This window comes from Polypterus senegalus, chromosome 8, assembly GCF_016835505.1.
Source record: "Polypterus senegalus isolate Bchr_013 chromosome 8, ASM1683550v1, whole genome shotgun sequence".
NCBI classification, from domain to species: Eukaryota; Metazoa; Chordata; class Cladistia; order Polypteriformes; family Polypteridae; genus Polypterus; species Polypterus senegalus.
This window is the reverse complement of record NC_053161.1, coordinates 162,680,327-162,741,274: the sequence shown is the minus strand read 5'-3', so window position 1 is coordinate 162,741,274 and position 60,948 is coordinate 162,680,327. Positions and strand designations below refer to the sequence as shown.

Here is a 60,948-nt window from a genome sequence, read left to right as displayed (position 1 = left end):
CCCAGCACTTAAATGAACCATATTTGCAAATGCAGCCATCTCCTTTGTAGCCTTAGAAGTTACCATTCACATTGAATGATTCAACTGCAAGTGCAAGAAATGTTTTCTTGAAGTACAGTACATACAACACCAACATGACTTTAGTTATGTGTCTTGTTTTTAATAATAATCTCCTTGTCATGATGATGCCCATATTGCTTGATGACTTTTGTTTGTAACTAAATATGTTTTCGCCCTTTTATTTTGTGGGATAGTAAGGTAGTTGTTTATTAATGTGGTCTCTTTTTACATGTTCACACATTTTGCTCATACACTGAAATTGTTGGATAAATTGCCAATATATTGTATATACATACCATTTCAGGTGACTACCTGTTGAAGCTCATCAAGAGAATGCCAAGAGTGTGCAAAGCAGTAATCGGAGCAAAGGGTGGCTATTTTGAAGAAACTAGAAGATAAAACATGTTTTCAGTTATTTCACCTTTTTTTGTTAAGTACATAACTCCACGTGTTCATTCCTAGTTTTGATGCCTTCAGTGAGAATCTACCAATGTAAATGGTCATGAAAATAAAGAAAACACATTGAATGAGGAGTTGTGTCCAAACGTTTGGCCTGTACTGTATATCCATATGCACTTACATTGATTCTTTTTTTCTTTTTCTTCTTCTTTCTCTTGCAGACAAAATTTTAAGCCGGTGTAAGCTACCATGCAGGACTGAGGGACATTATCACTGCCCTTTCTGTAATAAAACAATTAATACGATGGTTAGATATGGAAAGGCATTTAGTGTTGTGTCAAGTTTCTGCACTGCGAAGGCCAACACGTGCTACACCCTCTTCAGAGCTAAGCCCACCTACTGCTGCACCATGACTTGTGTCAAGACCACTGCCCTGTACTTCTGTGGTAGAACCCTTGTATGCACTGCCATATGTGCCAGCTGGAACTGATGCTAATAGGAAGTCAATAACATGCCCTCCCTGTAGAAGATTAATTTTATTGTAATTTTATATGTGATGTTTTTGTGTGTTTAATTTATTCAATTTAAGTTTTTGACAACTGCAATCAATCATGAACACACTGTTGAACAACTTTGCCCACTTTGTCATTGTTTATGGTCACTGTTGTTTTACCAAATGGATTTTTCTTTCTTGTGCAAAGACAGAAGACAAATATAATGAAAACAACATGGGCCTCATATTTTATGAAATCACCTAAAACGGTGAAAGGAGGTGATCTAAAGCATAGGCTGAAAACAAAGTGTAACATAGAATATAAAATGGAGACAATTATTAAAGGAAAAATAAACATATGTCAACGCACGTTTAGATGGGGAGATGGTGTGTCACTAATATGCTGGAATTCCAGGAGGAAACAAGGAAACATAAAATCTAACTAAATAAATAAAAGTAAAAATGAAACTTTAGTAAGGTACTGCATGAGGGCCCATGAACAAACTAAAAGAAGTTCAAGGTTGACTGTGTAGATGAGAGCAAAACTGGCAGAAACATCAGGAATGACAGTCAGTGGGGGGATTTGGAACTTTCTGATGTCAGTTCTCTTAGTGGTCAGTGCTGGGGTCTCTGCTCATTTTAATTCATAGAAATGATCTGGATAAAAATGAAATGAACAAACAGGTTAAGTTGCAGGTGACAAATAGATTGACAGATATGGAGACAAGGCAATTGAATTACTACAGATGGACATAATTATGACATTTGGAACACAGATAGGAATAAAGGTCACATTTTGAAAATAGGGAGGAAAAATATTGGATATAATTTATATATGTAAGATTCTGACACTTGTCAGTACACCTTATGAGAAGAACTAAGGCATCATAGTTGACTCATATCAGTCCACATCCAGACCTCTTACCGAAGCAATTAAAAAGGGCAAGAAGATATATCAAGTTATTGAGCTATAATATATGGGGTTGGGGACAGTGGCACTGACCAAAAAACAGAATACAGAGCTGGAGATAGCAGAGTTAAAGATGTTAAGATTTGCATTATGGTGTGACGAGGATGGACAGGATTAGGAATGAGTATATCAGAGTGTCAGGTCAGATTGGACAGTTGGGAGACAAACTCATAGAGGCGAGATTGCATTGGTTTGGACGTGCAGAAGAGAGATGCTGGGTATATTGGGAGAAGGATGCTAAGGATAGAGCTGCCAGGGAAGAGGAAAAGTGGAAGGCCTAAGAGAAGGTTTATGTATGTGGTGAGAGAGGACATGCAGGTGATGGGTGTAACAGAACAAGATGCAGAGGACAGGGAGATATGGAAGAAGAAGATCTGCTGTGGCAACCCCAAATGGGAGCAGCCGAAAGAAGAAGAAGAAGATTGAGATCTAATAAGTTTTCACATACAAGTTAAATTTGCACAAAACACTTGTAAGGTCTCATCTGAAATATTGTGTGTGGTTTGGGTCTATGTGTTACATAAAAAGGAAGAGAAGAGATACTTCACTTACTAGAAAATACTGAAGGAATGGGGTCTCAATTTAACAGAGGTTAAGGCTATACAGAACATAAATGTGTAAATAAAGACAATTTTTAGTGTTGATGAAGTGGTTCATTTTAAAACAAGTTCTTTACTTAGAACAAAGGGCAACAGATGCCCACTGCCTAAGCGTACATTTCTCACGGATATTAAAGTTTACTTCACTCTGAAAACTATGGATGCTGGTCATAATTTACAAACAATTTGGTATATATTAGTGTATTGGGGATCTTCAACAATCGACTTTATGATAATTTGAAAATTTACGTGAACTGGAATTGACGAGTAATCCATACATCCATCCATTATCCAACCCGCTATATCCTGACTACAGGGTAACGGGGGTCTGCTGGAGCCAATCCCAGCCAACACAGGGCGCAAGGCAGGTAACAAACCTTAGGCAGGGCGCCAGCCCACCGCAGTTGACGACTAATGTAGGACTGAATTTCCATTTCCCATCAAAACTGTGTTTACTTAAGATGTTGACTTTGTATTTGAAATGTGTTGTTGGTCTTTCAGGAATAAATTAAATATTTAAAATATGCAGTCACTGTCCCTGTGTTAGGATATAGCGGATTGGATAATGGATGGATGGATGTCAACAAAACTAGGAAATCTGAATTAACATGACATGACTTGGGGAACATTAAAAAAGTGGGGCATACAATCATATTAGATGTTGCATGAGATAGAACACAAATATTAAATACATTTTTTGTATAACATTCTGGTAGATTTACATTTCTTTGAAATTCCTGTGGTCTAAACTCATGTTAAATGACTGACATGGTAGGTCCTGTGAACGCTGGCCCCAGCACAGACAGACGGACGACATATTTTGCTCCACACACTGTTTATTATGTACAATATATACAAAGTTATAAATTCGTGCACTCACGAAACCCCAGTGCCTTCTGCACCGAATCCCCCAAAAGTCCAGGGCCCACAGTCACTGTGCCTTTCCACTGGCCGCCTCCTGTCCTCTCTCCAGCTCCGTCTGCTTCCTCCCGACTTCCACCAAATGACTGGAGGGAGGCGGCCCCTTAAATAATGCCCCGGATGAGCCCCAGGTGTTTCCGGCCTCTTCTCTTTAGCCACGCCCCAGCGTGGCGGAAGTGTCGGCTGCTTTCCTGGCGGCTCTCCGGGCGCCACACAAAGTCTTCCCCCCGGCACTTCCTGGTGTGGCGGAAGTGCCGGGCTCCCGGGATAATTAGGCACCGGGCGCCGCCTGGCGGTGGCCACGGGTCCCCTACAGGGCTGGGCTTCCAAGCCCTGTACCCGAGGCCCCTGCCTAACCAGGACGGACGCCCCCACTCAGTCTGGAGGAGGCACACTCCCTCCTCCGGTCTTCCAAGGCGTCCCGGCCGGGCTCCATCCCCGGCCAAAGACCACACAGGGTAAACCGGCATCGGGGCGCCGCCCGGCGGTGTCCACGGGTCCCTACAGGGCTGGGCTTCCAAGCCCTGTACCCGTGGTCCCCTACACAACCAAGACGGACGCCCCCTCGCGGTCTGGAGGAGGCACAAGCCCTCCTCTCCTCCTCCTGGGCGTCCCGGCCGGGCTCCAGCCCCGGCCGGGGACCACAGTCCCAACTGTGAACATAGTGTTGAATTTTGCATGGAAGATTAAAATCAAGTTTAATGTCATTTATACAAAGTGCAAAGACATTCTCACTTGTGTGTCTCCCTAGAACAGTTGACAATAACATGATACCAAAAAAAGACACACACACCCATACAAAAAGAGTAAGTCCCTGGTCTACTTGGGATAGCACATTTCCCACTGTATCTGTGGTCTTGTCAGTTGTCTGTTCTTTTCTGTTTGTCCAATTTTTAAAATCCTTGCTTATGCTGTCCAGGAAGTTGAACTGACTATATGTACATACCAGGAGGGAGAGAATCTGGTTTGCATTTACTTTTGCAAAATGTTTACGCTTTATAATTGGAGGCTGTTTTGTATTAAATTTATTAGTTTGTTGCACTGCTAAATACTTTCTATAAATGTTAGTTCATTAAGGTGGATTGGGTAAGCTTGAAGTCTTATTTTTGATTGCTGATCCTTATGTGTAATCTGTTTCAGTCAAGACCACAGCTCTTTCAGATCTCAGGACACAAAGTCTTGGACAGCACTGATTCTTGTATATTATTGGACGTGTATGCAGAATTATTATTTCTTGTTTGTTTTGTTGTGATATTCTCTTTTGTTACTTCATTTCTTTTTGAGATTTTGCAAGTTTCTGGAAATGGCATTTCCTAATATTTATATTTCTTGCACTCTACTCTTAATCTGGTGATGTTGTCTCTTGAGGCCTTTGGACAGGTTGAGGTAAATACTGATTTTGCCATTGCTTTCAATTTAATGTTCTTCTATCTCTGCCATTTTATGCCCCTCCAAAATGTCTTTGTTTATTGTGTGTATATCATTATTATAAAATTGGTTGCTTCAGAGGACATTCCACTTCTGCGTGATTATCATTTACAGAGTATTTCTGTCGTAATTGGGTGTTTATTTGTACATTTCTTTTCAAATATACCCTACCTTCTCTTATTTCATTTAATTTGGCTGCTGATGCTTTCATGTCAGAATATATAAACCCCATCACCCTTCTCGTTATTTCTGGGTGTTGAATTTCTTCAGTATTATTTTATATTTTACTTTTTTTTTACAGGTGTTTTATTTGTCGTGCCTTACCCGTTTTCTTTCTTTAATCATTCCAATTAGAGATCTGAGGTTTGCATCAATTATCTTACTTAATTTGGATGTAGGGATTACTTTTCAAGAATTTCTGTTTTCTGCAAGTCTTCTTGGCATACCCTTTAGTTGGAAATTCTGGATTTGCTGCGCAAAAGTAGCAGTACATGATCTTCTCTTTATGACCGCTGCACAGTTCAGTCCTTTTCATTTCTTGCTCAAGTTGGACTTTTACGGTCTTGTTCCAAAGTATTGGGTCCAGTAACACTGATGATCTGGAGTGACACCACATCGGAGGTCTTATTCTCTGAGGACTTTGCTCAATCACTGTCACCATCACCTTCCCAAATGCCGAGGTAGAATGTGGGCATGTTTTCATCCTGGGAGATGTTTGGTCAGAATGAATACTTTTTAAAAAATCTTTCTATAAGAGTAGTTTCATGAGATTTCCAACAACTCAAACTAACTATCAAGACTTGAGCAGGTAGGAGGGTTACATTTCCCTCCCTTCTCCATTTCTTTCTCCTTCATAAGTCAACTTACTTCTTCAAGGCTTCCTCGTTCTCTACTGTATGAACTGCAGTGTGTCGCCTAAGGCTGCTCATATGCACAAATTGTTTGCCACATTTAGAACAGCAAAATGGCTTCTCTCCTGTGTGAATTCTTTTATGACTCTGAAGATTACTCATCGTCAAAAATTTTTTGTCACATTCAGAACAACTATATGGCTTCTCTCCCATGTGAATGTTTTTGTGGTTCTTAAAACTGCTCACTTGCGAAAACGTTTTGCCACATTGAGAACAGAAATATGGCTTCTCTCCCGTATGAATTCTAATGTGTCTCTGAAGACTACTCCTGTCATAGAATTGTTTGCCACATTCAGAGCAGCTATGTGACTTCTCTCCCGTATGAATTTTTCTGTGGCTTCGAAGTCCGCTTTTATGGGAGAACTGTTTGCCACATTCAGAACAGCAAAATGGCTTCTCTCCTTTATGAATTGTAGTATGTTTCTGAAGAGTACTCCTGTCTAAGAATTGTTTGCCACATTCCACACAGCAAAATGGCTTCTCTCCTGTGTGAATTCTTTTGTGGTTCTGAAGAGTACTCAAGTAACAGAATTGTTTGCCACAATCTGAACAGAAATATGGCTTCTCTCCTGTGTGAATTCTTGTGTGCCTCAGAAGACTACTCCTGTGCAAAAACTCTTGGCCACACTCAGAACAGCAATGTGGCTTCTCTCCAGTGTGAATTTTCATGTGCCTCCAAAGGTTACTCCTGTGACAGAATTGTTTGCCACATTCAGAACAGCAGTGTGGTTTGTTTCCTGTATTAAGTTTAAAAGTAAAAATCAAAGGTTACTTTTAATCCATTTCCCTATTACCAGATTTAATTCACACATTAAATAAAAACAAGCTGAAATTATGAGCAAACTCTTTTACAATCAAAAGCATTCAGAAAATTGTTTGTGGAAGACACACCTTGTTAACTTGGCCTTCTGTATTACAACTGCTCACCACATAAGCAAAATAACTGTAGCCAAGAAGTTGAAACAGTAAACCAAACAGATCATATTCAAAAGACCCAGTGGACAAGGTTTGTTAGATTTTGTTAACTGTATTACAGAACCTCCTCGTCAATGTCATCATACCCTTAATATATTATTTAAAATTAAGTTCTTTTTTATTTAATTAATAGATGAAGACAATAATAATCTCCAGTTATTACCATACTGAACAAAGGTTCACATGTAAAGCAGAGTGCCATGCCAAGCATGTGAAATTAACTGATAATAATCAGATTACACCCCGATATTTTTCCTCACTTAGAATAATGCCACTTAATTCCAAAGGATTTATATAAATCACCAAAGCAAAACAAATAAATGGGAAAGGTGATACATTAAGACACTGGTCTCGAAAAGCTGCAATGGTTTTAGAGAAAGATTAGGAGATTAGAGAGATATTGGATCAGTGCACGTTCTTGTGTCTATGTTGGATTGAAACTAGCACTGGTCAGCAGTTTGACACACCAATTAAATTTAAACGCTCCATTATGATGTTAATACAGACATGATTTGTTTATGCTAATTATATTAAAATCTGCTGTGATTAATGTATATTTGATCTACAGGGTGGTCCAGATCTAATTATGTAATTATCTGGATGACTTTGATTTATGCGGGGACAATTCCAGTTCGGCACAAAGACGATTCTGCATGTCGTCAGTTCGCACACTTCTCGATGGTCCAGGATTTTCGGGTGATTTTCTATGTAATAAACTTAATAAGTTATAGCGTCATGAAAATTTCATAATTAGATCTGGACCACTCTATATTTTGTGTTTTAGTGCAAGTTAATTATCTCCACCATACTTTTTTAAGCCGAAAAAAGTTAAGCACTCAAAGCCTAGACCACCACTGAGACCTGTCTGCATTAAAGGGGTTGATGTGGAGTGGGTCAAGACCTATAAATACCTTGAAGTGCAGTTGGATGACAGGCTGGACTGGTCAGAGAACACAAAGGATCTGTTCAAGAAGAGACAAAGCTGGCTCTATTTTCTGAGGAGGCTCGGCTCCTATAATAAATGTAAGAAACTCCTGCAGATGTTCTATCAGTTCTGACTACTCTCCTGTGGGGTAATTCCAGAGTAGGAGAGAGATGATCCTTGATTAAAAATTTTAAAAAAGAAAAAAAAAGAAGCTAGAGTTGATGCTCTTACTACACACATTAGAGAAGTAATGTTCCATATTCCAATAACCATTTTTATTTCCAACGTCTAATATACCTGGATTTGTCCCACTCCTGCCACTGCACCAAATTCTTTCCCTTCACCCTACACCGTGGCTACTGTGTCTTTTCTAGACTATGCCTGACTGGTTTATGTTGGCTATCAGGGAATGCAAGACTACAAATAGAGTGCTTATTGATTTGGAGAGTGTAGTGGGAGAAGTGCTGCTTGGATTAAATAGACTGAAATCTATTAAATCACCAGGGGCCTCATGCATAATGCCGTTCAAAGAATTCACACTATAACATGGTGTAAGCACAAAAGTGGAAATATACTTACGCACAAAAAAATCCAGATGCATAAATCTGTGCATTCGCCCACTTCCACGTTCTTCCGCTACATAAATCCCGGTCAGCGTGAAAAGTAACACTCGTGCACGCGCCTGCTGTCCCGCCCATTCTCCTCCCAGAATTACGCCTCTTTGAATATGCAAATCAATATAAACAGCCCTTAAGCTCAGCGTTCTGTGAAAAGGCAATGGTAAAAGCACAGGGAGAAATAGAAGTAGTTCAGCAAATACCAAGTGAAGGCAAATAAAAACATACTATTTGTTGGTTTAAACAGTGATATAAACAGCAAAAGGAAGTTGATCGAGTGACATAGCGTGTTGGAGAAACTTGAAAGCTCAAGTTCACAAAGTCGCACAGAGGCCCGAAATAAAAAAGAAGTTGTCAGATATCAAAGTCACCGTAAAAAGGCAAGTCGTTGCCTACTGTCTGAGTGTCATATGAAAGCTTATTAGGGTACAGAGAAAAAAAAAATAGGCACAAAGTGGGAAAAAAGCATGAAATGTCAACTTTAATCCTGAAATTTCCACTTTAATCATGTAGTTTATTTTGTCATTAAAGTAGAGCATCATAAACGTCATCTTAAAATCGTTTAATTAACCAGTTTCTCAAATCACATCGTCATTAAAGTAGCACGTTAAATGCTTTGTTTTGTATTTGATCTTCTATGAGCTCCTTACTTCCTTCCGTCCTTACTTTTCTTTCTCCAAATACCCAATCACCACACAATCAGCTCTGTAATAGACGTGAAGCCATCTGTAAGCTTAAAATGCTGATTCTGTAAAACTTTTAAGGAACATTGAAATATCTTCGTAGTACATGTTTAATTATTCTATCCATCTATCCTTCCAGTGTCACGCCAGTCTCAGCAAGCATACAGCGTGAGGCAGGAACAATCCGTGAACGGAGAGCCAGATCCTTGCTAGCGCAGCGACATTGTGTCCTCACATGTTTAATTATTAACAATATAGATTATTTAAATGAAATTAAAGTTTGATCTGTATAATATAATAAACATATTTTCCTGCATTTCATCTTAAAAATGATATCATCATCAAATGTAAATACGCGCTTTATAAAGTGGCTCAGGTTGTGCAATATTATAACTGTATCGCAAGTTTACAGTAAGGTGATTGTACTTATAAGTACAAACAGTTCTACAAGGAGCACTTGATGGACTGATTGAGTGCGTTTATAGTTCTTTGGATGAAACTGTTTCTAAATCGCGAGGTTCCTTCAAGGAAAAGTTTTGAAGCGTTTGCTGTGTGAGAGCAGTTCAATAGACAGCATGGCTGAAGCAGCGTGTGCTTGATGCAGTATACCGATAATTCTCTTTCCAATCAGCTGCTCCGAGTGGTGTAGTGAAAGTAATACGTAAAAAGATGATCCGCTGTGGCAACCCCTAACGGGAGCAGCTAAAAGAAGAAAAAGAAGGTGCAGTGAGATGTAACAACGCTAAAGCAGTTATGGTATTTGGAACAGTTTGGCCATTCCGTGGACCATTATATTGTTACAAGTTAATTAGAATCAGATGCATGCAACTAATAAACAATATGTGGTTAATTTCAGTGTATTTATAAAGCTGCGTCAGGGATGTGGATCTAAAAAAGAAAGGGTAACCACACATGAACAGCAGCACTGCTTTGACACTGGGTGCCACCAGTCTGCAAAACTGAGTGCAGAACTTACATACGCCAGGGTATGAGCTACCATGGAAATGTGTATGGCTTTACGCCAAGTTTAGGTTTTATACATTGCGATTTGAACGTGGAAACAGGCTTACGCAACATTTTTGCGCGTACGCACCATTTATACATGAGGCCCCAGGACCAGATAATATTTATTTAAGTTAGTGGGTACATATATAAATCCTTGGCAAATATTTTTTGAACATTTCTGCACACAGGGTAATTTATATAGCTTGGAGGTTAGCAAATATTATCCCATGATATAAAAAGAGTAATCAGGCTGATTCAAGTTACTATTGACCAGTAAGCTTAATGTGCATTTCAAATAATGTAAAGTAATGGAAGCAATTATTAAGGAAAAAATAATCATGTCCAGAATGGGATATCAGCAAATACTCAACATGGGTTCAGACGAGGAAGGTCACTTTCTATAATATGCTGGAATTCTAAGAGGTAGCACACCACAATGACTATGAAACAAGAAAATTAAAAAGAAAGAAAAGTTATGACTTGGCTGTCACAGTTGTGGAAGACGAATGTTCTCTTCGTTCCCTTGTACTAATTCATGTCTGAGAAGTAAGCTTTACGAAACCAAGTAACAGCATGCTTTGTTTTAGCAAACAGAAAAATATTTGTGCAAAGGACTCAAGGTCTGAGCATTCCACACATGAGTCTGCCTTATCACGTTTTCCCTTAGCTTACATCTGAATGCCTTAACAAAAGGGGCCAAGAAATCAAGTTGTACAAGGGGCATTGAAGGGGCTCAAGGATTGTGTATAATAAAGTGTTGACTGTTACATTTTATAATGATATTAAATTACGCATTCTAGGGGTATAAAGCTGGACCCCACCCAACAGACGGGGTTCAGAAGAGCCCTGACGCTGTCATGTATATTTGATTGTCTGCTTTTCTGAAACTCTTCTCACCGTGACTCTAAAAATAAAGCTGCTTTATAACCACACCTGCTGTCGGGTCTGAGATTTCGTCCACACAGTCCCAGGGAGGCATTATGCAAATGTACAGCTGTTGATATAAATACGTGTTTTTGACACACGTCTGCTGAAGAATTCATTGTCTCACAGTATGCAACATTTATATACAAATCTACAGTATATAAACATACAAAACTTGATTTTACAAAAGTAAGTCAATTACCAAACAAAAACTGGTCATGGCAATGCCCCTTATGATGATAATAAAGATATGGCCAGGAGGCAATTGAGAGGAGAGAAAAACAAAAACTCCGGTCAACAACATTCATGAAAAAAATAAAACTCTGGATGACCCCCTACGCTGTACAGTCTATAATATCACAAAAACATGCTGGAAAGTCTAATAAGAGATTCATTCATTCAAAATTAAACCCTGTATTACTAGGGTGTTGTACCGTGTTTGCCATTATGAATGTAGTGAGAAGTCAAGCAAAATGACACCTTTTATTGGCTAACTAAAAAGATTACAATATGCAAGCTTTCAAGGTAATTCAGGCCATTTATTCAGGTTAGATGTAATCATATCTTGTAATTACATCTTAATTACATGTAATTGCATCTTGCCTGAAGAAGGGGCCTGAGCTGCCTCGAAAGCTTGCATATTGTAATCTTTTTAGTTAGTCAATAAAAGGTGTCATTTCGTTTGACTTCTCACAAAAATTAAACCCTGAACACCCAAAATCTCTGGTGTTACTTTAATAAACAGAAATGAACTCTTGTGCTGTCAAAAACCAGTTGAAATCACACATATTTTTTATTTTTTTGTAAAATTGCCCTCCACCTTTCATCATTAAATATTAAACCTCACTATATTTCCAGATTTTACATAAAAAGCTGATGTCTCTGACCCTAAAACAAAAACATATTTTTAGGTTAAACTTACTTTCTTCAGACTGATTTAGCAGCGACGGCTGATCTTCGCGAGTTCTGACAGGTGATATTTCCTCCATACTCTTTGGGTCAGATTGCAGTGACTCAGACCTCAGTTTGCAGTCAATGTGCTCCATAATTTTATATTTATGCTTATCAATGCTGACAGGTGTCTCGTCTGCCTCATCTTTAATGCCCACAGTCACCAGTTCATAATCCTCATTTTTAATGTTGGACTCGACAGACTCCCATTTACAGTCCTCCTCCTTAACACTCACATCCTTCATCTCCATGATATTTATTTTACTCTCACATGGCTCCTCTTTCACATCCATCTTGGCAATACAGTAAATGGCAATTGCTTCCTCCCTGCTGTTGAAAGAACAGGATTTAATTTAATCAAAACTGCAGTATTCAGATCTAAAAACATTTAAGTTTCTCTTTATAGTAGCCTCTCAACTAAGTTTGATGTCAGGTAGGGTAGATATAAGAAATAATGCTATAGAATGTTGACAGTAATCCATAACTCTTCATTGTAATTATCAGGTGTAAAACAAACATGACCCCTCCTTGAACCACCACCTTATAGTGGTGGAGGGGTTTACGTGTCCCAATGATCCTAGGAGCTCTGTTGTCTGGGGCTTTATGCCCCTGGTAGGGTCACCCAAGGCAAACTGGTCCTAGGTTAGGGATGAGACAAATAGCAGTTCAGTAAACCTCCTATGAAAAACAAAAACTTTGGATGGTGTTTTCCCTCGCCTGGACGCAGGTCACCGGAGCCCCCCTCTGGAGCCAGGCCTAGAGGTGGGGCTCAATGGCGAGCTCAATGGTTTACCCCAGTGGACGAGAGGGTAGCCTCCCTCCGCCTTCGGGTGGGGGGGACGGGTCCTAACTGTTTTTTGTGTTTATATGCGCCAAATGGCAGTATGGAGTACCCACACTTTTTGGAGTCCCTGGAGGGTGTGCTAGAGGGCATAGATTCTGGGGACTCCCTCGTTCTGCTGGAAGACTTCAATGCTCACATGGGCAATGACAGTGAGACCTGAAAGGGCGTGATTGGGAGGAATGCCCCTCCCCCCCATCTGAACCCGAGCGGTGTTTTGTTATTGGACTTCTGTGCTCGTCACAATTGTCCATAACGAACATCATGTTCAAGAATAGGGGTGTTCATATGTGCACTTGGCACCAGGACACCCTAGGCCTCAGTTCAATGATCGACTTTGTGGCCGTGTCGTCGGACTTGCAGCCACATGTCTTGGACACTCGGGTGAAGAGAGGGGCAAAGCTATCAACTGATCACCACATGGTGGTGAGTTGGCTTCAATGGTGGGGGTGGATGCCGGTCAGGCCTAGTAGGCCCAAACGTGTTGTGAGGGTCTGCTGGGAACATCTGGCAGAGTCCTCTGTCAGAAGCAGCTTCAACTCCCACCTCCAGAAGAACTCCGACCACATCCCGAAAGAGGTGGGGGACATTGAGTCTGAATGGGCCATGTTCCATGCCTCTATTGTTGAGGCGGCTGACCGGAGCTGTGGCCATAAGGTGGTCGGTGCATGTCGTAGCGGCAATCCCGGAACCTGTTGGTGGACACTGGCGATGAGGGATGCCGTCAAGCTGAAGAAGGAGTCCTACAGGCCCCTTTTGTCCTGTGGGACTCGAGGGTGGGCGGCACGGTGGCGCAGTGGTAGCGCTGCTGCCTCGCAGTTAGGAGACCCGGGTTCGCTTCCCAGGTCCTCGCTGCGTGGAGTTTGCATGTTCTCCCCGTGTCTGCGAGGGTTTACTCCGGGCACTCCGCTTTCCTCCCACAGTCCAAAGACACGCAGGTTAGGTGGATTGGCGATTCTGAATTGGCCCTAGTGTGTGCTTGGTGTTTGGATGTGTTTGTGTGTGTCCTGTGATGGGTTGGCACCCTGCCCGGGATTGGTTCCTGCCTTGTGCCCTGTGTTGGCTGGGATTGGCTCCAGCAGACCCCCATGACCCTGTGTACGGATTCAGCACATTGGACAATGGATGGATGGATGGACTCTGGAGGTGGCTAATAGGTACCGGCAGGCCAAGCGGAATGCGGCTTCGGTGGTTGCTGAGGCAAAAACTCGAGCGTGGGAGGAGGTGGGGAGGCCATGGAGAACGACTTCTGGACGGCTTTGAGGGGATTCTGGTCCACCATCCGGCATCTCAGGAGGGGGTAGCAGTGCAGTGTCAACACTGTATATGGTGGGGATGGTGTGCTGCTGACCTTGACTCGGGACATTGTGGGTTGCTGAGGGAGTACTTCAAAGACCGTCTCAATCTCACTAACATACCTTCCAATGAGGAAAAAAGAGCCTGGGGACTCGGAGGTGGACTCCCCCATATCTGAGACTGAGGTCACCGAGGTGGTCAAAAAAACTCCCTGGTGGCAGGGCCCCGGGGGTGGATGAGAAACACCCGGAGTTCCTCAAGGCTCTAGATGTTGTAGGACTGTCTTGGTTGACACACCAACTACAGAGGGATCACACTCCTCAGCCTCACTGGAAAAGTGTATTTGGGGGTCCTTGAGAGGAGGGTCCATCAGATAGTCGAACCTTGGATTCAGGAGGAACAGTGTGGTTTTCGTCCCAGTCGCAGAACAGTGGACCAGCTCTGCACCCTTGACAGGATCCTGGAGGGCATGGGAGTTTGCCCAACCAGTCTACATGTGTTTTGTGAACTTGGAAAAGGCATTCGACTGTGTCCCTCGGGGAATCCTGTGGGGGGTGCTCCGAGAGTATGGGGTACGGACCCCCTGATAAGAGCTGGTCGGTCCCTGTACAACTGCCGTCAGAGCTTGGTCCATATTGCTGGCAGTAGAGGGAAGAGGGAGGTGTGGGCTTCCCTGCTTAGGCTGCTGCCCCCACGACCTGACCTCAGATAAGCGGTGGATAATGGATGGATGGACTGCCAGGATCATTTGTCGAGCTGCCAAGAGAAACCTACAAGCCCACAAGCCGTACAAGTCACAAATTCTGCCAAGGTATGTAAATTATGAGCACAAGTGTATATTGTTGAGAATTGTCTAAAATGTTTTCAGAGCACACAGTAAAATCTGAAATGTTAACTTAAAACTAAAACAGCTCATTTAACATTACTAATATTGCTGTGCCAGTATTCAAAGTGTAAATGTTTGTCATCAGAAAGGAATAGCTCAGAGTCCCTTTCATCTCCATTTCACTTCTTCACATGGAGAGGCTGGTTAACTTAAGGAAGATGCAAAATTGAGAAAGAAACGAACTTCCTGTTTGACGTGTCCAAATGCAACAGAGGCTGTTAGAGAGATAGAAATGTTTCACAGATAGACAGATGGATGAAGGGCACTATATACAATAAATATGACAGATAGATGGATAGATCTGTATTCATCCCCAGGGAGAGTAGATAAGTAATTAAATAAATATATACACACACTTTAGTCTGAACACACACCGCCATTACTATAAATCAAGAACAATTCAAAAGAAAGAAAAGTTCTGACTTGGCAGTCCCAGTGAGGCATCATGCAGACATATTGCTGTTGGTATAAAGGAGCCCCCATTGCGTTTCTTGACGAACTTCTGCTGAATGATTCATTTGCTGAAAGTCCTGTGAGTCCTGCGAGTACACTAATACACTTTTCAGTTAGAAACACAATTACTCATAACGAGGATTAAAAGACCTGCACCACATCTTAAATAATGTGATCAAACTGTTGTATCATAGATTACATTTTCGATTGATTTCCAAGTAAAATAACTTGGACGTCTCATTTAAACAAAATTTATCAATACATGTAAATGGTAATAAACATACTTAGATGTTTATGTGAATACTAGCTGTGTAAGACAGCACGGGGTCCTAGAAACTATTGAAATAGAAAAAAAAAATTGAAATGTAGAGATGTCAGGTAATTGGAAGGAACTACTCCAGGTGGATTTGCGTTACCAACGTGCTCGCATTGCTTGTGCATTAGCGGCTAAGCAACTTTGTCTTTCTTCAGAGGTTTCGTTTTGCTGACGTGCTCACCTCACTTGTGTATTGGTGGTGGGAGTAAAGGGGATACCATTTTGCCGATGTGCTCGCCTCACTTCTGTATTAGCAGCTAAGCGAGTGACTCTGTCTTCAGAGGTTTCACTTTTGCCAATGTGCTGGCCTCAATTGTGTATCCACTCACTTCTGGGCTGGACAGACAGACAGACGCACACACTTCCACGCATAGACATTTATATACAAGGTGTTTGGCCAAAAAACATTTAACTGTTATTGAGATTAAATAATATCATGTTTTAGGTTACGGTTGTACATTTACTGGATCAGATTCAATCTTTAAATAACATCCAGTTTTTTTAAATCTAAATACAAGCTTTCAGATTACACTGTGGTACTATTAAATCTTCACCTATTTCTGATGCACTTGTTGAAATGGGACAATTGTTTTTCAATGTTCATTGATTAAAGTTACTTTTAATGCACAGTATTAAATGTGAAACAACATAAAACAGATCATTCACTTATCAGTTTACAAATAAATTGTTCATAAGAAAGGTGTTAGTTTTAGTTGGGTCGCTGTACTCTGCACATAGTGAGAGCAGGAGTTTATTGTACAGTCACACTATGGAGTCCTTTGTAACAACACCTTGGTCTTCTCCTGTGCAGGTGGCAGGTTTTAGGATAAATTAATTAATAAAAGTAGATAATTCTGACATGACTGAAAATCTGATTATAGATCAATATATTAACCAACATTATTATGGAATATTAGATATATAGGTCTACAACGATTACAAAAAGATGGAAAAAACTAGAAATTAAATAACAGATTATTTGATAAATGTGATTTGTTCAAGAGCTTACATATATACTTCTTCATTAACTGTAGAATTTTGCATTGGAAAGTAAAGTACATGGAAAAAACTGGGAGCTTTTATAATCTAAAATTAAAAGTGTGGAAATTAAAAAAGAGAATCGAAAAAATAAATAAACAGGATTTCATCCATTCAATCCAACCCGCTATATCCTAACTACAGGGTCACGGGGGTCTGCTGGAGCCAATCCCAGCAATATTTTGAAATTGTAACTTTTAATAAATACAAAATGGAAAACTTTGTTAATGCTATTGAGTACGAAAGATTACAACAATAGATAAAATAAGGATAAGTGGAGGGTCATTCCATATCAAATCTACCAACGGCACAAACACTTCGGACTCAAAAAATTCTGGAAAATTTACCAGGTGTATCCATGTTAGTCAGGAGTCATCCTGTAAGTTTTTTTTTTTCTCAATACTTTCCAGGATGCAGCCAGTTCACCGAGGGGAGGTGGGAGTCGATGTTACCCCGTCTCAGTTTTTCATCAAATTTCTCAAGTCCATAGCTCAAGAACCATACCACCGAGCACACTCAGACTTTGTGTGCTGGTACATTAATTGTTGTAGCATGTGATGAAATTAAAACATTTGCTCCAGATGACCCTACATAGTCAAAGTAGCCCTTTAAAATTGACCAAAATTTAATTTTAGTTTTTGGCTTAGTTATGTTTAGGCCTCATAAGCACTAATTTGTAACCAACACAGACCTTTGTTTTCTTTATTCAGATAACTATATAGGCTTTTTGAAAATGCAATAAACGCGACAGTAACTGTATCAAGGTTTGAACAGCAAACCTCTCAAATCCAAAAAAATCATTTTGGATTTAATTTTCAGGGCACCCGAACAGTATGTGGGAATGTGCAAATAATTTTTAAAAATATTTTTCATTTATTCTGCATGGTCCCTTCTTTATTAACACACCTTACTTTTCTTATGCAAACCTTTCATGTTTATTTTCCATCCTAAACATTGGCTGAATGTGCCAGGTGTCAATAATAGTATTCAGTGAGTTTTCAATCAATAAGTTATCAAAAATCTCAAACTTGCTTTAATATTAAATGATGATGTCTTATCTCATGTTGCTGAGCACAGAATGTGATTCTCCAAGGCCAAAACAGTACCATCCCTACAGAAGATGGCAAACTCAAAGTCAGCCGGGAATCTGGTGAAGACGGTCAATTGACTACCCTGAATATCTACCACTGAAGCAGCAGAGGAGGTCCTGCCCTCTCGCTATAACACTCCTGATGGATCAAATGCGTCCCTTACATTAGACAAGTGTCCTGTTGGAGGCTAAGCTGGGATGTTGCACAATGAAAAATATTTGATTGTTGTGATTTGTGACAAGAGTGAAGCAGAATCAGACATCCAGATATACTTTATGCATCCAAACTATCCTGCACAATCTTTCCATTGGCCACCTAGAGATGATATTTGTTGGGTGCCATCTCAGTGTGTCATTGCACTGCTTACTGCACCTACAACAGTTAGTGAGAGGCTACAGTGCCATCTTGATCTCCAAGACAAAGATGCTGTACACTCTGCACGTCGATTGAAACAGAAATGAAATGGGGCACATTCCTGCTGCTCCAATACCAAGATGTTAACATTTCATTATAACTAGAGAGGTTAGGAGTGAGCGCTGATCATGCATTGCTGCACCCACCACATGACAATCCACTTGGATTGGGACCCGAGTGCACCACACTGGAACAGTGTGAGGATTTTTTTACAGTTGCTGGAGTGGCAATTCTGCCACCAACCCCCAAATTTTCCCTGCAAGTCGGACGACCTGCTTGTAGTGCTGGATGCAAATTAACGTCATACCCAGGATGGAGCAATTGCAGGTTAAGGGCCTTGCTCAAGGTCCCAACGAAGTGGAGTCATGTCTGTCATTTACAGGATTCAAACTGGCAACCTTCCGATTGCTGGCACAGATCCCTAGCCTCAGAAACTAGTGTTGTATTTAATCATAAATCCATCAGCATTGTTCATGTGGTTTTTTTTTTTCCATTAATCCTATACCCAAATTAGTGATGAATAACTTGATGATTATCATTACTGACAAATCGTGAAATTAACCCATGTGTAGAAAGGAAAATAAAAATGACAGTAAAGTTGTTTTTTGAGAAAGAAGGGGCCATGTAGGATACAGGAAAATAATTTTAAAACAGTGCATTAAGCTGGTCTGGAAATAAGACCCAAAATGATTTTTTCACATTTGAGAGGTCTGATGGTGAAACTCAGATGCAGTTTCTTGTTTGCTTATAACCCTTTGAGGTATCTAAACATGGAAAACATTTCAGCAGGCTGCATCAGTTAGAAGTGTGCTTTCTGCCTTTTGAAAGCCTTAACATGGCAAAGCCAAAGACGCAAAATATTTTTGTTCCAGTTTTGAAGGTCTGCTCGTGCCAAGTGGTGTCATCTGGACCATACATTATGGTTATGGTTACACACTACACCTATAAATGTACCAGTATACAAAATCTGAGCCTACTAGGTGGTTTAGTTCTTGAGATGTGGTCTTGAGAAATTGCTGAAAAAATAAAGCTGTGTTAAATTTGACACCCCTCTCCCCTCACAAAACTGGCTGTGTCTTGGAAAGTATTGATTTTACATGGACAAAAAAAAATTGGCAGTATGTCTTCTGGATAACATGGGTACACCTGGTATTTTTTCAGAATTTGTTGAGGCTGAAGTGTATGAGTTGATTAGACATGGAATGACTCCTGGAAGAAACAGAAATAAAAAAAAAAAAAAAAACAGTAGACATTTATTTGGGCTTGAGAAGAGGAATGAGTAAAACAATATGATAAGGACAGTGAATGTTGGTGAAGCAATATGCAGTGATACAGTGAACTGTGCAGGACTGTTGCTGATTTTTAGAACGGCTAGCATAAAGCCAATACCCACCCTGACAGAGCTCAGCTTCCTCAATTCAGTTAAGAATGCAGTGATTGATAACAAGGAATTAGGGGAAACTGTGCAAGAAGTAAAGCATTCCTAATTTGAAAAGCAAAAGCTGGGTTAACTGCTAAATGTTTTGAGGCACGCTTCACAAACTTGCTATACTTTAACTTGTGATTTATGGGGATTCATTCATTACTTAATACACTTAGTATGAAACAAGTAGTAATTACTTTCATAAAAGCACTTAATTAATTGATAAGTGGCACCCTATCACCCTGCTTAATAATGATTACAAAATAATTTTTTTTAATGTTGGCTAGATCTTATAAATCAGACCTAGACAACATTATAACTGAATCTAAATGTAACTTTATTAAAGGGAAGACAAATATCAAATAATATTCATGTGATACCATACCATGCCATTTTTAAAGACTCCTTTATCCTGAGTAGGGTTGTGGGGCATTCAACTGATAATGGACCTTAAGTATTATTGTGAATAGTTAAATAGTGAACTACTATTACTACTCATTGAGTTTCACAAACCATTTGACATAGTAAATGATATATACTTTAATTTTTAATAAATTACGTTTTTTTTGTTTTTTAATATAGGGGTTTTCTTTGACCAGATCATTAAAACTTTATATGAACTTACCAATAGCTTAGTTAAGTTTTACAATAGAAGGCCAAACTGTTTTAATGTTGAAATAGACATCCAGCAATGAAGTCTGAGCTCTCCTTTGCTTTTTATCTTAACTACTCAAGCCCAGCGCTTCTTCTCTCAATTGTTCTCCAGTAAAGGCAGCTTCCCCGACTCTGTCGTTTCAAGGTGTGCTGCTCACCTTCCGTCTGCTTTATGTTTCCTGTCTTTGAAGGTGACTCAGTTTGTGCATCATCAGTATTTTGTGATTCAACATTGCTCGGTACATTACTTTCTTTGCTGTCATTGAAATGCTCCATTTTTAACTACTTTTAACAAAAAGATTTGTCCCAATTGGGTACTAAATGTTGCATCCCTCGTGTGGGTCAACATCTCTTACCTGGAATTTCATGTCACAATCTCGTTTGACTGAGTAACTAAACTGACCAATCAGATTGCTTATGGGGCACCAAACACACACACAGTAGTGTTTTATTATATAGTAGAGTTTCTGCTAATACTGTACAGTATACCCTTTCAGAATTACTTTTACATTTGCATGCCTTTCATAAACAAATGTTGAGGACTTGTCTTTTACTTTACAGACATAATTACTGTCCACAATGAGTATAAAAACAAAAACAGTGGATCGATATTCTAAGATAAATTGTTTAATAACAGCATTTTATTGGTTCATCATTTAACTGATAATAATCATCAAGTGATTGCTGTAAGAAAAGCAGAGCCAATCTAAATTACTGACAGCAGACGCAGCTCTGCAGGGTGGGCGGCAGAGTACAGCAGCGTTAAGTGCATTATGAATAATAAAAGTTTGTATTGCATGTTAACGATTTATAGTGACATTTAGAGATTGAGGGTAAAAAGTGGCATGGGACTAGTTTACCATTAAAACTTAATTGGTAAGATGGCAAAACGCAGAGTTCTGAACAGTTAGTTTTATGTTTGAATGCTGCACAAGCTGAAGAATACAAAAGATTAAGCACCTGGTTTTTACTATTTTGTGGCTCTGCAAAGGAAAACCTTTCTGAAATACTTTTGTGTTCTCTTGTGCCACGAGTGGAGCAGCTTGACTTGCCGTCCTAAGCCGACCCAGTTTTTTTCTGCCACAATTGCCTATTCTGACTTTTCTACAAAATTTAAAAATATCTCTTCAATAAGAAAGCATTAAATTGTTGTGACTCTCTCTCTCCTTTCCTTTCTCCTCTTTAATTAAAGGCAATTGCTCCAAAACAGTCACTTTTCATTACTTTATTGTCCAAAACTTGAGTTAACATATCTGACAAGAGGTTAAATAATTGTATACGGCGTTAATAATTCATAAAAGTGATTTGAAAATTGTTTAAAATATAGGTCAGATACTACCCATTTAATAAAACAGGACACAAGTTCCTTGACATAAGAGATGCTTGTGTGTTATGTAAAGGGGCTACAGAATCAATTGAATACTTATTTTTTGCTTATGCATTTTTGTGTGTGTATTTTTCAAATTTGATACATACTGTTACACTTTGACAACTTACTATCAGTTTAATTTTGTATAGCACTCTTTAAAGAGTACAGATGAAAAAATCAAAATCTTTATTGTCATTGTAGCATTGAGACATTGTACAACGACATTTTTAGGTTTAATTTTCCAGTGCAAAAAAATAAAATAAAAACTAAACAAAAACACAATTATTCAAGTTAAAACTAAAATAAAGAGGGAATAAAATAAATACCAAAATAGTCTGTAACAGCAGAATAATGTTTTCCACTCATACATACGTCATATTGCACTTGTCCCTTATCTAATGTTAACCTAGAGCTGTATTGCAACCATGACAGTGTATTATATTATAAACATGAAGGTGCACTCAGTCAGATTGACCACTTAGCAGCATTCAGCATGGTGATGGCTAAAAGATAGAAACTGTTTCTCTGTCTATTTGTCTTAGTCTTTATGAATCTGAAACGTCTGCCTGAAGGCAGGTGTTCAAACAATGCATGTCCTGGGTATGATGGGTTATGGAGCGTACCCTCACTTTTACTCACTTAGGTTTAAAATCCAAAAAAAACAAAAAAACAAAAAAAACAATGAAGCCTATTACTTTGTTAAGGCTTTTAAACTTCAATAATTTCTAATATAATTTAAACCATTTTGATATTGAATATTGGTTCTATTAATGTTTGTATTGGAAATTACTGAAATGTGCAAATTATTTAATGGAAAAAGTATGGTATGCAAAAATACTCATTTTGTTACATTGGAAGAGCCCAAATAAACCTCAATGGGAAAATGATGTTTTACCTTGAACTGGAAGAAAAAGTAATCTGTTTAAGGAGCTGTATGAGAATATCTGTTTAGATGTTGGAAGGAATTCTTTAATGTTACCGTAAAACAGCTTTCCGTGTATTCATTGTACTTTTACAATAATAATAATAATTTATGAGTGCGACGGTGGGTTGCGCTGCTGTCTCGCAGTTAGGAGCCCTGTGTTCGCTTCTCGGGTCCTCCCGGCGTGGAGTTTGCATGTTCTACCCATGTCTACGTGGGTTTCCCCCAGGTGCTCCGGTTTCCTCCCACAGTCCAAAGACATGCAGGTTAGGTGCATTGGCGATCCTAAATTGTGCCTGGTGTGTGTGTGCGCGCGCGCCCTGCGGTGGGCTGGGACCCTGCCCGGGTTTGTTTCCTGCCTTGCGCCCTGTGTTAGCTGGGATTGGCTCCAGCAGACCCCCGCGACCCTTTAGTTTGGATATAGCTGGATGGATAATAATTTACTTATTTATATAGAGCCTTTTCCATGATCTAGGCATTTATTGCTGTTTCACCAAATAAGGAAAAATCACATTGCATGTTTTCGGTGCTCTAATATTGGCATTGGAGAAGGTGGCAGTGTGTGTTTTCTTTGATGAATGTATTGGAAGGCAATGACCGTACCGCCGTTTGGTGTCGCAAGTGTATCTTTGACCGAACAGTGCGTTATTGTATTCAGATGTGCAAAAATAGAAATGCTATTTCTGTGTGGAACGGACTCCTCCTTGAACTGTAAAAGAAGCCAGCGATGCCCACAAGGACACCAAAGGAATAAAAGGTAAGGGACGAATATTAATCGGCCGTAGTGACTATAAATGACAATTCACTCTAAGAGAGAACTAAAACTCCTGTTGTTACTTGCGAGTCGGGTTGTGCACTGTATGTAACACTGAATAAATCGAATGCAACAGCTCATGTACATGAACCGACGACCCCAAACTCGGATCACTTACCTTCTACCTTTGGATCGTGCTGTGCTTTTTAAAGTCGGCAGCTCAAACGCAAGGACCTATCACCTTACCACTTCAAATTTACTATTTACAAATGTAGTACACTTTTGCCTACCTCCGCTTTCGTCGCCTTTGATGACGTCACAGGCGGAGGCATTGCCGGCTATTTACGTGCACGCGCGTTCACTCGTTCTGGTTTTTATTAAGTGCGCGCTCCTACTGTCATCCCTGTTTCTGCTCAATTTTAAGTCAACCAAAATGACACCTTTCATTGGCAAACTAAAAAGATTACAATATGCAGGCTTTCGAGGCAACTCAGACCGCTTCTTCAGGTAAGATGGGGCTTGAATTGCCTCGAAAGATGCATATTGTAATCTTTTTAGTTAACCCATGAAAGGTGTCATTTTGCTTGACTTCTCATTGCATCCATAATGACTAACACGGTAAAACAACCTAGTGCCCAGTTTTAAATGAGAGGAAAGCAGTCTTCAAACAGACATTCGCATAAAGGTGTAATCTGTGTGAACTGAAAGGTCGCACTTGCGCTTAAAATGTGTAGTGCTGCATGTCCCAATAGAAGATACACTGTTTGAAAGAGAGACACTGACATGCGTTAAGTATAACACCTATCTCCTTTATCTTTATTTCCCATAAACCCCACTGCCATCTCTGAACTGCAGACCAATAGCACATAGCTAAATAATCAAACCCTATAATTATGACACAGTTCACATACATAACATGTAAATTGTGAAAGAAAAGCAACTTATGCAACAGAGCGTTCAAAAATATTTATTACACAGCAATGTAACAACGAGACTTAACCATGCAGTAAGTGCTTAAACTAGGAAGTGCATCGGTTTATATTACATTTCTTATCATCTATGCAAAATACTCTTCCTCCTTCTAGTTTTTCCCACCATTACTTAATGCCCATCACCTGGCCTTATGTCCATCTTTTGACTAAAACTTGCTAAGACTACTCCTTACCCCATGCAGGCGACTGAGACTTGCTTGCCGATCAGTTCCCCCTGCTAAGTTGGAATCAGGAGGACTCAGATATAAGAAATTGGTCTGCTTCAAATTAATTATTGCACAAGAATCCCTCAAGGCTGCAGGTTCAGGCAGCTGCATCTCTTAAAAGTCAAGAGCACTACGTTTTCTTATAAAATTTGCTTTCCTTGGCTTGTCATCACCTCATACTAGTGTTTAAGCAGGCAGACAGAGCAAATGGCCTTGAGCTGATCGAAAAAACAGACAAAAGCTTTTAACTTCTATGAGTTAAAGGTAGCTAATATAACACATTTTATTTTAAATTAATTAAAAGCATTGATATAAGAAAATGGGTGACACAGTGGCACAGCGGTAGCACTGCTGCCTCGCAGTAAGGAGACCTGGGTTCGCTTCCTGTGTCCTCCCTTTGTGGAGTTTGCATGTTCTCCCCGTGTCTGCGTGGGTTTCCTCTGGGTGCTCTGGTTTCCTCCCACAGTCCAAAGACATGCAGGTTAAGTGCATTGGCGCCTCTAAATTGTCCTGTGTGTGTGTGTGCGCCCTGTATTAGGCTGGCGCCCTGCCCGGGGTTTGTTTCCTGACTTGCGCCCTGGGATTGGCTCCAGCAGACCCCCCGTGACCCTATACTTAGGATATAGCAGGTTAGATAATGGATGGATGGATATAAGAAAATATTAATGCAGAGATTTAAATTCTATGTGTATATTTTCTAAAATAGTGGCCTGTTTAGTTCTCAGCAGCTGTATTTTAAGACAATGGGCTGTTCAACTCTCTCAGAGTACACCATGTCTTGACTTATCATTATCTGAAGTTTTAAACTTAGCAGCAAAAAAGGAGTTGACTTTGTGTCCTATTAATGAACAATGACTGAGGATATTGAGGGGGCTGATTACAGGGTTCAAGAATACGCACAAGTGTGATGATAACAAGACTCCTTGAAACATTTCCCTTCTAATATTAATGATGGACTTGTAACTTGGCATTTGTTATATTAAAGCTGAAGGGTTGTCTACAAGTGGTAAAGGATTATTTGAAATTCAACTCATGATAGCAGGGTGGATTTTATACACTTCCAAACATTTATGAATCCAAGTGCACGGTATACCATTAAAGTCTTTTCGACAGTTAATCCAAGCCACACTCAGTTTTTTTCTTCCCTTCTTGCAGCTCTCCATAATTACTTTATTTAACAATAGCTGGTCTTCAGTGCTATGTGACGTTGTTTTATTTCAATTTCTGTTCTGTTGCCATTATGTTTTTTTCGATCCTGGTGATTGTAAATTCTATTGGTGCCTGCTGCTGCAAAGGTCTTCTGTGTGTTTAGATACATTATGGGAAGGGAGTTATTTGGTTTGCTCTGGTGTTGGAAGTATGAATGTCATTCCTGGGGTAAGCCTCTGTGGCGTCATCTACGAATGTTTCATTAACATGTTTTTACACTCTGACATATTCTGGTGTGCTGCCGTTAGCTGTTTGAGCCAGAAGTTGGATGTGCTGCCTTGGCTATGCATTTTCCAGTTAGCAGTGGTTCTGAGTGTGGTGGCTGCTTCTTCCATTGCCAACTGAAGCCATTTTTGAAATGACTTTCTTTTCAAGGTCTGTCTGTAGTTTGATTAACCAGTCTGCTTCTTTATTGTGCTCTTGAACAATCTCATACAGTCGACCCTTGATATACAATTGGCCAGCGAACAACTTGATTAACAACCAAAATTTTTGTTTTGATTTACAACCAGCATCTTGCGTTATGACCCGAATGCGGTCACGTGCATCCGCTTATTTGATTGTAAACAAACAGCCGAGAGCATTCGTAAGCGTCAGTCGGAGCCCAGATACATGTGTTTGTAGACGTAATTTCAGTCAGTGCAGTGATTTATCTATACTAATAAAAGGCAAAGCCCTCACTGACTGACTCACTCACTCACTCACTGACTCATCACTAATTCTCCAACTTCCCGTGTAGGTAGAAGGCTGAAATTTGGCAGGCTCATTCCTTACAGCTTACTTACAAAAGTTGGGTTTCATTTCGAAATGCTACACGTAATGGTCATAACTGGAAGCTATTTTTCTCTATATACTGTAATGGAGTTGAGCTGGACGGCCGTGGGGGGCGGAGTTTCATGTGACATCATCACGCCTCCCACGTAATCACGTGAACTGACTATCAACACAGTACATAGAAAACCAGGAAGAGCTAAAAAATAGCGCTGAACAAAACATGCATTATATAATTGAGAAGGCAGCAAAACAATAAGAAGTGAGCGACTGACATTTACAACCATATTCATGAGTGCTGCTACTTCGGAAACAAAGCATGGTGTAAACCTAAAGTTTAAATTAAGTTCATAGACAGGCTGCCACTGGCGTTTGTAATTTAGTGCCTGCCCATATAAGGCCGTCCGTCAGCGGCAATCCAATAGAAACACTGCCGCTAAATATTCACGGGTGAGGGACTGTGCTTATGCACAGGAAGATGAGATGGTCAGGGTGGTGTTTGGCACAAACTCAGCGAAACTGCGAGAGAAACTTTTAAGTGCCGTGTCTTAGCTAACATTAAATACAGCTGTGGACATCACACGAGATGGCACCAGCACAGCTGGGAAACTTCGATGCATGTACACCGAGCGGCTCACGTGAACTGACGCAGTGCACAGACAAAAAGCAACAGTTCCAAAGAGTGCTGAACAAAAACTGAATTACACAATTGAGAAGGCAGCAAAAAAATATGAAGCGTCTGATACATAGAATCATATTCATAAGTGCAGCTACTGCAGAAACAAAGCACACGGTGGAAAAAGTCAATGTCCCGCTAAAGGAAGACAGTGTAAAAAAAAACGGGCATGCAGTGTGTCACATCTCAGATAAAGAAGAAGACGAGCTGTTTATTGATGCAGTAAGAAACGAATCGATGAATGAAACCTGTCATCTTTACAACGATTGACAAACACGGATTGTAACTTGAACACAACACATCCTACAAATACGAACCTGATTGACAGAAATAATGATAATCAAATCCTTGATGACAGCAACACTCAATAACACTCACAAAACAATTACTGTATATTGACAATCATGTTACGTTAGTTTTAAAATGTTTCCTTTTCTTTTTCATAACTTCTTTAACAAACTACTTCTCCGCTGCGAATATATATATATACCCCGATCTACATACTTTCAAATAGACAAGCCACACACCGTGGCACAATTGTAGAGGCTTCGCCTCTAGCGCCGACATCCGAGGTTCAATTCCCGAGAGGGGAGTATGTACACGCGCTTCCCGATTCATTTTACCCTCGCATCTCCTTGGTTTGGGACGTATGAAAAAATATGCGGTTAACGCAGAATCATGTTACGTTATTTTTAAAAGTTTACTTTTCTTAGCACAAGCACAGCTGAGAAGCTTCGATGCATGTACTCCATAACGCGTTAAAAAAATAAAGCATTTAATCACACTTTTAATTCCAAGCAAAGGGGAACTTTTGTCAATGCATGATTTCCTGGTACATCGATAACACTGATGCACACATCACAGCTACAAAAATGTTAGAGTCGGAATAAAGCGCGTTCCTAAGGCTGATCGGAGGCAAATTTCATTTCAAAAGACTACCCGAGCGAAGCCTTGATAAAAGCGTGGTTTTATGCACACTGAAAAGCAAGCAATATTAAATGCATTACAGAAAGCGGACTTTGTGGCTCTTACTGGGGATCATTGGACTTCCGTGACCGTTAGTAATTCTAATTACATCTAATTACAAAATGTTTAATGATCACACTGTTTTAGCCTAATGTACAAAATAATTTTGGCTGAGGTTACTCAGTTTAAAGATTAAGTTGGTCAAATTACCTTTTATGTTTCTGACTTATTTTTTTAAGAAGAAAAACTGCACTTTATGCTGAAATTTTGGTTATCATTATTTAAAGAAAATACTATTCTGAAAATGTACTTAAAGTACTTAAACTACCACTTTATTTTTTAGTCTGCCCAATTTTAACCAGGGATGATATTTTTGTTTCTATTTTGAATTCAAATGCAGTTTAAAAGCATTTTTTTTTCAGAAATTAAAACAGCTTGAGCTTACAATATTCATGTCCATGTCTATTATTTGATTCTGTCGCCCACTAAAACCCTTTTAAATTAAAAAAAAAATGTGCGATTTGGGGCAAATTTACGTGTGCGATTACATACGATTAATCAAGATTAATTCTTACACAGCCTCTAATTAATTGGATTAATTTTGTTAATCGAGTCCCACCCCTAATATATATATATGTAGATATATATATATATGTAGATTTGTATATATATGTGTATATACAGTATATATGTAAATATGTATATGTGTGTGTATATATATATATATATATATATATATATATATTTATATGTATATATGTCTATATTTGTATATGTATATATGTATATGTGTGTATATATATATACAGTATATGATGTATATATATATATATATATATATATGTTTATATATGCCAGCAACACTCATGACAATGACAAAACAATTACATTGTCAATCATGTTACGTTATTATTAAAATGTTTCCTTTTCTTTTTACTTCTCCGCTGCCAAGCGGGTATTTTGATATATATATATATATATATATAGCTAGATATGACAACACTACTCATATCAATGACAATACAATTACATAAACAATCATCTTACGTTATTTTTTAAATGTTTCCTTTTCTTTTTCATAACTTCTTTAACACACTACTTCTCCGCTGTGAAGCGCGGGTATTCTGCTAGTCTATATATATAATTCACTAAGACCATGGCAAGCAAGACGCATAATTGCTAAGGAAGGAAGAGAAGGTAACAAAGGTAAAGAAAGCGATTTTTAAGGGATGGTAGCTAGCAGGCTGGTGTGGCACATGATGATGTCATCAAGCTGAGTCAGCACCGGCTTGCTTTGGAGTGCATTATTGCAGCAGTTCACTACACGACCAGCTTTGAACTGAGTGCTCGACTACTGTCATTATTAACTTGAGAAACAGCGATCACAATCGAAACGAAGAAGGAAATTGTGTGGAAATATGAGAGTGACGTTCGTGCGACTGATCTCGCTAGTATGTACAGCATGTTAAAATCCACCATCTCGACAATTTTGCAAAGAAAAGATTTGCATAAGGAGGCTCCTTCTAAACAATATCCACCTTCCGTTTCATTCTCCTCCTCCTCCTCCCTTCCTGCAGCCCAAAGATGTCAAATTAAATGGTGAGTACAGTATGAAATTGTTGTTTCTGGTTGGCTAGGCACTTTTTATAACTTTTTGGTTAGTATATTAGAAAAATTATTGGTGTTTTGGTAAATTATGCACATTATACAACCCTTTTTTATTATGAAAAGGTTAAGTAAGTGTTGCTGTGGGAGGTTCGGAGCACATTATGGGTATTTCCATTATTTCTTATGAGAAAAATAGTCTTGACTTACAACCAACTTGAGTTACAACCAGCCCTCGCAAACAAATTGAGTTTGTAAGTCAAGGGTCCACTGTATATATTTATTTCTCTGAGAAATTCGATTTCTTCACTGTCTAGTATTATAGTCACTTCTATGTTGCCTTGTCAAAATTTTGTACATCTTTTATGGGTTTTCCCTGAACAATCATGATATGTACGTTCTCTTTGTGTTTTTGTTTGTTTTCAGTGCATTTTCAGCTTCTGCCAGCATTTTGCATTGTTTTACTTGACAATGTGAAGTTCAAGGCTTCGTATGTTAATGGACAATGCTGTGATTTCAGTAGTTGCATATTTTGGTTTGCTCTTTGGGGGATTTAAATCCTTGCCTGTATGCCTTGATTAATAACACTCCCCTACACAGATTCTTAATTTTACTTCATTTTCCATTGTGGATTATTCTTTTCTCCTTACTCTGTACTGTTACTTAAAAAGTGATGTGGCTTGCTTTATTTCAGTTAAGACTTTGTTGACTTTAGCTATAATACTGCATATGGTGTTATTTAATGATATTCTCAATAATTTCTTTCTACTCTGTATTTCTGCGTAGTTGTCCATATTAGGCAGGTGCAGAAGGTCTTCTTTTATTTCCTGGATAACTTTGTGCTTTATTGTGGGGTCCTTTTCTACTTTTTCCTGGCATTTTCTCTAGTTGATATTTCCTTTTAGAATTTAGCCAAGGTACTGATAATGTTTTTACTGATAGTTTTCTATTTCTGGTCACTCCTTTCTGCTGGCCATCTGGTGCTGTTATATTTGTGGCCTTTGAAAATTTGACATTTGTTGTGGCCTTTAATTTTACGTTTTTCCATTTTTAGCTCTTTCAAAATACATCTCTCATGGCTCTTTGTAAAACTTTATTTAAGAACTGGCTGCTAATAAGGACATTCCACTTTTGTATGATTATCATTTTTTGAGTTGTGTTACACATGCGCGTCAGAGGAGCACCTTCTGGGCTCATCAGAGACGTACTGTACCACCTTAGGATGAGAGGGGGCACGGTCATTAATGGTGTTGTCACCCTTTCTCTGCACAGCTCAGAGAAGACTCCCTATGACAGCAATTGACTCCGACCCTTCTCGTCAAGAGCTATAAGAAGCCCAGGCTCCCTAGGAGAGAGCATCACTTATTGGACTAAGCTGACTGCAGGATGGAGCTCCATTCTAGTTGAGAGATCACTGAAACAATGGGTCCAGTATGCCTACCAAGGCTATCTTCTTTGAATTTTGGACTCTGCTGTTGGTACTTAACCATTGTGTGCTGTTTTTGTTTAAAGATTAGACAGGACAATCCAGCTGGCATCCCAAAGTTTTCATTTTTTAGACTGTGTTATTCCCCCACTCAATGACAGTGGATATGTTCGTATTTTGTTGTTTTGTATTTTTTAATCTCATTACAAATATGCCTTTTTTTCTTAAACTTAGTTTGCCTGTTGATGGTTTCATTTTGTAATAAATGCCACACCATGAGGTCTCCTCCTCATTCCTTCTCCTCAGGGCCAGTATTTCTGGACTTCTTGCATTAAAGTAGCAGTACGTGATGTTCTCTTTATCTTCAATTAACCTCTGGCTTGTGTCCAGTTCTCTTAATTTCTTGGTCATGTCATGCTTTTATGGTCCAATCAGTTCCGCCTGTGGTGGGGTCAGCAATACTGTCCACCTGGACTGAAACCATATTGGAGGTCTTCTCTTCATCTCTAGACAATTCAGCCAGCATGAATACAAGAAGAATAGATTCTCATTAGAGAGTTTTGATATAGATGTTGCACAACGAAGATCCCCCATGTGAAGGGACTCCTCAGGACTTTTAGTTAGGTAGGTTATATTTTACTTTTTCAACCACTAACTTACTCCTTCAACTCTTCCTCCTTCTCTTGTGTATGGACTGTAAAGTGTCTCTTAAGACTGATCATATGAGCAAATAGTTTGCCACATTCAGAACAACAAACCTTCTCTCCTGTGTGAACTGTAGAGTGTCTCTTAAGGCTGATCATATGCCCAAATTGTTTGCCACATTCAAAACAGCAATACGGCTTCTCTCCTGTGTGAATTCGCTTATGGCTCTGAAGATTACCTAGTCGTGAGAATTGTTTGCCACATTCAGAACAGCAAAATGGTCTCTCTCCAGTGTGAATTCTTGAATGGGTCCTAAGTCCACTGCTTTGCGAAAACTCTTTGCCGCATTTTGAACAGCAATATGGTTTCTCTCCAATGTGAATTTTTTTGTGGCTCTGAAGATGGCTCCTTTGCATAAACTCTTTGCCACACTGAGAACAGCAATATGGCTTCTCTCCAGTGTGAATTCTACTATGTCTCCGGAGAGTACTCCTGTCACAAAATTGTTTCCCGCATTCCAAACAGCAATATGGCTTCTCCCCAGTGTGACTTCTTTTATGGCTCTGAAGATGGCTCTTTCTCAAAAACTGCTTGCCACACTGAGAACAGCAATATGGCTTCTCACCAGAGTGAATTTTTTTATGATTCTGAAGAATACTCCTTTGACGGAATTGTTTACCACATTCATTACAGCAGTATGACTTCTCGCCAGTGTGAATCCTAATATGTATCCTAAGATTACTCCTGTGACAGAATCGTTTCCCACATTCAGAACAGCAATATGGCTTCTCTCTGGTGTGAATTTTGGAGTGTATCTGAAGAGTACTTCTGTAACAGAATTGCTTACCACACTCATTACAGCAATAGGGCTTCTCTCCAGTATGAGTTCTAGTGTGTATCTGAAGAGTACTTTTGTAACAGAACTGTTTTCCACATTCAGAACACATGTGAGGTTGGATTCCTGTATGAAGTTTAAAAAAAAAAAAAAAAAAAGCTTATTTTCAACCCAATGCCCCATTATTCTAATTAAATCACATTAGCTAAATTCAGCATGAAATTAGTAACAAATTTTTAAAAGCAAAAGCTGTTGTAAAAATGAAGCTGCACATAATAAGAAACACAACTTATTCTTTTTCCCCTTCTATGATAAAATTACTCACCATATATGCAAGTTTACTATACCCAAGTAGCAGTAAACTATGTAGATCACGTAAAATAAACTCAATCAACAAGAGTACTGGTTACTTTTTTAACTTTATTACAGGACTCAATAATAATTTTGCTATCATACTCTTAAAATATTTAAAATTCTAGATTTCATTTGATTACTGGAGGTAAAAAAATGATCATGATATCAAAGTGAGTTTTATTTCTAAAACAGTGTCATGGGAAGCATGTGAAATACACATTTAATAATCAGAATGTTCTCTGACATTTCTCCAAAATTAGACCAAAGCCAATTAAATTCCAAAACATATACCAAAATTACTTGTTTAAACCACAAAAAAAGAGAGGAATAAACAAAGTAATGTATTAAATGTACAGTCCTGAATGAGCTTCAGTACTTTGGGAGAGAAAACAGAAAATGAGAGACATTGGATTACTGCAGTTATTTGTGTCTGATCTGGATGGGACGTGGCAGGTGAAACCAGGACTGGTCAGCTTTGTGACAAACTACTTCCATTTATATTCTCCACTATAATGTTAATGTATGTGTACTGTAACTTATTTGTTGATCAAATTGAAATCAATGCATTTTATTGTTTGTTGAATATGTTTTGTGTGGTTGCGTCCAGCAGGGGGTGCCTGTCTACCTGTTCTTTATTGAAATGCAGGACACTCTTGAGCCAATATTTATTTATATATAAACTGCTCAAAAAAATTAAAGGAACACTTTGAAAACACATCAGATCTCAATGGGAAAAAGAAATCCTCCTGGATATCTATACTGATATAGACTGGGTAATGTGTTAGGAACGAAAAGATGCCACATCGTTTGATGGAAATGAAAATGATCAACCTACAGAGCCCTGAATTCAAAGACGCCCCAAAAATCAGAGTGAAAAAATGATGTGGCAGGCTAGTCCATTTTGCCAAAATTTAATCGCAGCAACTCAAAATTGTACGCAGCACTTTGTATGGCCCCTGTGTTCTTGTATACATGCCTGACAACATCGGTGCATACTTCTAATGAGATGACAGATGGTGTTGTGGGGGATCTCCTCCCAGATCTGGACCAGGGCATCACTGAGCTCCTGGACAGTCCGAGGTGCAACCTGGTGGCATTGGATGGACCAAAACATAATGTCCCAGAGGTGTTCTATTGGATTTAGGTCAGGAAAGTGTGGTGGCCAGTCAATGGTATCAATTCCTTCATCCTCCAGGAACTGCCTGCATACTCTCACCACATGAGGTCAGAAATTGTCATGCACCAGGAGCCACTGTACCAGCATAGGGTCTGACAATGGGTCCAAGGATTTCATCCTGATACCTAATGGCAGACAAGGTGCCTTTGTCAAGCCTGTAGCGGTCTGTGTGACCCTCCATGGATATGCCTCCCCAGACAATCATTAACCCACCACCAAACTGCTCATGCTAAATGATGTTACAGGCAGCATAATGTTCTCCATGGCTTCTCCAGACCCTTTCACTTCTGTCACGTGCTCAGGGTGAACCTGCTCTCATCTGTAAAAAGCACAGGGCACAAGTGGTGCATCTGCCAATTCTGGTATTCTATGGCGAATGCCAATCGAGCTGCATGCTGCTGGGCAGTGAGCTCAGGGCCCATTAGAGGACATGGGGCCCTTGGGTCACCCTCATGAAGTCTTTCTGGTTGTTTGGTCAGAGACATTCACACCAGTGGCCTGCTGGAGGTCATTTTGTAGGGCTCTGGCAGTGCTCATCCTGTTCCTCCTTGCCCAAAGGAGCAGATACTGGTCCTGCTGATGGGTTATGGACCTTCTATGGGCCTCTCCAGCTCTCCTAGAGTAACTGCTTGTCTCCTAGAATCTCCTCCATGCCCTTGAGACTGTGCAGGGAGACACAGCAAACCTTCTGGCAATGACACGTATTGATGTGCCATCCTGGAGAAGTTGGACTAGCTGTGCAACCTCTGTAGGGTCCAGGTATCGCCTCATGCTACCAGTAGTGACACTGACTGTAGCCAAATGCAAAACTAGTGAAGAAACAGTCAGAAAAGATGAGGAGGGAAAAATGTCAGTGGCCTCCACCTGTTAAACCATTCCTGTTTTGGGGGTCATCTCATTGTTGCCCCTCTAGTGCATCTGTTGTTAATTTCATTAACACCACAGCAGCTGAAACTGATTAACAACCCCCTCTGCTACTTAACTGACCAGATTAATATCCCATAAGTTTCATTGACTTTATGCTATACTCTGATTAAAAAGTGTTCCTTTAATTCTTTTGAGCAGTATATATACTCACCTAAACGATTATTAGAAGCACCATACTAATAAGGTGCTTGACCCCCTTTCGCCTTCAGAACTGCCTTAATTCTACGTGGCATTGATTCAACAAGGTGCTGAAAGCATTCTTTAGAAATGTTGGCCCATATTGATAGGATAGCATCTTGCAGTTGATGGAGATTTGTGGGATGCATATCCAGGGCATGAAGCTCCCGTTCCACCACATCCCAAAGATGCTCTATTGGGTTGAGATCTGGCGACTGTGGGGGTCATTTTAGTACAGTGAACTCATTGTCATGTTCAAGAAACCAATTTGAAATGATTCGAGCTTTGTGACATTGTGGATTATCCTGCTGGAAGTAGCCATCAGAGGATGGGTACATGGTGGTCAGGAAGGGATGGACATGGTCAGAAACAATGCTCAGGTAGCCCGTGGCATTTAAACCATGCCCAATTGGCACTAAGGGGCCTAAAGTGTGCCAAGAAAACATCCCCCACACCATTACACCACCACCACCAGCCTGCACAGTGGTAACAAGCCATGATGGATCCATGTTCTCATTCTGTTTACGCCAAATTCTGACTCTACCATTTGAATGTCTCAACAGAAATCGAGACTCATCAGACCAGGCAACATTTTTCCAGTCTTCAGCTGTCCAATTTTGGTGAGCTTGTGCAAATTGTAGCCTCTTTTTCCTATTTGTAGTGGAGATGAGTGGTACCCGGTGGGGTCTTCTGCTGTTGTAGCCCATCCGCCTCAAGGTTGTGCGTGTTGTGGCTTCACAAATGCTTTGCTGCATACCTCGGTTGTAACGAGTGGTTATTTCAGTCAAAGTTGCTCTTCTATCAGCTTGAATCAGTCGGCCCATTCTCCTCTGACCTCTAGCATCAACAAGGCATTTTCGCCCACAGGACTGCCGCATACTGGATGTTTTTCCCTTTTCACACCGTACTTTGTAAACCCTAGAAATGGTTGTGCGTGAAAATCCCAGTAACTGAACAGATTGTGAAATACTCAGACCGGCCCGTCTGGCACCAACAAACATGCCACGCTCAAAATTGCTTAAATCACCTTTCTTTCCCATTCTGACATTCAGTTTGGAGTTCAGGAGATTGTCTTGACCAGGACCACACCCCTAAATGCACTGAAGCAACTGCCATGTGATTGGTTGATTAGAGAATTGCATTAATGAGAAATTGAACAGGTGTTCTTAATAATCCTTTAGGTGAGTGTGTGTGTGTATATATATATATATGTCACAGATGAGCGGGGACACTGCCCAGCCGGGACGCCTGGACAGTGTCCGAGTTGGACGATACTTCTCCTCCGCCATGAGAGGGCAGCCACCCGCGTCTGTCTGGGGGCCACGGGAACGGAGCTGGGACGCTCACCATTATGAACGGACGTGGCCACCGCCAGGGGGTGCCCGGACAATTGGGAAATCCTGGATGGCAGCACTTCCACCACACCAGAGAGAGAGTCACATGTGCGCAACAGAGAGAGAGAGAGGCGCGTGAGAGACAGAGACAGAGACAGAGAGAGAGAGACGGGCGTGCATCCAATGTTTCCTTTTCTTTTTTCATAACTTCTTTAACACACTACTTCTCTGCTGCGAATTGCAGGTATTTTGCTAGTTTCCTATAAAATGCACAAGCCTTTTCCCCTCTTTCAAGTACATACTCCATCCTTAAAACTTATACATTCATTTTATTTTACACTTACTTTTTCCAGACTTGTTTGTAGGTAGTGGCTGATCTTCCCAAGTTCTAACAGATAAGATTTCCTTAGTCCTCTTTGTATCAGACTGTAATGACTCGGACTTCACATCTATAGAAGGCTCCAGAGATGAACAGTGACTGCTTTGAAAATACACTAATCCATTTTGACACAGATAATGAAGATGGTCTTCCTTGACACTCTCCATACTTTCACATTTGTGTGTCTCAATACTAACAGACTTCTCTTCGGCTTCTTTTTTAATTCCCACCGAACCCAGTTCACAATCCTCATCCTTGATGCCCACACTCTTCTGTTTAGGGTGGATAGACTCCCATTCACAGTCCTCCTCCTTAACATTCACGGCCCTTTTCTCCATGTTAGCTTCACACGATTCTACTTTCAGATTCATCTAGATGTTACGGTAAATGGCAGATTTCTCACTCGCTCTCTCTGTGGAAAGAACAGAATTGAATTCCATCAAAACAGCACCATTCTGATCTAAAGACATTGAAAAATTTCACTTTACAACACCCTCTCAGTTAAAGTTTTACATCAAGTTAGAGATTTTAGAGTAGCAACACTATTGCGTACTGGAAGTGAAACAGACTTGGGAACGGAGTTAAAATCCAATGGGCTGGCAAAAGTCCAGCTTCCACAGTTGGAGGTCAGCAGCATTTAATACTTAGATTACATAAAGTGTTGTTACAGTACTATAATTGTGTTATAAAGAATGCTTATACAAGTAGGGCCTCAAACAGACACAGCAGGAAGGCGAAGATGAAGAGGAACTAAGCATCGCTGGAGCACACGGCCTGCACAGGAGAATTCAAGAATGTGAAATAATGGGTTTGCTAGCTTATGCACACTTCGCAATGTAAAGACCTCATCCTGTACTGACTTGGAATTAACAAGCTCTTAATTTCCCTGGCGAGAAACCACAGACGGATTAGCAGTACAGGAAAATTGTTTTTCTATTCAGTATAATCAAAGCATCTTATTCCATAAGGAGAAGCGCAGGCAGAATACATACATAAAATACACAACCTGGACTCAATTTTGCAGCAGTGTTAAAATTCATTTTCTGCTCAAGCAACTCATTTCTTAGTTACAACAGAGGCAGGCTAATGTCATTCTCAAATGGAAAAGAAGACCCTCACTTGAAATAATTTCCTTATTATATCTTCAATCTATTAGGTATGCACATCCCATGAGTGCCGAGTCATGCCTCCTTGTTATCCTTATTCTACATAAAACTTTACAAATGCACAGTAAATAATTTACATACAAATATACATTCACATTATTAAATCTACCAGTAATGGCGTACTGCACGATAACGAGCAGTGAATACACTTGACTTGAACACTCATAATTTTCATCCTCTTTCTCTGTACATTTAGCATTCGTTTGCTCAGAGGCTGATGCGCTTGCTGCTTCCTGAGCAGCTCTTCTTTTCTCCACCCTAGTGGCCCGCTTCTTCTCTTCTTTCGTCGGCATCTTTTCACGTTAAAACTCATTAAGTCAGTGTTTGTGTTGCAATTACTTAGTACATTTTCTTAAATTTTTCACTCAACCTGGCACTTAAGTCTTCAATCTGCATTAAGAATGATTTAAGATATGAAGAGGTAGGGGAAGTGACGCTGAAGGTGGTAGGGATGAGAACGGCGCCCGTACGCATGTGCCGCACACTGCCGAGAGTTGATTCTACAATAAAATAAAAAGAGGAATAACCTTGGAGGTAAATCATTACCCCAAAAGAAGCTAGTAGACATAGTACATGTGTACCAAATTTCAGTTTAATAGGTGAAAAGCTTTGTGAGCAACAGGCGATTTAAAATCCCAGACAGACAAGCAGACAGCCACAAATTGTCAAACGGAAATACAAACATCTGTTACTCCTTAACCAAACCAAACAAAAATGCCAAAACGATAACCTACTGTTAAACATTGGCCAACTAAAGCAGTTAGCCATTCTGACAATAGAGGAGTGCCCACAGGAAGGATTACATGGACTTTGTTATTTAGACTTTACGAAGAAGAAATTTAAATATAATGTAATTATGATCTTTTGTATAACTTTCAAAATTTTCATCCAAATATTTAGGGGGATCTTGTGCAATGGAAACATTACCTGTCAGCAGGGTGTTTACCAATAAAACTGGAAAAAGGTGCTTCATGATCATGGGCAGCAGCTAAATGATAGAACTCTTAACAAATGTTTGCCTTTTTTTTCCCTTTAAAATCTCTGAAACAGAATTTCAGCTTTGTTTTCCACAACTCTAAAGCGAAGTTTTATCTTCATTGATTTCATCTTGTGGAATGCAAACACTGAACAAATAAATAAATAAATAATAATATTAATAATAATTTAATATTTAACACAGTACTGAAACCCTATAAATACCAGATAATCCAAGTATTGTGATCTTGGCATAATGGAGGCCTTTTTGCCCCAGACTTCCTTAGAATTCCATTGTCTAGAGATTAGTGCTCACGATTTTACCAATTTGCCACGGGTTAACCCTAAACTGATGGGGAGATTGGAGCAGACAAAGCAACATTTTTTCAGGTTAAGGGTGAATCACATTCTTGAGAACATCAGTGGAAATAAAGGCAAAGTGCATTTAAAACTGAAGCCAGGAAGCACTTCTTTATGTGGAGTTGTGGGAATCTGAAACAAATTAAAGAGCCATGAAGTTGCAGAAACCTTAAACTTTAAGAATCTGGATGAGATATTGGGACAGCTTGGCTATTAGCTAAACAAACAGGCTTGATGGACTGAATGATTTACTCATTTGTCAAACTATGTTCTAATGATAAATCCATTATTGAACCTCATGAATATTCTAATTATATCATATATAGCTTTGCCAAGAAGAGGGATGTTGACCTTGAGAGTGCCTTGTAGCAGATGGAATAATCCACACAGCTTAGTCAAGTATGGCATGCTACATGCATCCAACGTATGGAACTTTGCATCAACATCACCACTATAGTCTGGTATAAGAAACAAAAACAGAAATCCTTGAGATATGGATAGAAAACCAGAGTCCCTATATGGAGCAGAGACCAACCATGTGCAAGAGCACACTTACAACATTTACATTCACCAATCTACTAAATCAGCACATGTTAAGAATGTGAGAGAAACCCCCAGTTTATAGATAGAAATAGTTTGGGACTGAAATTCAGACTCCTGGAGCTGTCAGTCTGTTAGGCTAAATATCAAATTTCTATTAGCTTCTCTAATTCTCATTTTCCGACATTTCTGATTTGGGCTTTAGCACAAAACCATAAAGGTTTTCAAAATTTTATACGCTAAAGTGCAATAAATCAAAAAACCAAAGTGACGTATGTTATCTAATTAGATTAAGCAGGCTTCAGAGAGTGTTAGACTGTGTTACTTTATAAATACATACATACTGATGATATCCAAACTTTGTTAATTATTAATATTCAGCATATAGACCTACAGGTAAGTTAACAGACGAGTAACAGTATGGGACTAGATGTTTCCTCCACTATATGCTGTATACTTACAGATATACAGCTCATATCCACAGTCACAGACTCCAGTCAATTCTGTTTGTTTCTTTGTTTTACTAATCAGTAGCATAAAGCTTGACTCCTCACAGCTCTTTCAACAGCTGAACAGTTACCACTTCTGTGATCTTCCTTGAACTTGGCACCATGGATTCAGTGGAAAAACAAACCAAAGTGATGCGTGTGAAGAATTTACCTCCTCCTTTTATTTGAGGACACAACTGAAGGAATATCTGGAAAGAATGAATTCGAGCAGGGGATGGTGGGGTCGCTGGGTGTTTTGAAGCAGATGTGGCCATGTTGTATTTCAGTTTGCTTCTAATTGGTTTCATTTTTGACCCATTTTAGTAAACTTGAATAGTTGTTTGGGAAGTGCCCAATTTAAAAATGGAGCAACTTGAAAGCTGCCTAATTCTTCATTGAGAATGGATGAGTGAGAGTCTGTTTCCTGCACCTGCATTTGAATAAGTGGGAGGAGGGAGACAGTATGGGGAGAGAAACAGAAAAGGGAATGGTGGGATGTGAATGCAGAGCCACCAGACTTTAACTCTGTGCAGGTGAGAGATAGAAAAAGAAAAGAAAAAAAAAAAAAAAGAACAAAACTGGGTCAATAGGACCATTTAGGTTTGGTTTGTCTTGAGCATTTGTACCTGCAGTTTTTTTGTCATTTTATCAAAGTAAGAGATTCAGGAATCCAGTATGAAGATGAATTCCCTGTACACAGAGAGAGAAGAAATACTTCACTCGTTTCTACAAGGAACAGCATTTGAAACAGCAATGGTTTTGCAGCTTAACATCTGACAGCCTGACAAGAATATAAACCTCTTGATACTCCTGGAGGGGGACTGTTACTTCATTAATCATTCACTTATCATTTGTACTGTTCGTTTGATGTGCTGTTTACTGGGTAGTAAATGTGCTAGAGAGACAGAGAGAAAGAAACTCTATATGGTTAATTACTGGGCATATTCAGTTGCCCTAAAATGGAAAAATAAAAACAGCTTTATGTTAAAATCAAGCATTTTTACGTAAGAATATAAAGAACAGATCTGTATTTGAAAAAGGCATAGACATTGAATAGGAGAGTCTGCCCTGTTAAATGAAGAACTGACACTTTTATTTTTTTAATTCGAATAAATGTTAAACACCTGAAATGTAAATAGTTGTGCACTGCATTTTCACTTACTACTGCAAAATCTAATAAATAAAAGCAATTAAGTAGTGTACCAATATTTAAACCTGTACATTTAATCGAAATTAGTTAACGTATGTATGTATTGAGAATGGAGCTGTTTAAAGGAAAGAGAAAAAGCAAAAATAATAAATTACATACCTTTTAAAAAGAATTCGGGGATTTGTCAATGGACAAAAGGGTGAAGTAAGCGCTACACAAAACTGAAACTCAATAACGGGCATTGAACCGTAGACACCATTGGATAGAAAGTCCGGCGGGTGCGTTAAATAGGCTAACTCGAACGAACATCTAATCTTTGATTCAAGCCGCGTGCACTAACTGGACTGAATGAAAACTCACACATCTATAAAGTGACAACCCCAAATCCAGGGGACTCACCCACTCTCACTCTGTCATGTACTGCATTTTAAATTCGTCCGCACTATTGGCTCACCTGTACACACTGAAAAAAGCAACCTCTACTGCACAGTACCAGGTGATGCCGTGGCTTCAGTTTCCGTCGACCTACATGACGTCACGCGGCACTCCGCCATTGGATGTTGTGGGGTATGTGTAATTTGATTGGCTCCTCCACGAAGCGGAGCTCTCTGTGCTGCTCGACTTTATTGGAAAGGTTGAATGCAAATGTATAATAGTAATAATATGCGCCTTTAAAGTATTTACGATGGGCATATGTGGGATCGAAACGAAACGATTTATTCGGAAAAAGATAAAATCTTTCATAACGTTTCAAACATTGCCATTAATTGTCATCTGGTGGCCAAATATTTCTCACTTAAATAATTTGATCAAATAAAATGTATAGATTTATTAGTACAAGTGTAAAATTTGTTCATTGGTTTGGATGTACTTTATTGTCATTCAAACCATTCAACAAGGTGTGCACAGCTGAGCGAAAGTTGTGTACGAACACAAACTTAGAGCGATGTGCACGTTATACAACAGATAGACATCACAGACCGCATAAACTGACAGAATACATGTATAGATAAATTGGTGAATAGTTGTAAAGTGTTCAACTGACGAAAAACATTAATATAATGCACAGACATAAGAGCATTTTAGGAGAATATTTGTGTTCAAACAGTCTGTGCAGTGACGTAGATAGGGGCCGGCGGAGGGGGACGATCCGCCCCGGGCGGGACATTTTTTGAGGGCGGCATTATTAGCCAAAATACAATTCTTGTGTACGCATCAGGGTTCGGACAAATATCGCTCTTAAATGAAAAAAGTAAAATTCTCTGATTTTTATCCACAAATGCTTCAAAACTATTTTTTAGACTGTCCTTCTGTGACGGCATCAGACACAGTTGAAATGTATGACGCAATAACAAAAATAAACATAAACATTACACAAATTATTTCTAGGAAGATACACGTCTAATTTACAATTTATTATTTCGTTTCGTTATCAATCCGAATGCGTTCTTGCTCTGCACAGGAAACATCCCCACCTATCACTTGTACACTACGCTGGTTCTGGCTTTCTAAGCGTACTTATATTAAACTAATAATTAGAACACGACTTATCAGTGCGTCTATACTATATTCTTGTTTAGCTGATGCTTATAAATAAATAAAGGTGGAATATGTGCCATTTGTTTCCTCCTGAAGTCAAGAATGATCTCCTTCGTCTTGTTGACAGGTTATTGTTGTCGTCACACCAGACAACGAGTGGTTCTCTTCCTCTCTGTAGACAGAGTTATCATTGTTGCTGATTATCTCCACCACTGTTGTGTCGTCTGCGATTTTTTTTTATTACACTCTATTAATCCCGAAGAAAAAGTACTTGGTTTTCGCATACCTCTTGGGGTCAGAGTGCTGGGTCAGCCATTGTACAGCGCCCCTGGAGCAATTTACACTTGACCTACCTAAAGCATTTGTTACACTTTAATTCCTTTTCAGTAAGTTCCCTCTCCATTTAATTGCTTTGCATTAAAATAATAATAAAAATACATTCTATTGATATAGCACCTTTTCCATGATTAAATGGCTTCATATAAAAATATTCAAAAGGGTACAAAAAGAACAAAAACACAGAGTAACTTGAAATAAATAACAATGGATACAAACTAATATCAAACATTAAATACCAAAGAATAAATTAATACATGTGCTAAATATTAAAAAAAAGGACCAAAAATATAGAAATACAAATGGTTAAATGGAAACCTTGAACAAATAACATCTTTTTTCTAATGTAATCTGTAGGAGTATAACTGTAGGTATTAAATCACCCATAACAATGGCTGTCTGTGAAAGAGACAGGAGTTAGTTATTCCATCACATCTATCTATAATGACCCAGTGTGTTCTGGAGAACAATGAAAAGTAAAAAAAAATAAAACCCACAGATTCCATTATCTGTTTTCAAGTGAAACATTCAAAGGCCACTGCCTATTCTTTTGATGTTTAGTTTTGATTTAACAGTTCCACCCAGACCACCTCCTTGACCTGCCCCTGAAAAGTAAACAGATGAGCGTTGTCTCATTTTGGGACAGTAACTTAATAGTTTTTTTTTTTTAATTTTCATATTCCCAAACTTAATATAGAGAGATTGTAGTCCATTATGAATTCAGACAGTACAGTGATTTACCATTGACCTTGTGTTAAGCAAGGCAATATTAGCAGTCAAAACTTTGTTGCACACAAACCATAACTAACACTTTTTGCTAAAATATTGTTAAATAAATAGCTTCCGAAAACCAAAGTAGTCCACAGACAGCAAGCCAGAATTTTGATTTGAAGGCCTGTCTCTCCCCCTCATTCATTGGTCAAGAGTCCTGTCTTTTACATGACATACATAATGACAGTGCCACCATAACTTTAAAAATAAACAAGTTCAGGAAATACAAATACAAAAACTCACAAAGGACCATAACGATAAATCACGATAGTAATGGATTTTCATGTTTTTAGTATCACTACAAACTGTGCATCTAATGGAGGTATGGCAACATAAGTTATAAGTATTATTTATTTCCATTCATCCATTATCCAACCCGCTATATCCTAACTACAGGGTAACAGGGGTCTGCTGGAGCCAATCCCAACCAACACAGGGCGCAAGGCAGGAAACAAACCCCAGGTGGGGCGCCAGTCCACCACAGGGCACACACCAGGGACGACTTAGAATCGCCAATGCACCTAACCTGCATGTCTTTGGAGTGTGGGAGGAAACCCACACAGACACGGGGAGAACATGCAAACTCTATGCAGGGTGGACCCAGGAAGCGAACCCAGGTCTCCTAACTGAGAGGCAGCAGCACTACCCACTGTGCCACCATGCCACCCTATTATTTATCTATTTATTTATTTTTACAAATATTCTATTAAGAGATACTTTTGAGTGGAACTTCTGACTTAAAAACAAAATTGGCTACAGGAATATGTAATTTAAAATATTTTTACATGTATATTTTTGCTTAATCATGAGTTTTCAGCATGTGCAAATTCAAGATTGCATGTAAATGTTGAACATAAAATATTGATTTTCATGTGTACCATGACACCATTTTGAAGTGGGTCACATGACCATATTTCTTACAGCAGTGATGTCACAGGATGTGAGGTATAACTAGGGTAATCTAAGCATATGTCTATATTTCTTAATGCTTACTCTGACATTTTGGAATGTCCTACACTCATAAAAATCCTGGTTCTTTAATGGCACTTTATTGTTCTCCACCGGGTTGTTTGGTTCCTCATAGAACCATTCCTGGACAAAGATCTATTTCATTCTGAGTCGGGTTTTTTGGATTTGATGTTGTTTCTTGGGCTTGACAAGCATTCCTAGGTTTGGAGCATGAGCTGATAGCTTGTTGCTTCACCCACCACACACCTGAATTGGGACCTGAGTGCAGTGGGTGACACCTCAGCAACCCACTGGAACAGCGTGGGGTATTTTATGGAGGCTGGAGTGCCAATCCTGTCACCAATCCACAAGTTTTCCCAGTAAGTTGGAGGACTTGCTTGCACGGCTGGATGCAGATTAACCTTCCTAATATGTAGGAAAAAAAATTAAATCTTTAATATATGGTAGGCTGCAGAACACTAACAGATTAAGAAAAACCTGAACTTCACCTGTGCTACTGGACATATGTAGTAAGAGTCCCTTTAAAATCATGAGCCATTAGTATTCCACAAATCTGTTACCATCTAGTTGTAGTTATTTACTGTGCTATACAGATCTAAATAAATAAATTGATCTTTCTGGAACCATTTATGTGGATGAATCTTTTGGGAAGCAAAAATGTTTCCCGTATGGCATTGCTCTGAAAAACCACTCTGGCACCTTTATTTGTGTACTTGCATTAGGTTTAAACTTCCTTTTTAAGTTTCACTGACAGTTTCATGTTGTGCTTTTAACTCCAATTCACTTGCATCCATTTGCCTTCATTTATTTGACCTTCAACTTACTCTGAATTCTTCTCTTGTCATATTCCTTCTCACAATAATCCTCTGGCACCCCATGAGTCTGTAATAGAATGACACTGTTTTGTAACCTGAGAGCTTCCTGTACTTCAGATTAGTTTCTTGACTGTGTATGTTAGTGGTGCTCTTGGACCATCCTCAAACCTAGAATGACTAGGCGAATGCAAAAAAATAACAAAAGGAGATTCACTTTGAAAACAATAGAGTGATGAGTAAAGGGCAAATCAAAGTACAAAACAACAGAAAGAACACAACAGATATCTGAGGTACTGAGGTAACTCTGAGCCTGAGTGTTCCTAACTATCAGAGAGCGTCTTGTTAACTTCCCCATGTCTCTTTCTTTGTAGCAGTGTCAAAATACTCCCTTTGACCCTCCAGTCTCTCCTTCCATCACTTTGGCCAAAAAGCCAATCTCTCTGTTTATCACTTAAACCAGCTTTAACAGTACAGAGCTTTTGAGCCTCGGTCCAAAATCACTTTAGGTGTCACCCTATACATATTCTAGTGCATAGGATTGCCTACTGGAACTCCTTGTGACAGACAGTGTATTATGTTACAGTAAAAATAAACATATAACACAGCAGTAGTATTTATGTCAAAGTGTCTGCCCATCTCCTCAATCCAATGTCCTGAGTCAATGTGGTTTGTATTTTGTCCAAACAATCAGTTGAAAACTTCCTTAGGGCAAACTGTGACGATGTGGGTTCTGGCTCCACACTCCCTTTGATGTTGGAAGCACTTGAACCCAACACCGTCGATAATGTTGCCGAATGAGCTAGTCAATGGAGGCAATAATTGAGCATCTGAGCAAGGGGATGGTTGAAAGTACAAAAGTGTTTTTATTAAAACAGTCAACAAAAACAGTGTTCCATAAATAGTGCAGGTCTTCATATTCATTAAATAATCCATAAAACGAACACGTGGGGGTTAAAACCATTGGAAAAAACAATCCTTAAAAACGAGAGGTTAAAATCTTTTTAGGAAGCAGTCTTAAAACCATCAACAAATACGGTGCTCTTCTGTTAGCGTCTCACCTGCTTATCCCGTATGGGCCAAGCAGCAGGCAAGACGCTCTCTACAGCTGCCCTCCTCAAACACACGCAAGACTGGAGACCTCCCGATCCCTGGCTTCGGTTTGGCTCTCATCCCAGCCTCGAGACTTGGACTCCTTGGTCTCCAGGACGCTCACACCAAGGACTGCCACTCCAAGCCTCCCGACTTCCGCTGCCTTTCTGCGGCCTTCTGCGGCTCGTCGCTTTCACCTTGGTCACTCCCGCTACCTGCTCGCTCAGCGGGAGCGACATCAACACAAACACGTGGGTGTCGGCCTAACACCCAGCTTCCATGCAGCTGTCCACGAGCGCTCATTCGCTCGCACGTCCGCTCGCTCTTCGCGGCTCTCTCCCTCTCACCGACCTGCTTCCTCTCCTTTCCTTTCCTTTCCTTTTTCTCTCCGATCGTTTTTTTTCTTCCCGAACGTTTCTTTCTCCTCCCTAAAACCGACTCGCGCTTCTTTTTAAAATGACGAGGGCCACAGCAGCTGCAGCATTAGCCGCGGGACAATCATGAATGTGGGCAGTTCCTCACCTGTGCACTAGGTGAGAAACGCCCACACCCTACGGATCGTCCCACGGCCCACTATGGCCCAACGTCCCCTCACTAAGCCGCGAGCACATTGATTATTTATTTAAAAATGGCCTTTACTCAACGAGCTGTGGACCCATAACACCACACAAACCTTAACAGATAAACCTGTAGCCATAAAATAAAGCCACACATGGAACCTGTACCCAGTAAACAAGGGTTCCCATTAAACCATAAAACAAGAATGGCAAACACGAAGTCTAAGCAATTATCTACAGGATCTAAATATGGTTCTGTAGGCCTCATCTCCAAAATTATCAGTCCAGAAAAAATATCAATCTTTATGCCACTGATAGAAGTTGAAATTGACATATTTCAAAATGACGAGCATTAAACTTTGTTCTTTAAAAAAATGGCATAAAATATTAATGTTGTATGCTGGTAAAATTTACTCAACACATAGCAACTAGTGATCAACTTGATCTTGTTGCCAACTCCGTCCAAGATTTGAAACAGGGATGCTTTGTAATTTTTGGGATATAAACATTAACATTTATAGTTTTGTGTATTTACATATTACTGTATGGTATGTGAATATGAGTACTGTAATAGGAGCTCACCAGCAAACCAACAAGTGGCTTTCTATGTGAGAACACCATATATGCACATAATTTAATAAACATCTTTTCCCTATTTAGAACAATTTTAAGACATTATTTATATAAAAACTATATTCAATCCAACAAAAGTCAGTTCATAGGATATCATAACCATTTACAGTGCCCTCATAATGTTTGCGACAAAGACCCATTTTTCCTTTACTTACCCCTCTGCTCTAAGGTTTAAATTTACAAATCCAATAATTCATAGGTGATTAAAGTGCCACCAGTCAGTCCCACCATTTAGAAATGACAATACTTTTTATACAGCGTCACCCCATTTCAGGACACCATAATGTTTGGGACAATTGCTGTCCCAGGTGCTTGTGATTCCTCAGGTGGGGTTCATGGCTTTATAAGATACCTCAGCTTGCTTCTACCCTTTAGAGTCTGTAGTAGTTCGTATTGTTCAACATGAGGACAAGAACTGTGCTAGTGAAGGTCAAAGAAGCCATTATGAGGCTAAAAAACAACAATCAGACCATTAGAGACATCGGTAAAATCTTAGGATGACTTAAATCAAATGTCTGGAATATCATTAAGAAGAAAGAACACAACCGATAGGCAAAGTGTCAAAGACTAAAGGTCTTCACCCAGAATGAAGGCTCTCAGGAGTCAAGAGAATGGGCAAACAGAGTTTATTGTTTTATTGCAATAAACAACAACATGGACTCAACCCAATTCGGCCAAATCAGGCTGAGCCCCAAACAGTTCAAAAGTCACAGTTTATATCCTCATTTCTTACCATTCTGACCTCGCTCGGAGCAACCCATTTGCTGCTTATTCTGACTCCCCATCTGCAGCTGGTCTAATTAACTTTTATTAAAGCTACCAATAATTCTTATTTTCTGTCAATTATCTTTATTTTTCTGATTTGCTTATTTATGGGTTGGCTGAGATCCAACAGGTGTTTTCCCTTTCTCTATCCTTGGTCTGTCTTTACCTCATCTACCTCCCTTCCTGGGTCCTCTTGCTAGATTATATTGGTAGCTAAAGCCAAGCTGCAATTAAAAAAGAAATATGGCATGTGGCTTTGTTTAACCATTTGTTTAGTAGGCTTAACTTGCACTAATATTTGTACTAAGGTTAATGTTTATACATTTTCCTATATTTATTTATGCTAATACATAAAAGTACTAATTTTATTTTCCATATATTTCCTTCCTTTGAGGCTTAATTAAGCCTTACCATCTAACCTGAAATTCCAAAAGAAAGGTAGCGGACATCGCTTAAATCTTCCACGGAGCCTAATACAGGCTCCTCATAGGTCTTCTCAATCCATCTATACCCGTATCCTCTGGTGGCACAGGAGCCAAACATCTACCCCATCAATCAGCAGAGAGGAGTAAAAGACTTCCTGGCCCTATACTAACAGTTAAAAATACAGTATGCATAATTAGTCATGAGTACATCAGAATATAACATAATACATGAAGGCTACAAGAGAGTAGTACATATATATGGTTTAAAAATAATAAAGTAATTGTCTATAATAGGTATTTTTCCTTGTTTTAAGGGAAAAATAAGTTTCCACAGAAATTACATTTTTCTTCAACCCAGGTACTTTGCGCACCGTAGAGTGTCACCTCCCTGGGGAGCGGTTACCAGCACTTCACCCAGGGAGCCTCCTCTTTTGAGCTTCATTCTGCAAAATATCATTCAAAACAAAAGCGATGTCTGGCCTTGGGGTAGGCTGTGGCTCATAAATCTGTACGTTCAATTGTTTCACAGCGAGCTTGGTGATAAAAGATCGGGTAATCGGCAATGCACAACAGAGCAATATGTACACAGCCAGTAAAACAATGCCTGCCTTAATAAGTAGAGACTTCCAGAATCCTAACCCATGGATATCCCAGAAATCTTTATCCTTTCCAGGGTTTTCATACACTTCCTTTCTGAGTGCCTTTATTTTATTCATTGCCTGTGTGAAGGAACCATTCGGGGCAGTGTTGTTTGAAATAAACGTACAGCACTCATCCTCGAACATCTGACATACTCCTCCTTGTTCTGTCAATAGCCAGTCTAATGCTTGTCTATTCTGCCAGGCCATCCTGCTAGTGGCATCCACCTGTTCCCCCAGGGCAGTTAAAGCATTATCAGTACAGTTAATAAACGTCTGTTGGTTATAATACAAGTAGTTAATCCACTCTAGGTTCTTATATTGGGTTACCAAGATAAAGATTGATTCAAATCCAGCTTTAATCTCACTTTGTGCCTTCTGTTCTTCAGGAATCCCCCTAGGCCGTCCTATTGCATCAAGATATGCTTTACTCTTGGATCAGGTGTATATGCTCTTTTGACCCTTCCCTCTTCCTGCCGGTATCCTATAGTAACTTCCTGTACTGCCATTACCATGCACACTTTCCCGACCAGTTTGCTGGTAGGGTATCAAGAAGTCCGAGTCTTGGACCACACAACCACTACCATCTGCTAAGGGCCTATCCTGTATATCTACTGCTTTGATTACTATTAAAGATCATTCCAGGTTCCATGTCTTGAGACAGTCACCTTCAAACCTTCCAACTGGTACTGTCCCTTTTCTTGAATAACACTCATACACTGAAGAGGTTACCTTAGTGTACCTAGGTGTTTTTTGTCTTGTGGTGGGCCAAATCCCTGAATGTTTACAATTCAACATTTTAAGCCCTTCATTAGTGAATTGTGATGACCCCTGCAATAATATGCACCAATATGGACAATACCCATCAGTCTCCTTAATATGCTGTTTACACAATTCCGAAGAATACGGAAATGGTAATACAATTATGGCTGGTCTAGCTTTAGCACAGAAACAACACTCCTTTTTTGCTAATTCTCTGGCTGTGTACATTGCCCATTGGTACCAGTCATTGTTCTGGGCATCCTCTCATAGCTCAGAGTCCTCACTGTCATTTTTATTGATCCATTCAATTTCAATGCTTCTCCAGGTTCTTAATAGATGAGTATCATCTGTCTCAAATACCCGTGTCTCCTCTTCTATATAAAAATCAGCGTCATTGTGGGGCCCAGGCAATGTCTGAATATTCGATTGTGGGGAGGGGGTCAGGTGGACCTTCTCCCGGGCTCGTCTGTTCCTCAATATGACCACTAGGGTTAGTATCCCCAGGCTCAGCACTAGAAGAAGCATCAGCAGCAAGTGGATCTTTACATGTCCAGCTGGCGTCATCCGAATCAGAGAGCTCATCATTCGATCTCCTGCCATCGTTGTTGTCGTCTGTATCACCTGCGGAGTCGGTCTGACTGCCAGGACTGGCACTTCTTCTGGTAGGCGTTTCCTGAAGACCAACATCTTGACTGCCTGGCTGGTCTCCTGTGCTTTGTCTTCCACTGAGCATCACTTGGAGTGGCCTCATTGCCTGGCTGGTCTCCTGGGCTTTGTCTTCCATTTCAAGCATCGCTTGGGGTGGCACTTGGAGTAACATCGGAGGTGTCTCCTGATGTGGCTTCTCCTCTTTCGTCAGGAGCACAGTTGTCATCTTGTTGTGGTCCATGAGGTGCTTTTGGGACTCGAGTGCAGTGGTTCAGATGATGCCAGGTTGTACTGCCTCTCACTTGGACAGCTTTGGCTGTAGCTCATGTCACCTCGTATGGGCCTTCTTGTCTGGCTTGGTCCCACTGTCTTTGAAAAATCCTTAAGTATACCTGGACCCCAGGCCTAATGGGGTGTTCGGGTTGTTCTGGAACAGGCTGTCTCTTCTTTTCCTGTGAACATATAACTTTGTGGATAGTTATTAGTTGCCTTATATAATGCTGCATTTCAAGCTCAAGCTGCTCTACAGTAGGACCCTTATGGGGTTCCCTCCAAACAGGTATAGGCATTGGTCGACCAATAAGCATTTCATGCTGTGTTAGATGCGTTACTCTGTTAGTTTGCAAACGATACAACATTAAAGCAATTGGCAAAGCATTTACCCAATTAGATTAATTAAAATAATTTTTTTTTTTTTTTTTATTTTATTAATTTTATTACAATCAATACATAGCAATCACATTTTTACAAAAAAAAAAGAAAAAAAGAATTATGCTAAGAACAGATCAATCCCCACCCTTGAGAGAGAGCAAGCCAAACGGTGTAAAATTTAAGGCTTTTAAAAAATACCTAAATCAACAAATTCTCTGTACTTTATAAACTTATTTCAAAATATTACTGATTAGATCCTGCCATGTTTTGAAAAAAGTCTGCACAGATCCTCTAACTGAGTATTTGATTTTTTCCAATTTTAAATAATATAACACATCAGTTTCCCACTGACTTAATTAAAATAAAATTAATGTTAGCATTTACTCCCCCGGGTGGAATTGAAGAGTCGCATAGTGAGGGGGAGGAATGATCTCCTCAGTCTGTCAGTGGAGCAGGACAGTGAGAAAAGTCTGTCACTGAAGCTACTCCTCTGCCTGGAAATGACACTGTTAAGTGGATGCAGTGGATTATTCATGATTGACAGGAGTTTGCTTAGTGCCCGTCGCTCTGCCACAGATGTTAAACTGTCCAACTTTAATCCTACAATAGAGCCTGCCTTCTTAACAAGTTTGTCCAGGCGTGAGGCGTCTTTCATCTTTATGCTGCTACCCCAGCACACCACCGCGTAGAAGAGGGCACTCGCCACAACCGTCTGGTAGAACATCTGCAGCATCTTACTGCAGATGTTGAAGGATGCCAACCTTCTCAGAAAGTATAGTCTGCTCTGACCTTTCTTACATAGAGCATCAGTATTGGCAGTCCAGTCCAATTTGTCATCCAACTGCACTCCCAGATATTTAAAGGTCTGCACCCTCTGCACACAGTCACCTATGATGATCACAAGGTCCATGAGGGGCCTGGGCCTCCTAAAATCCACCACCAGCTCCTTGATCTTGCTGGTGTTAAGGTGTAAGTGGTTTGAGTCGCACCATTTAACAAAGTCTTTGATTAACTTTCTGTACTCCTCCTCCTGCCCACTCCTGATGCAGCCCACAACAGCAGTGTCATCAGCGAACCTTTGCACGTGGCAGGACTCCGAGTCATATTGGAAGTCTGATGTATATAGACTGAACAGGACCGGAGAACGTACAGTCCCCTGCGGCGCCCCTGTATTGCTGCACACAATGTCAGACCTGTAGTTCCCAAGACGCACATATTGAGGTCTGTCTGTAAGATAGTCCACGATCCATGCCACCAGGTGTGAGTCTACTCCCATCTCAGTCAGCTTGTCTCTAAGGAGCAGAGGTTGGATGGTGTTGAAGGCGCTAGAGAAGTCCAAAAACATAATTCTTACAGCACCACTGCCTCTGTCCCGGTGGGAGAGGGATCTGTGAAGCATATAGATGATGGCATCCTCCGCTCCCACCTTCTCCTGGTATGCGAACTGCAGAGGGTCGAGGGCGTGGCGGACCTGTGGCCTCAGGTGGTGAAGCAGCAGCCGCTCCATGGTCTTCATCAGATGTGACGTCAGAGCAACAGGCCGGAAGTCATTCAGCTCACTAGGACGTGATACCTTTGGGACAGGAGTGATACAAGATGTTTTCCAAAGCCTTGGAACTCTCCCCTGTTCCAGGCTCAGGTTGAAGATGCGCTGTAGAGGACTCCCCAGTTCCAACGCACAGGCCTTCAGCAATCGTGGCGATACACCATCTGGACCCACTGCTTTGCTGGCACAAAGTCTTTTCAGCTCTCTGCTCACCTGGGCTGCTGTAATTGTGGGTGGGGATGTCTCACCTATGCTGGTATCAGCAGAAGGATGGTTGGAGGATGCAGTACTCCGAGGTGAGAGTAGGTTACTGTGATTAAACCTATTAAAGAAGTTGTTCATTTGGTTTGCTCTCTCCACGTCTGTCAATTGAGAACAGTGTATGAGCAGATCTTGGCTGTTTTATTTTTTAGGATCCCATTTGCTCTTTCCACCATCCTTTGTGATTAGCGGTGGTACACACATCCAAGTCTTTGTTTTATTCTCAGCGTTCGTAGTACCTTCTTTATTGTTTGCTCAATGTTTTCTCAATGAAGGCTGACCCATTATCTGAGCTGATCATTGATGGGATGCCAAACCTCGGTATGACCTCTCTTGTCAAGAACTGGATCACTGTTTAAGCACTTTGATTTGGTGAAGGAACCGCTTCTATCCTTCTGCTGAACCTGTCTATTATCATCACCTTTTTCCAGAAATTTTAATATTCATGTCTGCATAGTCCATTAGAAGATGTTTAAAGGTACTGGAATGTGCCCTATGGGGGCAGTGATTCCTTTTCTGACATTGTTTTTTGCACAGATTTCACAATCTGATAGGTATTTATCCACTGCTGCTTGTAAACAAGGTGACCAAAAACCATAACTTTTAATCTTATTCAGCACTCCCCCCACCCCCCCCCCAATGCACAATGGTCAGAACCATGTGCATCTCTTATAAGCATTTGTAAAAGTGAGGCAGGGGCCACAAACAAACCATCTGGGGTTCTCCATAGTCGTTGCTCTGACCTTTGTGCACCTCTGTGGTCCCAGAGCATTTTTTCTGCCATTCCAGCTCTGTCCTGCATGACAATTATGTCTTTTTCTGTGGTGTTTGTCTCAATAATGATCAATGGTGCCAGCACCGCAATGGCAGAGTTGACAGCTTGACGAGCAACTGCATCTGCAAAGTCATTACACTTGGTCACATAATCATTGCCTTTTTTGTGGGCTTGGTATTTGACAATAGTCTCTTAGGCAATAACATTGCTGTTATTAACTGCACAATTTGGTCATAGTGTCGGGTGAACCATCACTCCTTTTGAACCCTCTCTGTTTCCATATAGCCCCAAAGATGTGACAAACACCATGTGCAGCTGAGTCAGGAAAAAACGCTTTTCTGTTCCCCTATCCTGCATGCCTCAGTGACGGCTTTGAGTTCAGCCAATTGTGCTGAGCATGGCTGATTGCACTTCTGTGAAATTAGTGTTTGGAACTGTCCTCCAACATATTCCACAACTCCAAATCCCACATGGAGACCTACATGGTTTCTTAGATCTTCAAATGAGTGTCTCCTTATAATTCCAAAAGCTAAACTTAAAAGAAGTGGTGAGGCGGCCTTCTGCTGTTATGCACCTAAAATCTGGAATAGCCTGCCAATAGGAATTCGCCAGGCAAATACAGTAGAGCACTTTAAAACACTGCTGAAAACACATTACTTTAACATGGCCTTTTTATAACTTCACTGTAACTTAATACTGATACTCTGTATGTTCAATTCTTCATAATAACTATTCACAGTGGCTCCAAAATCAATACTGACCCCTACTCTCTCTTCTGTTTCTTTTTCCGGTTTCTTTGTGGTGGCGGCCTGCGCCACCTCCACCTACTCAAAGCATCATGATGCACCAACATTGATGGACTGAAAGCCAGAAGTCTACGTGACCATCATCATCAGGTCCTTCCATGAAAACCCTAAATACAAAGAGGACTGTTTAACTTATGTTAGGTAGATTGCCCAGAGGGGACTGGGCGGTCTCTTGGTCTGGAACCCCTACAGATTTTATTTTTTTCTCCAGCCTTTGGAGTTTTTTTTGTTTTGTTTTTTCTGTCCACCCTGGCCATCGGACCTTACTTATTCTATGTTAATTAATGTTGACTTATGTTTATTTTTTATTGTGTCTTCTATTTTTCTATTCATTTTGTAAAGCACTTTGAGCTACATTTTTTGTATGAATATGTGCTATATAAATAAATGTTGATTGATTGATTGATTGATGGTTCTTGAAGCAAGAGCCATCAACAAAAAATGCATGGTCTGAAACATGGAGTGGATCAGACTCCAAATCAGGCCGCAGCTTTGTAAAAGCTAGTGAGTCTGCAATGCAATCATGTGGCTCTCCTTCTACTGGAACAAATTCAGCAATGTTCAACGTATCACATCTCTGAATGGTGACATCTGGATATGTCAACAGTAAAGATGCAACAATCAGTCTGGCAGGTGTCATGACAAACCTCCCTTTGTTAATTAATTCAGCTATTCTGTGGGGAGCCAGAATGAGCACTTGGTTAGCCCATCGTAATAGCAGATGCCTTGTTGTGTGCAAATTGAACTGCTGCCAACCCTTAGAAGCAGGGCGGGTAGCCCTGAGCCACACTGTCCAGTTTGGTACTATATTAAGCAACAGGTTATCGTTTCCTTCCATGACAAATGTCCTACACTAGGACTGCAGTTGCAAATCCGGAGCACGGATTTCCGACATAGCGCAGGAATGGTTTATTGTAATTTGGTAAGGCAAGTGCTGGTGCAGACTGAAGTTCTCGTTTAATAGCATCAAATGCCACATTCACATCTATTGTCCAATTTAGCATATTCCTAAGGTTCTGCAGTCCTGCAGTTTTCATTGGGTCCCTCAAGGGGGCCGTTTTTAGCATGTAGTCAGGAATCCACTCAGAACTAAATCCAGTCATACCTAAGAAAGTCATCATTTGTCCCATGGTGATTGGTTTAGGGGCTTTGCTAATCCCTTCCAATTGCAAGGGGGCAATGGCTCGCCAGCCTCGAGAGATAATGCGTCCTAAATATTCTACACTGTTTTGGCAGTACTGTAGTTTAATCTTTGAGACTTTATGTCCCCCCTTTGCTAGCCTCTGCAACAACTGTATTGAGTCCTCATGGCATTGTTCTTGTGTAACAGAACAAAGCAGAATATCATCTAAGTACTGAATCACCACACTTTCCAACATTAAGTCTTCCAAATCTGTCCTCAAAGCCTGATTAAATACATGAGGTGAATGTTTGAACCCTTGTAGCATTTTAATATAGGTATACTGTCTTCCTCTGTATGTAAAGGCAAATAGAAACTGACAATCCTCTGCTAGTGGAATACTGAAAAAGACTGAACACAAATCAATGACAGTAAAATATTCTGCCTCGTCAGGTACATTTGTCAAAAGCGTGTGTGGATTGGGGTCCTCGGCGGGCCAATCCTCAATTATTGCATTCACTGCTCTCAAGTCGTGAACAAGCCTCCATTTTGATTTATCTGCTTTTAAGACTGGCAAGAGAGGGGTATTACAAACACTCTTTGTCTCTTTTAATACACCCACTGCCAACAGTCCAGTAATTGTGCCCTGAATGCCTTCCTCATCATCTGGCTTAAGTAGGTACTGCAGTTTTCATGGCGGGCGATGTCCAGTTTTAATTTTCATCTCCACCGGGTTTGCTGACTGCACTAATCCTACATCAGTGTCGTGAGCTGACCACAGCTCAGCCGGGACTGCACGTTCCATCTCTTGTCTAAGTGCATCTTGTGAGGTGTCAAGTTTTAGTGCCTGCTTGCAGGCAGTTAGCATCACTAATTTAGGAACTGCTTTCACGCAAGCTGGGTGGTAGATTTTTAAATAATCATTATCAGAGGAACGCTGGAATGCTGGGTTAGCTGTCTCCTCCCAATCCACTGTCTCTGCTCTCTTAATCATGGGGCCTAAATCTGTCAAAGCCCGATGCTACTAGTAACATCACATGTGGTAAGGCGTTAGGAATTCGAAACCATTTGTCTGTAAACTGATTATTTTCTACTCACATGGCTGCTCCCTGTTTGCCAATTATGAAATACCGAGAGTAGAGCGAGACAGGCATGGAGCCGGTCTCGGAAAGCCATTTTTTCTCCAGTTCCTGATTATTTTCAGTGTCATAAATCATAGTACAGTGGTATTCTAGCTTAGGTTTTCTGGCCTGTGGCAATCGAGATGACATAAACCCTCCCCATTTTTCCCATAACAGGGTTATCGCTTGAGTGAGTCTGAAGGCATATTTCTAAGCAAATAAACAGTTGTTTCAAGCACCTGAATTGTCATCTGGGTTGGGATGCAACCTGCATCTAAGCGCACTCCAGCCGTGGTGCATGAAATTGTAAGATTCATTTTGCACAGCGCACCCCTTCCCAAAAGATTTATTGGCGAGTGATCCAAGACTTTTATTACTTTACCTTGTAAGCACAGCTGTACTGGAGGAATAGTGGAATAAACTGAGCTTATCCTATCATCTTAACATGTTTTCCAGACAGGGGAAGGTGTGTTGCATCTTTCTTTTGCACACAGGTGTATGTGGCCCCAGTGTCTATCATAACTGAAATAGGTCTACCTTCTATTTCTACACTTGCAAGTGGTTCACCATCAGCACCCCCAGATAACATAGGATACTGTCCTTCCCAAGTAGGATTCTCTGGGCCTCCCTTAAAGTCTTCAACGAACCCCATCCAAGGATTGGTGGGTCCTAACACGGTCTGTTGGTGTCCCCCATAAAACTGACTCTGAGTTTGGGGGCTATTACCATTCACCTGGCTCGGGAGTTGGAGAGCATTACAATTTGTTTGATTATGCATCTGTGGCACACTGGACTGGAAACCAGAATTATTCTGGGCCAGCTGGCTACTGCCTTGTTGCCATGGTCTAGCTCGGCAAAACTTACTAATATGACCCGGCTGGCCACACATCCAGCATACCAAAGGGGGTCCTGATTTTGACCTAGAGTTTCCACCTCTTGGAAATCTGTGTTGTCCCCATCCACCGGCTGTCTGCTGGTGTGGGACAGGGTAAGTGAATACCGGAACTGGCATTCCGGGGGGCTGCCCTGCCTGTGGTTGGACATAGGCAGACTGCTGGGTCACCTGAACAGGAGCTGGCATTACTACAGGGTGTCCTGCCTGAGGCTGGACTGAGGCAGTCTACTGGGAGACCATTGGCTCCATTACCTTACCATCCTCAGCTGGACCCGGTTCTGGGGCATGGATCACTGCCTGGACCTTCTTTTTATTTTTCTGTGTCAGTTCCCCCAACTGAAGCTGAGTCAGCTTTATCAACATTTCCCATTCCTGCTCACTCAGCCTCTTTTCCTCTGCACAGTGTTTTTCCACCACATAGGACACATGATCACAGAACTCTCTATACAACTTCGTTTCCAGGCCTATTGTGTCCTCCAGCTTCTCTCTCACTGGTCTAGGCAAGGCCTCGAGCACTGCCCTTCGGAACAGTACAGTTGTTAGTGAATCCTTTTCAGGATCCTTTTCCGTCTCCAACCTCCACTTTCTCAACTGTCTGTCCACAAAGCAATAGGATTTTCCAAATCAACAATGGGGTCCCCCTTCAATATTTTTGGATGTGTTTTAGTCGGATACTCTTCTCGCAAGACCCTCCACAATGCAGCCCTATGAGGGTCAAAGAGGTTTGCATCATATACAGTGGTGCCCAGCACGTATGATAAATTGGCTTGTTCAAGCAAATCCGACAAAGTACTGCTGACCCCTATTTATGCTAACAATGCCTTAATGTCCCCCACAGCCAGCAACTTTACTGTTGTTCTTTCCTCAAATGCTGTTATCCATTTGGCCCATCCTTCGTACTGCATATGCTGGGAAGTGCCGCCACAAGGCCCTCCAGGTCTTATGTCATCCATGGCGTGTATTGTTGTCTGTCTGCCTTAATCAACACAGGGCACTGCCCTCCTTCTAATTTGGCTGGTGGTTTCAGTGTTTTTCTGTTTCTTAATCTATTTGTGTATTCTTCCCTTCCAACACTAAGCACTTGATCTAATACCTCCAGGCTCAGTTCAAAGACCTGCCTCTGTAAGCCTTCGGCTTCATCGTTTGGTTCTTTTCTTTTCTGAGTTTTCTCCAGCAACGGGGTTTCCCCTGAAACCTGATTTCTTCCCCATGCTTCTTTTTTATTTTACACTTTCCCATTTTTCACAGTTTTATCTGACATGCCCTCATCCCAATCCTCATTGCCTTTGGATTCATCTCCTGAATTAATATATATGTGCCTGCAATGTCCATGATCTTTGCCTTCAGCCTCACCCCTTTTTACTGTCATATCATTACACAGTCTCTCAATGGAGCATCCTCTACTACTACGAGTGCGTGTGTCAGTTCCCGAACCTCGGGTTGTGGAAAAACTGACTCCTCGTATCTATTTTCCACACTCGTTAGTTTACTCCAGTAATTCTTTCTGTTTGTCCCACTCTCCTACAAAGCCTAATCCTGAATTTTCATGTTTCTTCATTATAGTTCTATAATAAGTTTTTCCACAATTCCTCAGTATTTCACCAGTGTTTTGATATTCCTGTAAGGCCTTTTTCACACTCCCGTAACCTAATTTCTTCCAGTTCTACCTCCTCATCTTGCACCTTTACTTGTCCTTTAAACTCCACTTTTCCTTCTAACAATGGGAGTTCATATGACATATCCAACAGCGGTGCCGATGGAGTCCTACCCCCTGTCTCTTCATTATCAAAGCACCGACTCACCCTCTCTAGTGTTGTGCTTCTTTTCATTGCCTCACCCACAAACATTTGCATTATGTTCATTTCTGTTTTTCTCTTGCCCACTCTTTTAGCGCTTGCATCTTTTGTCTTATAATTCTTTATGTGCTTTATCATTTCCTCGCACAGTCCCAGATTAAATGAGCCTTTCCTGGGCCAGCGGGTCTTAAGACCTCTTGTTCTCTTATGCCATTTTTGAGATAATTTTTCAATGAGTTTCTATGCGGAGTGGAACTTTACGCCCCAAGATGACCATGGGCATCTCACTTGCATCCATTTCAATCCCTTGTAGCCATGGGCTTCCTACCGCCAATCTTAAATTTGGATCTCTAT

At 40.3% G+C, this 60,948-nt stretch overlaps 1 protein-coding gene across 1 annotated transcript; it reads right to left on the bottom strand.

Annotated features, from left to right (window-relative positions):
- Positions 1-4,025: 4,025 nt before the first annotated feature.
- Positions 4,026-42,124, bottom strand: LOC120534663 (zinc finger protein 850-like). The gene is made up of 5 exons (XM_039762254.1): positions 41,836-42,124; positions 36,963-37,409; positions 31,830-32,775; positions 11,833-12,191; positions 4,026-6,518 (listed from the first exon to the last, which is right to left on the bottom strand). Exons 2-5 carry the CDS (start codon positions 37,366-37,368, stop codon positions 5,734-5,736), a joined length of 2,496 nt encoding a protein of 831 aa, XP_039618188.1. The 5' UTR covers positions 37,369-37,409; positions 41,836-42,124; the 3' UTR covers positions 4,026-5,733.
- Between the last annotated feature and the right edge of the window lie 18,824 nt (positions 42,125-60,948).

Coding starts and splice junctions, on each gene's coding strand:
- LOC120534663 (XM_039762254.1), bottom strand. CDS start 37,368: ATGAATCTGAAAGTAGAATCGTGTGAAGCTAACATGGAGAAAAGGGCC. Junction 32,776..36,962: donor TACAAACAAGTCTGGAAAAA/GTAAGTGTAAAA, acceptor AACTTCATACAG/GAATCCAACCTCACATGTGT. Junction 6,519..11,832: donor GCTAAATCAGTCTGAAGAAA/GTAAGTTTAACC, acceptor AACTTAATACAG/GAAACAAACCACACTGCTGT.